The following is a 71,499-nucleotide window of genomic DNA, read 5'->3' as shown; positions in this document are numbered from 1 at the left end:
GCTGCTGGCGACGAGCTGCAGACGACCATCCAGCTGCAGACTGGACACCCACTGCCGCTCTCTGCAGGAGCAAGTGCAACAATGTGGCCAAACAAGAGCCCGAAATTCCGCCATATCCCCCACCGCCGGGGGATTGTTTGTCCTTTCGGGGAAAACGTCCCCGTCTCCTCCGAGGAGGCGCGGGGGGGTCACGCCCACTCGCTAATCCGTGACGTCGCGGTCACGTGATCCGCAATCCCCCCGTCTCCCCCGAGCATTTCTCCCCCGTCTGAATACCCCTTTACGAGTTGTCATCTTCGAGAAGTTTAAACTTAGCCCAACAGCGCTGCGCTTCGTGTGTGTGCGTGTTTCTATGTTCTTACGCGTTGCCTTCTTCGCGCAGTTGAAACTTGTGTGCTGGACGGTACTTCGCCCGTTTGAGCTCAGCTTTAACAGCCCCGCTGTAAAACGCTGGTGTAAGGGAATACGGCCGCTCCAGGGAGAGAATCGGTTTTCATGCAGTTTGTTTCCTCAGCGCGAAGCGATGAAAGCACAGCACGTAGAAGGGTATACGAGCCGTTCGGTGATGTCTGCCGAGATAGCGGTCGTGACCGCGCCCTTATGATCAAAGTTCACACTTAGTGCTCGAGCGACGCAGCCCCCCCCACCTCCCTCCCCCAGTGTCCATGCTGCTTCACCAGAAGAAAGACGGGCGGTGCGTTCCCTCTCTGCTAGAGGAGCAATCGACAGCAGGCCTCGCACGCGGGCTGATGAAATAGGCTGATGTTGTCGCATGCGCCCTCTGTGCGATTCGAGATGGCCGGCTCGTTCCATCTCTGCTTCAGCCGCGTTCGTCGCTTCCGCTCACGTGCTTTTACTGGCGCTTAGAACATACGATACGCGTGACGATGTTATCGATCTGGCCTTTAAACTGAACATGACGGCGACGACAAACCCGCCCCAGAGTCTCGATATAATTGATATTGCAATAAAAACAATTTAGAGACGATGCGATGCCCACACATGCCATCTCTTCACAGACAGAAAGAAGCATCAGTCGCGATAGCGACGTGCTTTTAGGCGTACCAAGCGGCCTTTCGTCAAAACGCCATTTAGGTATGTATATATGGAAAATGCATAGCATGATTCCGAAATATATAATTAAATTCTAGCTTAACTGTTTGTTGAGATCTGCTTATGATGAGTACCGCACGAAGGTTCACTAGTAATGGTTCCAGAGGGTCTGTGCACAACGTAACTTGCGCACAACGTAACCTGACAATTGGTGGTTTAAAAAATAAAGCATGACAAATCTATGCCTCGCTAAGGATGCACAGGTTTCTAGGACAGTTTGTACTATTAGGATGCGAAAGCTTTTAAGAAGAGAATCGGTATACGCTCGTTTCCTGATTTAAGATACCGTTCGCAACAAATTTAGAGAGCCTGAAACACGGACATTATGATTCACGCTCTAAGGGAACTCTAGACGTAGAATTCTAAAACAAAGCGCAACCGAACTTTTGTATCAGACGGCAATTATACATCCAAAAGTTGGAGGACGGTTACGCTTCGCCTTTAAGAGCGCATATCACTCTTATTCAAGTCCCGTATAACGTCCGGCACATAAACGGCCCATTTTTATTCCACCACAAGGTACTCCATATAAGCGGCCCTTCAATCGCCATTAAGCGTGACAAATTCTGCGGTGACGGGCTGGGCCCGCTATATGCGGCCGCGAGCGGACGCAACGCTTATATGGAGCCCGGTGTTTATTGACGCGAAAAAATGTCTCGAGCGGACGCAACCGACGCAACGCTTATACATGGCCCGTTGTTTTATGCGGGAAATTGAGATCGGCGCCGCGGCGAGAAGCGAGAGGCAAACTTATAGCAACAGCGCCGAGCGAGCGTGCTCAAGGCTCGAAGTCCACGTTGACGCCGTGTAGTGTTTCCTGTGTTGGCGCCGAATGCGGCCGGTGAACTCGAGATACAGCCAATACAGCCAGCGCCTCCCAGACCTTGGGCGATGGTATCTGATTACGTGAGAAGCACGTGCGTCGGAAACACAGCGGCCGTGCCGAGTTACGTCAGTCGCCTCTGCTGCCTCGTTCGCCTCGCAACGTTTTTGTTTAAAGTATACAAGTTCGTATTGTAGACGTGCCTTTGTTTCTGTTTACTCGTGAATACGCAAGATTATCACGCAAACAACGCCCGCGACGTCTACAAACTCAACGTGCGAAGGAAGTTTTCACCTTTGATCGCGTTCTCTCCCTGCTCACGCTGCTGACTTATTCCCCCTACAGTTCCCTCTCCCATGCGCGTCGAGCGGTGTCCGTCTCTTTTGTGGCCGCTCCTTGCGTGGTCTGTCTGTTTTCGTTGAGAATTCGGTCCCGCGATCGTCTTGTCGTGCTTCAACGTTTCGGCGGTGCCGATCAGGCCTTGCTGCGAGGGATGTACACCTCGACCGACGTCAAAGGCATTCAGAGAGGCGCGTGCAGTTATGATGGCACGTGTGAGTGCAAAGTGTGTCAGTGCGATGTGAGTGTGAGTGCACCAGATTGCTCGCGTACAGCCGCCAGCCAGGGGAACCAGGCGTGCCACATCAAGTTGCCTGGTGCTCCTACTGCGGGCACTGCCCCGTGAACTATGCACGACTGGGTGAGGCACTTTTCTTGTGTTTGACCGTACATTACATAAAGGATGCTACCTACCCGTCTGCTTTCGCCCAAACATTGGGACTAATTCAAAGTTTGCTGCACAAGGAAGAGAGTTTTCCACGTTGCTGGGCAAGCAGTAAACTGCTGAAGATTCTCGACCAGCTCAAGGAGAACGCCTAACTTATGTTCTTTTTTGTGCGGTTTTATTTCGTTTGTGTGTTTTTTGTTACATTGTTAGGCTGGGTAGATAAGGCTGCTGGCTAGCTGAATTTTCACAAACTTTAGAGACATTTAATTTTGTTTTATGGTCGTGCACTTTTCAATGCTCTTTCTTTTGAGGATACCTGAGTAGCAGGTACACTAGCATTGGAATCTGCTGTGGCAGACATCATGTGCAATAATAACTGTGTGTGTGTGTGTGTGTGTGTGTGTGTGTGTGTGTGTGTGTGTGTGTGTGTGTGTGTGTGTGTGTGTGTGTGTGTGTGTGTGTGTGTGTGTGTGTGTGTGTGTTCATATATACATATTCATTGTTCATTTTGTAGTTTTCCTCGGAGTGTAACATACACAGTCATCATATTATTTCTGATGCATGTACTATGAAAAGTCCTATTTATTAGGGCATTATATTAGCATATCACTAGTCCTTCATGCACAGCTGATACCCATGTTTTGAATTTTATTAGCCACTACCCACAGAAAAGCTGCGTCCTGAAACTTCAGGCCTACTAATATAGAGGGTATCTAGTTTAGTCATACATTTGTGATAAATCATAGTACCTACGTGCACTACACAGATCATGATATAGAACAGAATTTTTTTCACTGTGCATTCTACTCATATATTGCAAATTAAGTGCCAGAAACAGGCAGGAAGCACACCTCAAGCCCTTCGTCTGTTTCCAAGGCTACATATACGACGTCGATCAAGGCCCACTTACTTTCAATACTTCTTTGTTACTCTAGATAATTTTGTGTTATCTTATTGTGTTTAAGTAAAGTTATTATAATTGAAGGCATTTAGGTAGCTGAATTTATGGGGTGCAATTTTCCATGTATGTATTGACCTGCACTCTGCAAGAAAGTAGAGTTTTGTCTACTTTCTTTTTTCAGCACGTATAGGCGTGCTGAAACTCAAGCTAAGTCATTATCAATTAATTCTAGTCACATGAGAAGGCCTGAAACCCCTAAAGCGTAGTAAAACAACAATCGTTCTGTTCAATTATTTGATCACCTCTTTTGCAGTTGTTTTAAATGCGAAGCATTTCTTAGCGAACTTCTGCGAGTTTGAGCGTATCTATCTATCTATCTATCTATCTATCTATCTATCTATCTATCTATCTATCTATCTATCTATCTATCTATCTATCTATCTATCTATCTATCTATCTATCTATCTATCTATCTATCTATCTATCTAGCCGCCTACGACTTCGTGCTCTCCTGGCCGTTTCGTTAATCGGATGTATACCAAAATTGGTATGGAATACCATGACCGTATTACGAACATAAATGACAGGTCATAACATGAAAATCATGACATGCATGTCATGAACAGCATGATTTACATTCCACGGCCTTGGGGCTCTTGCGGCCATTCCGTTAATTTCATACATACCAAAACTGGTATGACGTGACAAGAGTTCATGGCGAACATAATGACAGGTCCTAACGTGCAAATCATGACACGCGTGTCATGTGCGGCATGATTTACATGACATGGTCTCGGGGCGCTCGCGGCCGTTTAAATGAATGGATATATACGAAAACTGGTATGTCGAGACATTTCAACATGACGAACATAACTGACACGTGGTAACATGAAAATCATGGCACGCGTGTCGTGCACGTCATGATTTACATGCCACGCTCATGACGCACTCGCGGCCGTTTCGCTAGGTTGATATACACCAAAATTGGTATTGCGCGGTGTGACTGTATGAAGAACATGAATAACAGGTGGTAACATGAAAACCATGACATGCATGTCGTGTATGTCACGATTTACGTGCCACGCTCACGGTGCATTCGCGGCCTTTTCGCGGGCTCGATATACACCAAATTTGGTATCGCACGACGCCACTGTATGACGAACGTAAATTAGAGCTGGTAACATGAAAATCATGACATGCGTGTCATGTAAGACATGATTTACATGGCACGCTCATGGTGCATTCGCGGCCGTTTCGCTGGCTTGATATACACCAAAATTGGTATTGCGCGATGTGACTCTATGAAGAACATGAATAACAGGTGATAACATGAAAACCATGACATGCATGTCATGATTTACGTGCCACGCTCACGGTGCATTCGCGGCCTTTTCGCGGGCTCGATATACACCAAATTTGGTATCGCACGACGCCACTGTATGACGAACGTAAATTAGAGCTGGTAACATGAAAATCATGACATGCGTGTCATGTAAGACATGATTTACATGGCACGCTCATGGTGCATTCGCGGCCGTTTCGCTGGCTTGATATACACCAAAATTGGTATTGCGCGATGTGACTGTATCAAGAACATGAATAACAGGTGGTAACATGAAAACCATGACATGCATGTCAAGATTTACATGCCACACTCATGGTGCATTCGCGGACGAGTCACTACCTTGATATACACCAAAATTGGCCTTGCGTGACACGAGTGTATGCCGAACGTAAATGACAGGTGGTAACATGAAAACCATGACATGCATGTCATGTATGGCATGATTTACATGACACGCTCATGGTGGACTCGCGGCCATTTCGCTCGTTTGATATACTCCAAAATTGGTATTGTGCGATGTGACTGTATGACGAACATAAATGACAGGTCCTAACTTGCGAATTATGTTATGCATGTCATGTACGGTATGATTCACATGACACTGTTATGGTGCGCTTCCGGCCGTTTAGATAACTGGATATATACCAAAACTGGTATTGCATGACAGGAGTGCGTGATGAACTTAAATCACCGGTCATGCAGTGTATATACCAGAATATACGTTTCATTGGCATGGTATATACCATATTGTGCATGCACGCGTGCATGGCAAACATGCGATATATGGAGAACTAAATGCCATGACATGAATGATTTCATTCGGCTCAAAAATAAACAAAGCGATGTATGGAGCTCTTTGCTGGCTGCTTCGCATTACATCGATTCCCACAGTGCGTGGGATCTGACGGATTTTTTTTTTACCTTGTTTCTGTAAAAGTGTAAGATTCACTTATTAGTTTACAAACGCTGTATTGGTGTGTACATTGTTGCACAGTTTTGTTTGTAATTGAAAATAAAATATGTCAAACTACAAAAGTGTGCATTGTGTGTTCAGGCTTACTGACTGTGCAAATAGAGGTAAGTCATGCTGTTTGGAAAAAAAACTAGTTAAGTTACGCAAAATATTTATAGCTGTTACTGTCTAGAGAAGGACAGAGGTGACTTGTGAGATCACAGGGCCAGTAATAAGATGCATGATTAAAGCATTGCAGAATGCATCAATCCATGCATGCAGATGATGCTACCGAGAGTTGCATAGCAATTGTGGTCATTACGGATAGAGAAACTGGTTAGGAATTTCAACTGAAGAGTTTTGAATGCATAAACTATATGCCAGAATGATACATCCATTACAATGCTGCATTACTGAACTTGTAAGACTGTTCATAAAGAAAATTTTTACTGATTACCGATAGGCCACTGACTGCTGTTTGGGAGACAACTGCAAGGAAAGTGCACACGTTCAAGGCCAAATTGCTAAGGTAGCTTGCTAGAAAATAACAAGTGGACTGCCCCCTTATTTGTTTTGAAAGGATACGTTCATGAGATTCAGTTAGCTTAATCTGATCCAATAGCAGCTTTCAAAACCATTTCAGAGAAACTAATGCCGAGATCCTTTAAGAGGCCATTATGTGCACAGGTGCTGAAGTGGAACACGTGGAGGTTGAGAATTGAGCAATAAGGAATATGGCATATATATTAGGGTGATTTTATTTTTAAATTCATTATTTTGTTCACACAAGGCCATATTACTCCAACAACAGAGCATATAGGTGAAAAACCCTTACGATGCATCCTATTGTATATGTATTGACGCGTGTGCTCTGCATGTGAGAAAGACAATGGGGACATCAATGAACATCAATGTCTAGTGGGTCTTTGGGATTTCGCCGAAGACATCATGTTTGTCCTTCATGATGAACCGGCAGTGCAACCACACACGGACATAGGAAAGGAGGCACACAACATAGTGCTGTGTTTCCTGTACCTTTCCTCTCTCCGTGTGTGGTTGTGCTGCTGGTTCATCATGAAGGACAACCAACTAGTCCAAGTTTCAGTCTTGTTAGAAATGTTTGTGCCTGCCATTTTTTTGTGTCAGCAAGTTGTCCTACGCTTGTAGAACTTTTCACTGTCTTGTGTTTGCGTTGTGCCGTGACAATGTTCTCTATATTTTCTCTCATGGCTTTGCATCTCATTGTTCTGCTCAGTGTGCAGCTGCGCAGCAGCATAACATGTTCCTTCATTCACCTAATGCGCTAAATACTGGCATGGGTGCTCGAAGAAATGGCACAAAATGAAGAACAATTAGCGTTGCCAGATGAAACACCTAAATGCCACAGTTCTACAGTAATGGGTGAAGGGAAGGGCTTGGAGCACAGAATGGAAATAAGGGACCCATGCATACATAATTAAGTGCCAGGCTGGCACAGTGATGGATTTGGACACAATGCCTAACTTACTGCAAAGATGTCTCAACACTGCAAGGGAAAGGTCATGTTTTGAAATGATGCCAGAAAAAGAACAAATACATTTCAGGTCTCAACATTTAGTGAAGGACAAATCTAGTACTGTATGCCAATACCCTTCATGTGGCACGATGTCTGACAGATGGTGTGCCGTGGTAACTGCCATGGAAGTGGGCTGCATGTAAAAGATAATATCGAAGAATTGATCGCTGGGCAAGTTGGTAATTCATGACTACAAAGAACTGCTCGAAATAAACTGGCACAAGGAAGACGCTTGTCCGTGCGTCTCCTTGTGCCAGTTTATTTCGCGCAGTTCTTCGTAAAAAAGAATAATAGCTGCACATTTAGACGTGTATGTCTGCATGCTTATGTGAGCGCTATATGAGCTGCTAATTCTGAAAAATAAGCTGCAACACTTGCGCTTGAACTACTACAGAATGTTTTTGTGTATAGCTAGTGTTGGTGCTGGCAATAAATCTTGAATTCTCAAGCACAGTTTGTATTAGCTGCTGTACTAGCCAAAGCTAAGGATGTTGCGTGACAGCTGATATTTAAATAAAGGTGCACGTAAAGCTACATGGTATGGAACAGGGGCGTTGCCAAGGGGGTTGGGGGGGCTCAACCTCCCCCCCCCCCCCGAAAATTTTCAATTTTGCTTGCGTATATATACACACATACATGCAAACGCATGCACAAACGTACATAAAGCATGATTGACTCCCCCCACCCACACCGAAAAAATTGCTGGCTACGCCCCTGGTATCGAACATGAGGGAGGTTGACTGGGACACGTAAAGCTCAACATTTATGGGTGTGCTATTAGTGTGAAAGCATGCTTTATATTTGCAGCTGTTATTTGCAATTATGACATCTATTGAGTATAAGAATTGTTCCTCTATATCTACTATTTAGTATTATACGTTTACATGTCGTGTCCCATGATCCGAATCAAGCAGGATGCTACTGACTGCACATTTTTAAGACAGGTGAATATTTATTCCTAAAAGTCAAGATTACTGCCCGAGTTCAGCCACTTCTAGCATTTTGCTACTTGATACATTAAAGCGTCGTTAAGCTCAAAGCATAGTCGACTGGATGACGTGGAGTGAAGTAATACTGGCCCTTGTCGCTCCGATCACATCTCGTAGCCAAGGAAAGAATCAATTTCACTCGTCGACAACGGGTGAAGTGGTGGGAATGCCTTCCAGCATTTTGGAGCAGCCATTGGAGCAGACTAGCGCACTCGCGCGCCGTGATCGTGCTGCTCCCAGCCGTGGTAGCCACCATAGCCGTGGTTTGACCGAACGAAATCAGCTGCGGCCGCGACTCGCCGGCTCCGTTGCCGCGGTAGGCCGATAAGTTGGCTGTTGTTGCTTGGCCCGCGCTCGCTAAAACTTGCACCGTCACGCGCGCCAACTGGCTGACACGGGCCAAGAAACGACCGCCAACTTATCGGCCTACCGCTGCAACTAGCTGTGACGAAGCCGGCGAGTCGCGGCCGCAGCTGATTTCGTTCGCTCAAACCACGGCTGAGAGCAGTACAATCGCGGCGCGCGAAAGCGCTAGTCACGTGCTTTTTTTTTTTTTTCGTATTTCTCGGGCTTCTTTGCAGCTCGGAAGAAATGGTACACGTGAGACTTTCTTTCTCGCAAATAATACAATGGGAGTTTAGGAAGACGCTCTCGAACTTTGCAAATCCCACTTCTTGCCTAAAGTCAATATTTAGCAATTGAGTTAAATAATTCTAATTAACAAATTATTTACAAAACAAAAGAATATCCGTAATGCGTAAGGTGGATTTCAGCAATATGTAAATGATTTCACTCAACTGCCTCTAATATTGCATTTTTTAACCCTTGGCACAAGTTAGCTGGGACACCCGACACCCGACACCCGACACACACACACACACACACACACACACACACACACACACACACACACACACACACACACACACACACACACACACACACACACACACACACACACACACACACAGTTACATTGTGTGCCGCGATAACGTTTTACGCAATAAAAGTTTACTGCACCGCTGAACTTGCAGACGCCACAGTGTCTTCCACCTTTTCGAGAAGTGCTGAAATAGGTCGATAAATGATTCCTACTTCCGCGCGATTGCAGCGATGCAAGCATAGGGAAACAACGAATGTGAGGTGGCGGCCACCGACGACCGCGCCAGTATGACGTATCGCTGACAACCCTGTCGCAATAAATCTATTCACCTAACTTCTGAGCATGCCTGTCTCGTCGCGCTGCTTTAAGCCTACTGCACGCATTTAGCCGCCGATCGTTGCTGCTCGTTGTGCCGGACCGCGTTCACACGCGCACCGCTTTGTAGAAACGAAAGCAGCTCGCTGTTGCGGAGTTGATCGTTGAGGATCGTGCACACAGAAACCACGCTACACTCACGCCATTACGATAAACGCACGCGTACGGCACAGTAAGCGTAGCTCTGTCCTAACCATACTGCACGCTTTTGTTAGGCGACAACACAAACGCACCTCCGTCCGATGCCAGGACCGCTAGAGCACCGGCATCGAGGAGTGCGCATCGCTTGCAGAAAGCGAAGGTTGCGGCGCGGTTGCAGTGCTGCTATAGGGTAGCTAGGTCTAGGGTATGGTGAGCTAGGGTACCAAGAGGAGGTAGTGTGCTGCTGTACCGTTGCCACTGATATTGAATTGGATTGCGTCGGCTGTCACGACGGCTGGGACGCTAGTGGCGCCATCAACAAATGCAGCAGCTCAAGATGGCGACCACGACGTACATCCACTCACGAAGCGCGCTGTCCACGAAACATTAGTTTCGGTTCCTGAAACCATGTTGTGGCGCAGCAATGGCGCAAATTAGGCAAAAAAGACCCTTTTGGAGCAGTGTGGAGCAGCAATTGCCAGTTGGCGCAGATTGGCGCAATTGGCGCAGGTTTCCCACCACTGCGGGTGGAATACGAAAACAACCTTCAACCTGCCATGTTCCCCAACACAGGGCCTCCACCAGATCGCTCTTCGGCGCTGATATGCGGTCAACTGGGATATGTTGCAGAGCTTAACATTCATGAACCTTCAAGGTGTAAAACAAGCGCATATTTAATTTGGGGTTGTTATCTAGATTTAACAGCGCCCAATAAATATTAGAATGTTTCAAGTTAATCTTTGCATTATTCAGTATAATTGTTGACATGGTCCTTCTGAATCCTTCAGGCCACTTCTGGGTTTTATCCTTGAAAGCTGGATCATATTGCGACTTCATTCGATTTCAAGCATTGCTAGCTTCTTTTGATGCGACGCTTGGCAGGAAACATGATCTAACGGGTGATGCAAGCGATTTCATGCGTGCTCTTTCCGCGCCAGTCATGCACTACGTTTCGTCGTTTGTGGAAGCCAATTCCAATTCCAACTCCAACTAGTCAATTCCAACTATCAACAACGAACGAACCACGAAAACGAACAACCTCAGACCCGCCGTCCTCCCCAGCATGACATTTCCACGGCATCGCTCGTCGGCGCCGTCAGCCTCGAGCTCGGGAGACTGCATTCTTTTTCTGCGAAGTCTCGTTGTTCTTTCGACTCAACAACAACGTTTCCTTATCGTCTATAGGGAGCTTTCACAAGCGGCGGAGGCGCTGTGCATTGTGGGTAGTCCGCCATTTTGAAGTCATAGACAACCGAGCCGGGAAGCGCGCGCGTGCGGCGCGCACCGAGTAAACAGACGTGCCGGCGCAGTCACGCTTGTTGTTCTTGTGAGGAGTACGGAGGAATAACTACGAAGTCAGCGAAGACCAGAATATATACGCATCGACGTTCTCCCCGAAACACCGCGAGTGATACAACGAGAAAATCCAACTATCCGGAGTGGACCCGTTCACGCTGCAGGCAGGCAACTGCATAGTGGATGTGAACGTGTGACCGCTCGTCGATGCCTCCGACATTCGCGAATTTGTGGTCTTGCGGACGTGTTTTGTAACGCGACAGCAGCTCAAAGGAAGGAAGGCCATTGGCGGCCACAACTTCGTGACAAGCGGCCGGTAAGCGAGCCGCGAATGAAGCAAGTTGCTGCCGATAGCGGTATCATCATGACACAGGTAAGCTTGTAAGGACGTTTTAGATATTTATGTTTTCCATTCTTTCGTTAAGGTGACCCATTTGCAGGCCCGCATCAAACCTCCCGTCGAAGTGTGGTTACTGGGGAAGAGTGACGGAGAAGTCCTTGCTGCGCACTGCGCGTGCATGCGGCGAGGCGTGCTCGCACATTACAGCGCTCTTGTGCAGCGTGCTGTACACCTTGGCATATTTTGCGAAAAGTTCATGAAAACTTAAAGTTATTGCACTTTTCTCGAAGGGCTGATGCTAATCGACACCTTTGCTGCTTCTCACCGACAACACATAAGTGCTCGCTACTGCAGGTCGATACTCAGCTGCAATGGGAAACTGGTTGCGGTCAAGGTTGCGGTGCACAAGTTGCGCTTGTTGCAGTGTCGATGCGCCACTTCTTCATCGCCGATGACGACAAGTCCATTTTGGCAACGGGCCGCACCTCGAGTTTTTTCATGGCAGGAAAGAACCAGCTCTTGGAGCCGTCTGTGCACGAGCGCTCTTCACGCGCTCGCAGGCCGTACTCCGCGCGCGCGTGCACGTAAAAGAGGAGCGCATGCGATGTGGGAACACGCCTCACCGTTTCAGGCCGTGCGCGGCAAGGAATTCTCCGTCACCCTTCCCCATGAACCACACTTCGACTTGAGGCTTGTCACCTTACAAAAGAATGCAAAAGATAAAAATCTAAAACGTCCTTACAAGCTTACCTGTGTCATGATGATCCCGCTATCGGCAGCAACTTGCTTCATTCGCGGCTCGCTTACCTAGCCGCTCGTCACGAAGTTGTGGCCGCCAACGGCCTCCCTTCCTTTGAGCAGCTGCCGCGTAACAAAACACGTCCGCAAGACCACAAATTCACGAATGTCCGAGGCATCGACGAGTGGTCACAAATTCACAGTCGGCTGCCTGCAGCGTGAACACGTCCACTCCAGATAGTTGGATTTTTCTCGTTGTATCACTCGCGGTGTTCAAGGGAGAGCGTGGATGCGTATATTCTGGTCTTCGCTGACTTCGTAGTTAATGCTCGGTACTCCTCACAATAACATGCGCAATCGCGCCGGCACGTCTGCTTGTTTACTCGGAGCTGCTGCACGCGCGCGCTTCCCGGCTTGGTTGACTATGACTTCAAAATGGCGGATTACCCACAATAGACGTCAGACTCTGCCCAGGCGGCGCTACGAAGATGGATGGATGCTATGAGCGTCCCCTTTATAACGGGGCGGTGACATGTCTGCCACCATGCTCGAAGAAAAAGGAAAAAAAAACTTCCTTGTTTCATGCTGGCCTAATACCTTGTCTACATTGATTAAATCTATCTTATTATACCAAAAAAAAATTATAAATTCACGGTCTATCTCTCTGCCTCTTAGGGCAGAATGACCTTATTCCCCCCCCCCCCCATTATTTATTTTTGTACTTTATCTCTACTCTTCTGCCACCAATACTCTAACCGTCTCTTACTTATTTCTATCGCGGACGTGTTCAGCTTTCCATTGTTGTCCCTAAAACCCAAGGCTTCCTGTAGACTCGTGCCCACAAGTATACCTGGGTGAATATCGCCACATTCAATCAGTACATGTTACACCGTTTCCTTAGTTCCCCCGCAGCATGTACAGTGTTCGTCTTCGTTACTGAATCTCGCTTTATAACTTCGCGTTCTAAGGCAGCCCGACCTTGCTTCAAACAGTAAAGCGCTTCCCCTGGAATTATCATAAAACCTTTCTCTCCTTATTTCGTTTTTTCCCTTTCGGTAGTTACTCAGAGCCGGCTTCTTTTCCATCGCTGTCATCCAATAAGTCCTCTCCGCCTCCCTGACCTTCCGCTTAATGCTCCCTGTTGCCATATCGCCCGCACTGCTAGCCGTATATTTACTGGTGAGCCTCCTAGTTCTCTTTCTCCACTGCGTGTCAACGCTTTTTCTATACAAATACCTCAAAACCTTCTCTGCCCATCTGCTCTTCTTCATTTTCCTCAGCCTCTCTTCGAATCTCATTTTGCTCTGAGCTTCCCTCACTTCAAAGCCTGTCCATCCCATATCACCCTTTACAGCCTCAATTGTCGTCTTCCCGTGAGCGCCCAACGCGAGGCGGCCCACCGTCCTTTGATTTACATCTATTCCTGATTGTACCTCTGACTTCATGCAAACCACTGAGTTCCCAAATGTAAGCCCCGGGACCATCACACCCTTCCACAGCCCTCGAAGCACCTCGTACCTATTGTATCCCCATAAAGCTCTGTGCTTCATAATTGCAGCATTCCTCTTTCCCTTTGCTACCGCTGCTTTCTCTTGTACCTCCATATATCTATCCCCCTCATTTACCCATACTCCGAGGTACTTGTACTCGCTTACCCTCGGTATTTTTTGGCCCTGTATGAAGACCGCATGGTCTTCGTGATCATTGAATACCATCAATCCACATTTTGTTGCACTAAATCCTAGTCCTAGAGCCTCACATTCCCTTCCGCATATATCTGCCAGTCGCTGTATATCATCTTGACTGTCCGCAAATAAGACAATATCATCAGCATAAAATAGACCTGGAAGCTTCTGCTCAACCATCGTGCCGACCTGTTTGTGTGACAAATTAAATCCAATGTTGCTACCTTCTAGCGCTTTTTCATCCTCACCATGTACAGCATGAATAACAGCGGGGACAAAGGACATCCCTGTCTCAGCCCCTTGCTAATTTCAACGCTGTCCTTGCTACTTATTCCTTCCCATTCTATACAAACTGTACTTTCTCGGTACATTTCCCTCAAAAGCTGTATACAGTCGTCCCCTATGCTCACTTCTTTCAATATATCCCACAAAATTTCCTGCTTAACGTTGTCATACGCTCCGGTGATATCTAGATAAGCTATGTATAAGGGCCTGTTTTCTATTTTCGATATTTCTATACACTGGGTAAGAACAAACAGATTATCGTCTAACCGCCTGTCGATTCGAAATCCATTCTGAAGTTCTCCCAAAATATCATTTTGGTCTACCCACGCTTCTATTTTTAATTTTACTGCCTGCATCGCCAACCTGTATAGCACCGATGTAATGGTTAGCGGTCTATACGAGCGAATATTATCCTTTTCTCCCCTGCCTTTATAGATTAAGTTCATTCTACTTATTCGCCAACTGTCTGGTATTTCCCGCTCCTGTAAGCACTTTTCTAGGGCTTTCAGCAGTGCTTCTTTAGTGTTATGTCCGAGTTCGTTAATGAGGCTGACGGGAACCCCATCTAAGCCCGGAGTAGTGCGCTTAGGAATTTTTCCTTCGGCCTTCTTCCAATTGAAATTCTCTAGTACTACATCTTCGTCAGTTGCACTCCTTTGCGTACTATTACCTACCGGGGGAATCCCCTGGGTGACCTTTTTAAACGAATCGGCTGCTATCTTTCGGATGTAACCTAGCGCTTCATGCCCTTCCAATTGATTTCCTCCTTCATCTACCAAACGTTGTTGCATTGTGACAGACTTCCTACCTAGCGCTTTTAGGTGGCTCCAAAATATTCTAGGCGCGGCCTTCTTCTTTTCGCGAATCTCTGTCATCCAGCGTTCACTTTCACCTTTAATTTTTGCCTCGACTAATTTCTGCACGATGGATTTTTGCTCTAAATATATTTCCCATATTTGGTTGACTTCGTCAACCAAAAACACCGCCACCAGCGCCCTCATCGCAGCCCTGGCACTAACTGGGTAGTGCAAAGAGAGCCGTCCGCAAGCGAATGTGCATAGGCCACAATATATCCCTCCTCTTTCGTTGGTGTCGAGGCGCCGTTTCCTGAAAATCAAGGACCTGGAAAGCTTCTTCCGCCAATCCACGCTTCAGAAACAAAGGAAACTGATCAAAGCGAACTGCGAGTACAATGCAAAATAAGTTTTAGTTATTCCCGCGCGCTGCAATTCGCAAGTACAAGCGAGCATCACACGACATTGAATTCGAGGCAAGCCCTCCGACATCCGTTCTCTGGCGCCTAAATGCGTTAAAATCGGGTATATACGTAATGCCACAGCGATAAAGTACCTACACGATCAATTTACTTAGCTATGCATCTTACGATCAGTGGTACAAAACTCCGTTCATCAGGGACGAATGGGCCCGGTGAATTTCGCCTTTGCAGTTGCATTCTCCGTTAATTCATCTCTCGCTTCCTGTGCATTGGACTGTTTTATTACGCATCATCAAATGGTCTATTGATGGTCGTCTTCCGCTTGTGTGTACTGTAAATGGGGATACGTGCGTCCACTTTCGCGGGGTACAGTGCTGGGCAGTATCGAAGATACATGTATCTTAGATACTATATTAGATACTCTTTGGGTATCTTGTATCTGCATCGCGATACGGCTCGCAAGATGTGTATCAGTATCTGTATTTGCGATACATTGAAGAATGTATCGTGTATCTTAAGATACAAGATATTGCGATCGCACCATCTCCGTGCGAAACAATAAACGTTGGCTGAACGCCGCTTCTCAAGCTGATACTGCTGCCACTAAGTCACCAGAATAAAACTAAAGGCCATGACATTATTTTATCTTTCCACCAGAGAGAGATAAACATTTTAATGAAGCTGGAGATGTTTGCCTGGCTGTTCGCCTGACATGCTACTCCAGGTGCTAGGTGACGATTATGATATATACAGTGATAACCACATAACACATACAGTCACACAAGTTTACTAAGTTTCGTTCAGGCTCGTGGCCCGCAAGAAAGTCAACAGCGCTTTCGTGGCACGTAGCGCACAGGTGCTGCTTTGCCATGGGCCCAGAACATGTCGCAACTCTAAGCACAAGTGTTCAAGCGAGGATAGGCGATGGGCTGTGAGCGACCCTATTGGTGGAGCACAGTCACGTGGTGGCGTTCGCGTCGTCTCGGTAGACAAGCGCGCGAAAGTACGCCCAGCCGACCTTTTATTTTAGCGCTTTTTCTTTTTAGTTGTGTTAGTGCCGTGACACTTGGTACTTAGCAACTGTCCTGTGCCGCCTACTCCAATGCGCGCGGCGTCTCTCGCACACATTCTGATGCCGCTGTCGTACCGGTATCGAAGTTTCTCTTGCGTGATGCTTCGTTACGAAGTCTGCAGAATGCAAGAAAGGGGGGGGGGGGGAATTGCTTTGCGTCCCGTGGTTTTCACACAACGGTGATTTGAAGGATCTCGGACATGTAAGTTTGACCTACATGCAATGAGATTAACTTATATGCAAATAATATTCCAACAGCTATAGCACCACCGGTACCGATGCTGAATCTAACAAAACAAGCATTCAAATAACAACCGTTATCTTGGCGTACGTCTCTTTTTCTTTCATTCAAAGAGTTTTTAAAATCATAATTTGATTGTTAGCAGAAGTTCTTTCTTAGCTGTCCGTCTTTCACATCCCATATATTGTATACATACGATTCTATAGTTTTTTTTTTCTGGTCTGCTTACTGCAATATGCCTTTAACGTACTGCCAAGGTAAGCTCTCTGATTTATTCTTGCTTTTAACTGTTTGCGTCATTTCTGCTACTGTTTACATACTTATAGTCTACTCGAGTTTACTGTTATGTAAAGGCGATGTTGAGAGCAAATATATAATAAACCGGGCGCACCTGGTGTATACAGTAACGAAAATTCTGCTTACCACTAAGTAACATTATAATAACACAAATTATTAGGAGCCATTTTAAATATGTTAGCAAATGTGTTCGAGGAGCTTTGTTATACCAAATGCTCCGTTTTTCTCATGAGCGTCTGAACCAGCCGTTTTACGCTATTTCCATAGGCACTGTATTTAATTCTCACAGCTATTAGGGGTTACCCGCCGCGGTGGTCTAGTGGTTATTGTGCTTTACTGCTGACCCGAAGGTCATGGCGGCCGCATTCCGATAGAAGGAAAATGCTAGAGGCCCGTGTGCTCATATTTACGTTTTAGAAACCCAGGTGGTCAACATTTCTAGAGCCTTCTATTACAGCGTCTCTCATAATCATATCATGGTTTTGGGACGTCAAACCTTACAATTATTATTAGCTCTTGGGGGTGCTGCTTGAGTCATGTTTCTATGCTTATTCGCTGTGCTTGATACGCAACCGCTTTTCTATTTCACTTAGATATCTTTGTTTTCCTTGGTTAAGCTTCCCTAAATTATTTTACTGTTACTAATCACCAGGTGACCGGAACTATAAGTGGCATTAGTCTGAATAGCGGCGGTGTCCTGTGGCGCTGTGTGCGACTGTAGAATACGTCTGAATCGTTTCTAGGCGGCACATGTTCTTTGTGACGGACACCTGTCCGGTGATCAGTCATTGCGAAAACCGTCATACATTTCGGGCAGTAGAGCTCCGCAGTGGTATGTGCACCGTCGTGCGGAGGCTTCTTATTGAAGTTCTTATTATTACATGGCAACCCGCGAGCTGGTCGGCAAGCAGAGCAGCGACTCCCATCAATTACAAAAGCGACAAGCAAAAAGCGCTATCGTCGAAGAGTATAAAGTGCTGTCATGTTAAGCGGCTAAAGCAACGCTTTAGCTGCTTAACAACGCGTTTCGGAATTAAACTAATGTACCTTGAGCAAGAAGTACAAAACTTTAGAGATACTTACACACATTCATTCAAGTGAAACAAAATTAGTCGCAGTTAATAAACGTTCAAGCGAACATTTTCGTGCATAGGTATTTAGTGCTAAATTATATAGATACAAATTTGCGAATGTATCGAAGTATCTTAAGATACAATTGGAATGTATCGTATCGGATACAATAAGTGTTGTAGTATCTTGTATATGTATCTCAAATACTTCTAGCCTGAGTATCTTGTATCGTATCGCGATATAATTTCAAAGTATCTTTGCCCAGCCCTGGCGGGGTACAACCAAAGGCAAAACCGTGGCCTCCGAGATAGCTACGGCAACCGCAGAGGGCACGGGCGAAACAAACCTGTAGGTGGTCACGACCAACATTCTGCGATTTATTTGTATGACGCACGTGTTAGCTAGTTAGAACCAGAACTCCGAGCCTTCAAAACGTACGTCCGCGATGATGTGTTGTGACGACCAACTCGTCGCGGTGTGCGTATCACGCGTCTTCAGACTGCCTCTAGCTGCCCACTTCGTGTTACACGACAAGCACCGCGGTCAGAGCCTCTGCTGAGCTTCATAGTCAAGGTTACCACGGTTCTCCATCAGGGCTACGCAAAACAGCACAACCACTTTATCACACTTTCTCATGCGACCGGCTGTGGAGAACGCCGATACTTCGCTTACCGAACACGCTCGCAGCATCCCATATCCAGCGCTCTCGCCTTTCTTCTTCGTACGACAACTATGGAAATCGGTAAAACTGAACGTTGTTATTCAGTTTTTTACGTCTGTGGCAATTCACAACGCAACAGTGCGTCTTTTGCAGCGTTTCTTCGTAGCGTGCGGAGGGGTCTCGTCTGCTGCTGTTTTCGCCGTCGTTCTGGCGAGTGATCCAGCAAGCACTTCACGACGGTACGGTGGCGCGTCCGACTAGCGGAGAGCAATTCACAGCTTTCGTTCTGTGTTAAATGCGCAAACACACGCGATATTAAGCTCAATCGTTGTTTCGCACTCGCTAGTTGCACCTGGTCCCATAGCAAACTGTGCGAGAGAGTCGGTCTATGCACTACTCAATACTTCTCCCACAGGTGGCGCCACACGTCTTGGAAACTCCAGAGTGTGACGTCTATGCAAAGCTGGTCCGTCGCCCCGTACGCGCTGCACAGGGGCGTAGCCAAGGGGGGGGGGGGGTTGGGGGGGTTCAAACCCCCCCCGAAATTTTTCAGTTTTGCTTGCGTATATATACACGCACACATACAAACGCACGCACGAACATACATAAAGTATGGTTGAACCCCCCCCCCCCCCCCCGAAAAAAATTTCTGGCTACGCCCCTGGCGCTGCACTACACCAAACCCATCTGTTGCGCGAATAAGCGATAATGTGTTTTAATCCGATTCCGTGCGATGAACCTCTACACAATATATGTCCGTATAAACGCACCAACATCAACGCGATGCTCGCGATGGACGTGGGAGACTGTACTTCGCCGAGTGGAGATGAGATCAGCTGACTTCCACCGCCTGTACTGCGTCAAACATCGCAGAAAACTTTTCTTTGGCGGCTGGTTGCACATCAGGGCACGTTTGGCTGCTGTATGATGCGGACAAATGGAAATGCACTCGGAAACGCATCGTTCATTGTTCACCTCTGTCTCCGTGCGGGATGCGCAAGCTGTCGGACGAGAAACATAATTCCATACACAAACTGACTATGAATGCCCGCGAGGATTCGCTTAAGGTCGTGTACACGTACACACGCGCATATATACGCGAACGATGCATCTCACATATGCAAAATTATAGCGTTGTAACCGATCATAAAATCGTCCAAGATCCCAAGCAACATTTTATCCTTGGCAAAATGTCGGCCTGACGTCGCTGGCCAACTGCACTGTCGTTGGCCCAACCTTGGCACCCGATGTAGGGCCGGTCTCGGGGATTGACATTGGCCTCATGTGGGCCTGCGTCGGCACCCAATGTAGGCCCGTCCACCGTGGCCAACGAGGCCGAGTGCATGCCGCTCGCGGGTTGACTAATGCCCGACCTTACATAAGCGTCGATTTACCGACGGCCGTGGGTCGGTTGCGGACGTTTCTCGCTAGTATTGCTCTGCTTTTTTTTTCTTATTTTTTGTGCGTGTTCTAACAAAACGCATCAATTGTTTTTCTGGTGTGTTGATGCGTGTCGTATTTAATGTGAACGGGCAGTTTATAGAGGCGTTTAACTCTATCTGAATTAATTACGGGCAGAGTGCACATGTAAGACGGAATTAAACGCCTCTAAGGGTCTGCACTTGTTAACGTGTTAATACGTAACACGCAATAAAAGAAAGACGTGAATATAAGTTTTCTCTCTTTAGATCTTTATTTTGCAATTGTATAGATGCACTAATTTTCCATGCAACATTGTTCGCACGGAGCGTTTGCATCAGCCCTTGTGCAACGCAACCGTACAGTCCATGTGATCACGGCATGATAACGCTGACATATATAAATATAAAGACGGACGGCATTCCTGTTGGATCGGTTCCCTTCTTTCGGCCACTTCTCGTGCTCTTGGCCCTGTGCGCAGATGCGACGTTTTACCGTCGAGATGTTAGACTTGCATTTTTCTTCTGTCGGGAAAAACTGAAAGAAACAACAATGAATAATACTGTGAGAAAGGTAGACTATTTACTTGACCAGTTGCAGTTGCACAGACATGTCGCGTCTAGAAACTCTATTCACACAACTAAACAAAATAATTTTGTCGCTGCACAAATAAGAAAAACACTGCACTTACAATAAATGCGAGTGTGCTGAAATTCCGAGAAGTGCTTCAAGCTCCACAGCGCACAGACTAGATAATATGTGGAGAGAGGATGGATTTCGTTGTTGGCTATGTCACTGGAAAACAAATGGTACAATAAATAGAATAATGAGAACACAATCTTACCTTCAAAGCAGCCGCGGGCCAGTCACATATTGTGCAGTCGGCATTTACAGCACACCTGCGACCAAATTCAATGTGAAAAGCGATTGCGTGAGACTTTCGTAACCAAGCATGCATCTTACCAGAGTTCTTTTCAGTTGGCGAGAGCAGCGCAGCACGCTATTCACACTACAGTCCTTGTTGCAGGGTTCCCTAGAGAAAACGGCAAGATATGTCACGGTCTTACAATAAGATGCCACAAATAAAAAACAAGAAAATCTGACATATTTGCCCGTCAACGAAGTCTTGGGTCCACGGACAAATATAACCGCCGTTCGCCTGAACATTTCTGATCTGCCAGCTAGAAGAGACGACCAGATTGACGCATCAATTGTGCAAATAAAATTTGATTTTGTCGCTAGACAAAACTCACCATGCGATACAGCGAGGAAATAAAATGCCACTTACGAGTTCGCTTCAAATCCTCAGCAATGGGAGAAGGCCGCCTCCAGGATCAAGGCAAACGAAATGCCTCTGAGTGCTTGCCCGTCTCTGTGCAGTGTTTCAGCACCTCCTCGCTCGAAAGAGCTACAATTTGGCGGGAACTGACGCATGGAGCTTGCTCCCCCCCCCCCCCCCCCCCAGCGCTGTGACAAAGAAAAAAAAGAAAACGCGAGAGGTGCGGGGTCCGGCGCCCCGCTATGGTAGCCCCGCTGCACGCCCCGCCTCCCTCTTAACACGACGGAGACCGGCACATACCGTTCCTCCTTTCAGGCCTTGTCATTCTTTCTGGGAGAGAGATCTCACCACTTTTTTTTTTTTTCGGAGGAACGCACGTGTTGCTTATATCAGCTCTTTCGGGTGAGAAAAAAAGGAGCGGGAAATTTCAACTGAAGCACATGCCTGAACATTTTAGGGCAGCGCTAATGCGTGCAAGAAGCGGATCGAATTTGAATTGAACCGTTTTCGCTGTTAACACAAAATATCGTTGGTACTCTAACATTAAAACAAATTAACATGAAAACCATAAACTGAGCATCAAGTAGTAAGGGTGTCCGCAGAACTTTTTCCAGGGGGGGTGCATCAGCAGAGGGTGGGGGAGGAGGAGGGGGCATACAGCATAGGTAGCTTTTGTTTCATTGCCGTGACATGACCGGCAAGATTAGTCCATAGTAGTACGTAACGTGCAAAGTTGGCTGGTAATCCTGAATGATGTTTCACGCGGATATGCGGGACTGGAGTGTGCTAATCAAGCTGTGTAGCTTACTGCTACTGCACAGAAAATTATTATCCAAAATTCCAAGGGGGGCAGCTGCCCCCCCTTGCACCCCCCTCCGGACGCCCATTAGAAATTTTAAAACTCTTCAGTGTGTGCGGAGTATCGAATTCTGGCTCTGCAAGCGACGTATAGCTTATGACCGTAGAAATTATCGTATTTTTACGCTAATTTCGTGTTTATTTGGGCATAGATGATATTTTGAAATATTCGTATTAACGCATATGGGCTATTCCCGAAGACCGAATCAAGTATGACGATATTCGATTCGATATTCCAAATGTTCAATCTTCGCACACTTCTATATGTAACCATTATATCTGATGTCCTCCCTTTGTCATGCGGCTCGATCAGATCAATCATATATTTATATTCACGACAGTGCTAAAGCGTGAGCACCGTGCTAGCGTTCCAGAAGTGCCGAACTGTTCCACTTGAGCTCATAGACAAGGCGGAGGCGGGGATGATAATTTTCGGTGGACAGTTCAAAATCGTAGATATTTTAATAGAGCCTAGCGCGCTATAGTATCACGATCAAAATTAAATTTCTGCTCGGCACTCGCATTTGTTCCCATTTATTGCTGTTGTTCAACTCAAGTGCTTTGCATCTAATGCATGCAAAGGCGGTACGTTTTCTTGAGCTTCAAGCAGAAACCGTAAACGCTCAGTACACTTGAAAAGCACTCATGTCGTACCACTGTACATTGAGCATATAAGTGCTTCATCATAAGAGGTAGGGCTTGATCGGTACTCATGACAATGCGGCGGAGGATTCTCGGCGGCCCGATCGCTAAAGGTTGCGAAGTTTCTTGCGAAACAGGCGAAAAACTTCGACATTTAAATTCCGCCCCTAACCAACTCCGTAATTGTACCTTTTCCTAGTCAAATACTTAACGTGCACATCAGAAATATTCGGCTGGATTCGGGAATGCTGAGGCACAGCAAACATAACTTTAGTGCTGGGGTTATTGATTGGAGCAGAACTGCAAATGCGACATCATTCTTAGACAGATGGACATTTAATAAGCTGCAAGAACGCCAGATTTTAAGATCACTTGGCAATTCAGCTTTTCATATAATCAGTTAGAGCTTTCGCGCCCCTGAAACACGCAGCTGAAGTTTTCCAGCAAGGTTGTATAGTCCGCGAGATGTCTATTTCGCACGTTTCGTGTGACGAAATTAATATTTTGGGGGGCTCGCTATAAAGCAGCCAAAACCTTTCCGATGGGAGAAAGATTGAATTAATTCATTTTCAATAACCTTTATTACTAATAGATGGTGTAATATACGTGGTCGGTTACAATCAACGTGCCATTTGCGAACTATTTCAGTCAATTCTATACCGCAGCCCAATGGACCATTGTAAAGCCACATTAAAGATAAATTCGTGTGATTGCACTTTCTTATCCGTTATGTACTTCCTGGTGGCAAATACATTGATCTCCAGAGTGTTCAAATCTTGCGATTTCTCAAGGTTATAAAAATATTTTAACAATATGTCTCCAAACGAATAATTCTTCACAACGCCGACGAATTCCAACTTCCCTATTGAGTCAACGCATGCGCTCATCATTATGGCCATCGCATGTCTAGTCAGCATCCGAATAATAGCTTAACTTCAGTCAGTTCAGAGCAAAACTCGATGTTATTCCTTAGCCGGAAGTTTCCCTTATACGACGGTCATTGCTGTTTTCCTTGTTTGACCAAAGGACGTCATCGCGTTTGTAGCTGCACTACATGACTTATTCCTCAACATACTGCCCGAACGCGCTCGCGCTTGTTAGCTCGAAACCTAAATGTTGAATTTCAAAGTAAAATTGACCGGTGTTCAACTTGTCACTCGATCAGCGACGAATACTTTTCACCACGTCGCGTTATTTTGCTCTGCTTTCGATAACAACGGCGTTAGATTGATGAGCTCTGCTGACAAATCCTCATCACTCTATACAGCCGGTGTAAGGCTGGACAAATATATAAATCAATCTAACGGTGTCGAGCAGTGCACCTGGTCCCATGTGGTGCGTCGGCAAGGGACTTGATAATTAAGCTCTCATATGTGTAGAAACGTACTGTACGCTCACGTTGCGCAGACAGTCAGCCACACACATCGTCAACGGCACGTGAAGCGTCTACTATTAGCAATGTAATTTTATTACTTTTTTTCGTTTTTCATGCGAGGCACCGTCGACGGCAGATTACCGCGAGGCACTAGCTATACATTTGTCTAATGCGTCTTGAAATATAAAGCTACAGCGTCCATAGAATCATAGAAATATAAAGCTACAGCGTCCAGTTTTAAGCACGTGTTGCTCCTATGGATAATTATTATTCTGTGAAATAACGGAACTAGCGAACATTTTATTAACATTGATCCAACAGAACAGCAGTGTGCGTTGCGCGTTACCCGCCGCAAATGCTCCATTATATGCGATTCTTTTATACGTATGAGTAAGAAGATTAGACAAATCAGCGGAATGTTTCTCATGCATTTCCATGCATCATATTCGCTCGCTTATCTTTTTGTTTAGTATTTTCAAGACGTATAAAACGACCACAATGCGACTTCTGACTGGCATTGTTTCATATCTTGAGGCAGTGATATCCTAATTGTGCAGTATTTTAACTTCTTTATAATGTAGGTTACGGTGTACCTGCTTTGTCTTTTATTAAAAACAAGGGTTCATTTTTATTTGAAATGCTGTGCTAAAAAGATGAATGTCACAAACATATACAAGGCGACCTCTGACAAAGTGATGGGATAACAGAAACTTTTCAAATAGGCATATCGGGGAATATACCCATCGTAACTGTATAGTTCCCTGGTTTCAGCCAGAGCTTATTATCTGTGGGAGGTAAAGGTGTAACTACATTGCACAATAAAAAAAAAGATAAATTCGCTTTAACTTAATTGAAAATTTGTTGCTACCTAGACGTACACGCGTAAATTTTGACAAACGCAAGTCTTTAGCGGTGCTGTTTCGGACGTGTCCCATTTTCTTATCTTGGCGGCAAAAAGCACTGCTGGGCACTGACGGCGGGCCTGCAGATGTGCGGCTTCTTCGAAAGAGGAGGCGGCTCCACGCTGAGAAAGAAAACCGCAGAACAGCGGAAAAAAAGAAGTTTCCCTCTCCCCACCGGGACCTGCCGGGGCGCAGGCCGCCGTAGCGCATGTTTTTTTGCTTCTTTTTTTAAATGTGCTTTTCACTCCACGCTCTATACTGTAGAGCAGCGCGGTCCCTTCTGACCCTCTTCTTTCCCGCACTTTTCCGCCTCCTGCGTTTTATTTTTCACAGCACGAGTCTTCAGTGGATTGCCATTGCTATGTGTTCGTTCTAACAAACTTGAAAGAATATTTCTTGTTCGTGTATTGGTACTAAAATCTTACATTGCGGCCACGCCTTTTGATGAGTTTTTTTCACATAGCATATATGGTATTTCCGCTTGCCTGACTTATCCGTCAGCGAAAGATAAGAACTTTTACTCATTACATTGCGCAAATTACATAATAAAGGACTAGCTGTTAGAACTAAACACTGCGTCTCTCTATCCACAGACTGTTTGGGTGTGCAGCGCTGCTCGGGCAGCACGCAAAAATTTTCATGCTTCATGTTGTCTGTATACAGACGATGCTTCTTTTAGATTATACAGAATGGTTTTTAATGGCCGTTTTAGTTCAGAAATGACATAAATGTATTATGTGAGCTCGGTTTAATGCAAGCGGGTGAAATTACTTGCATGAAAAAGCAAAATAAATAATCGCCTATCTAAATAAAGTTCATTAATGACCTTAAAATTACACTGACTTACCTACTGCAACTGACTAACTGTAGCCACTGAGTTTGCAATAATTGGAATGAAATCTTACGATTTAATATTTATGCCATCAAAATTTAGGCAGAAGTTCACTGTTGCTTCAGTCACGTTTATTTTTGTAAGAATCAGTTTTAAGCATCGAACAACGACAAAAGCCTAGTTTAACGCCCATGTATATAAATACTGTCGCACACTTGGCGAATGATGGTCTCGAAAAAATCTTTAAAAGTAGATATGCACGCCTGGAGAAACCATGCACGAATGTAATGGCTCGCTATTATTTTTGTTTAGTCAATAATGTATTTGGATTGTTCGCACAGATAATCTCTACCACTTGGTGTAATCAGCTCAAGGACCACAAGTATGTTGTGTGTCACAGGTGATTTTTGTAATGTTTAAAAAATCACACTGTAGGAGTTGTTTACACTTCCTGCAGTGTATTTTATGCTACCCTAAAATAATACACGCTGTTCGAATCCTCTGCCGGCAACCAAGGCCGGCACGACGTGTTGCCGACTTGTCGCCCCGACAAGCGTTTGGCGCGCTCGGCGTTCACTCGGCCACCAACGGTGGTGCGAATCGTGCAGCCGACCAAGTGCCGACAAGCGTTTGGCGCGCTCGGCGTTCACTCGGCCACCGACGGTGGCGCGAATCGTGCAGCCGATCTAGTGCCGACGTAGCTGGCAGCGCACCTCCGGCCGACCCTTTTCGGATGTCTGGTGGCCAGTGAAGTCGGCTGCCGGCTATTTGCCAGTGATCAGCCAAACGTCGGCAGTCGGCCAGCGTTGCTTGGGATAACGTGAAGTGCATATATAAAGCCGCGTAAGTCCACCCAGATCGTGTGGTGCGGTGGCGTAGTGGTTACAGTGTCTGCTTGCCACGCGGTTGGCCTGGGTTCAAATCCCCGTGGTGGAGTGTGTGTTGATACATGATTAATGACTCTCTGCGCAGTGTTCTTGTGTTGTGTAAATGCATATTCATGAGTTGGAAGGCTGAAAAGAACAAAAGAAAAAGAGGAACACGGCACTGTCTCAAATGTAGAAGATTTTTTTTTTCTAAACATTTGCGAAAAGTACCACATATATTTCGACCGCATATTGAGCCATACATAAGCCGGACAGATTTGACCTGAAATACCGCTTAACCAAATCGACGGTATGCGTTACTTTAAGCGGTCACTTTTAAACGGCCTTCTGGCAACTAGATGGCCTCGCATATGGAAGAGCCGCATAAGAGCTGCTTAGCCAGAGGCCGCATAAAGAAGGACCGCATAAAAGAGCCGTATTATAGTAGGCCGCTTAGACAGCCATTTATAAGCGTCTAAAATTTGACCTACTTTCCGCCTTATATGCGTTGTTTTAAGCGGTCGTTTGCTAAGAGTGTAGCAACAGCGTTATAAGGCTCAGTTCACATCGCTTTCTCATTCGCTTGCCATATGCTTCGCATATAAGTGGACAACCCAAACGCGCTGTGAGGGGAGGAACGTCACTGTGCGTGGCATTGGCCGTTACTTAACCTACTGCAACTGAAGTTGCGAAGTGCCCACTGCGCGTCTGTCGCAACTTTGCCACCGCTCCCTCTTCTGATAAACTAAAGCTTTACAAACCCTTATTTCGACCAAAGCTTCAATACGCTACTTCTGTGTGGGACCCTGTGCGTGAAAAACTTCATAAGTGCCTTAGAACTTGTTCAGGATAGCTCGGCTCGTTTCATTCTAACTACAATCGCCCAGTTAGCGTACCAGCTATGAAAGCCATCCTTTCCCTTCCATCTCTAAGTACGCGTCGAAAATTCGCGCGCTTGAACTCGTTTCACGAGATACACTATCATTCTACTCTTCACGATACATCCATTCATCCACCGCAGTATATGTCCCATCGCATTGATCATCGCCATGAAGTTGCTGTTCCTTTTCTCCAAGCCGAAAACATTCTCCGAATCTTTTTCACCGCGCACAGCGATAGAGTGGAACCCACTGAAATCGCATCAGTAACCGGCAATCAACGTTTTCGCGATGCACAAACCAACGCTTTTTAAATAAAAGCCTGTTTTACCTTATTCTTATTATTATTCATTGTATTTGTTTTGCCCAATGCATGTATGTATTTATGTATGTATGTATGTATGTATTTTGTTCCCACCTCCTCTGTACTCCCTTAACCCTGAGGGGTAAATAAATAAAGTATGATCGAGCTATATATATATATATATATATATATATATATATATATATATATCAAGGAAAGAAGTGTTAATTTCAAGGGCTCGTTTTCTTTTGTTATACACAATATTAATGAGAACTAACAGACAATAATGCCAAGGAAAGTATAGGGGATGTTCTTAGTAATAAATGTAAGGTAATTGTGTGAATTTCTTTCTTCACAATTACCTTACATTTATTACTAAAAACATCCCCTATACTTTCCTTGGCATTATTGTCTGTTAGTTCTCATTAATATTGTGTATAACAAAAGAAAACGAGCCCTTGAAATTAACACCTCTTTCCTTCATTCATAGCGAGGGTCTCGTTCTGGCGGACTTGATGCTTTCAGGTGGTATGCGAGGGATTATTGGTCAGCTGCCAGCTCCTAATAAGTTCACGTGCTACGTGACGCCAACAAGGCAGAAAAAGAGTGTTCCACACTCGCCGTCGTGGCTACTGGCGGCGCTGACTGACGCTCCCACGTTTAAATGCACACATATACCCTATAAAGTGGACGGGGGGATGGCCGCCGCGGTAGCTCAGTTGGTAGAGCATCGGACGCGTTATTCGAAGGTCGCAGGTTCGGTCCCTGCCCGCGGCAAGCTATCTTATCGTCCACTTTTCTTTCTTCACAATTACCTTACATTTATTACTAAAAACATCCCCTATACTTTCCTTGGCATTGTCTGTTCGTTCTCATTAATATTGTGTATAACAAAAGAAAACGAGCCCTTGAAATTAACACTTCTTTCCTTCATTCATAGCGAGGGTCTCGTTCTGGCAGACTTGATGCTTTCAGGTGGTATGCGAGGGATTATTGGTCAGCTGCCAGCTCGTAATAAGTTCACGTGCTACGTGACGCCAACAAGGCAGAAAAAGAGTGTTCCACACTCGCCGTCGTGGCTACTGGCGGCGCTGACTGACGCTCCCATGTTTAAATGCACGCATATACCCTATAAAGTGGACGGGGGGATGGCCGCCGCGGTAGCTCAGTTGCTAGAGCATCGGACGCGTTATTCGAAGGTCGCAGGTTCGGTCCCTGCCCGCGGCAAGCTATCTTTTCGTCCACTTTTCTTTCTTCACAATTACCTTACATTTATTACTAAAAACATCCCCTATACTTTCCTTGGCATTATTGTCTGTTAGTTCTCATTAATATTGTGTATAACAAAAGAAAACGAGCCCTTGAAATTAACACTTCTTTCCTTCATTCATAGCGAGGGTCTCGTTCTGGCAGACTTGATGCTTTCAGGTGGTATACGAGGGATTATTGGTCAGCTGCCAGCTCCTAATAAGTTCACGTGCTACGTGACGCCAACAAGGCAGAAAAAGAGTGTTCCACACTCGCCGTCGTGGCTACTGGCGGCGCTGACTGACGCTCCCACGTTTAAATGCACACATATACCCTATAAAGTGGACGGGGGGATGGCCGCCGCGGTAGCTCAGTTGGTAGAGCATCGGACGCGTTATTCGAAGGTCGCAGGTTCGGTCCCTGCCCGCGGCAAGCTATCTTTGCGTCCACTTTTCTTTCTTCACAATTACCTTACATTTATTACTAAAAACATCCCCTATACTTTCCTTGGCATTATTGTCTGTTAGTTCTCATATATATATATATATATATATATATATATATATATAGATATATATGATTCTATTGAATGTAGGGACAATATTTAGTAATACGTTACGTTCAACAGTAATAGCGACAAAACTTGCCCTTGTTTGTTTTCTTTTCCTTCTTCTTTTCTGAGCAGTTTATCTAGAATTGCGGTATAACCAGTCTTAAAGAGGATCACGCTTTCTATACTTAGATAAAGAATCCTAAAAAAAGGAGGGGGAGGGAGGGGTGGTCAGCATGTAGGCTCCACGGTAATCGCCGACTTCTCGCAGTGCACACAATAAACTTTTTCAGCGTGGTCGGAAAACGCTGCCGATCGGTAGTCGAGGCTCCTGAGAACATGTGAGCATAATATTATATATAGCGTAGCACGTGGCCTGGAATTTACGGTCAATTTTTGGGATATGTGTCGTCTACAGTTGAGATGTGTCATCTACAGCGAGGTCCATCAAGTTGTTTTCCGCTTCAGATGTAGCGACGAAGGCGCCGGAAAAGCGTCGGTGGGAGGAGCAATCGCGCGCTCGACGAGGCGGTGGCGCCCTCTTTCTACGCGGCGCGGGTGTCGGCTGCATGTTTCCGAAGCATTCTTAGCGAGTTTAAGTTAATTATTGCGATTAATTCTGAGTTATTTTTGTTAATTATAATATTTTACACCTTGTTCGTCGATTTTAACGCGCTTTTGAGCATTGCTAGCCTTGTTTTATAGGTCTGTATTGACCACTCGATTTTGAGCGTGATCACGCCGCATGAGATATATGGCGACAAGCCGGGACTCTTAAAATGCTACGCACTTACAAAAAAAGTGCTCAATATCATTATGTGCGCTGACTAACGGATGTAGCTTCTTGCTCCCTCGTCATACCTCCTGTAGACGCTACGGTATTAGCGGGTACAGAAGAACTGAGCCAGGAGCCATCGTGTCGCTATGATAGAACGTGTTCTCACTTCCTCTTCTTTGCCATTTCTGGCTGGCTGCGTTTATTGTTTTCTACATCCTGCCCCGCCCCAGAAGTAGTAGGCATTTTCCGTCTTGTGTCTTGACGGTGTAAGCCCGCACCAGATCATCACGACCGAGGTGCACTTCCAATATTCGACCTAGCTTCCAAAAACACCGATTCTTCTTGTAGTCGCACGACATCGTCTACCGTTAAACTTCGGTTAGATCCTTGCGGATACCGATGCAGAGACCGCAATTCCAGGAGATACTCCTTTCTCCATCTTTGCCACAGATGATTCAACAGCCTCTGACGATACTCCAGCTTCCGGATAACACCATTCCTAGTAGTCAGTGGCCAGGTTGAAGTTTCACATAGGTCAGGTTCCGGATGAGCCAGGATTGAACTCCCGATGAGAAATTGAGCCGGGCACACCGGTGACGGTTCTCCTGCCTGCGTGTACGTATATGTCAAAGGACGAGAGTTGATCACAGCTTCGACTTCTAGAAGTAATGTCATCAACTCTTCGCTTCCTAGACTGCTTTTTCCCAAGAACTTTTGAAGAGCTGACTTGATCGATCGGATGAGCCTTTCCCACCAGCCACCCCACCACGGGGCGTTGGGCACAATGAATTTCCACGATATTCGACGGTTGGCGAGAAATGTCGCAAACGGGGATCCACTTATAAGTTTCCCTATGTCCCGCAGCTCTTTGCTTGCCTTCTTGAACGTCAACGCGTTGTCAGAGTAAACTGTTCGAGGCACTCCCCTACGAGCAAAAAACCTCCTGAAGGCAAGAATGAAACTGTCCGCTGAGAGGCAGTCTGCCAGTTCCAGATGTACCGCTCTTGTTGTTGCGCAGGTAAATAACACAATGCAAACCTTGGTACACTGGGCCTCACGCTTGTTGAATTTCACATACAACGGGCCTGCAAAATCGACTCCGACAACTTCAAACGGGTGAGACATAGTAGCTCGATCTTTTGGCAATGGGGCATGTTCCACATTAATGGGCTTCCTTCGGAATCGTTTGCAGAGGTAACAGTTGTGGATCAATTTCTTTGTCTTCTGGCGTGCATGAATAATCCACAACCGCTCACGAAGTATTGTCAGTGTAGCTGATACACCGCCATGTAAAGCACGGCAATGCGCTTCCATGATCACTAGTCCTCGTGAAGTCATGGTTCTGAGGCAAAATCAGTGGATGTTTTTCTTGAACTGAGAGTTGCGCTCTCTGTAGGAGTCCAGGAACATGAAGTTGTCCTTCTGTATCCAAAAATGGATACAGGTCATGAAGAATAGACCGTCTTGAGATCTCAAGTCCGTTGGACAGTTGCCCCATTTCTTGAGAGAAAGCTTCTCGCTGAGCTCTTATTATCCAGAACTTCTCGGCCAAATTCAGCTCTTCTGCGACAATAGGCCCCGTATGTGGTTCTGGTGCGCGCCGTGTTCTTTCCATAAATCTTGTAACTAACGCCGTAACACGAAGAAGCCTGGTCAAGCTTCTGTACTTCTTGACGTTTATGACATCTTCAAGTGGTTCTTGTATGTGTAGAAGTAGTTCTGTCTGAGGAACTTCTTGTTCGTTGTCATTTTCTGGAACGCCAACCGGATTTTGTTCGACCGGCCAAGTGGTTTCGGGCTGAATCAAACATTCTGGGCCGTTCCACCATCTGAGGCATTCCCGAAGCGCTGCTGCTGATAATCCCCGTGTAATATAATCAGATGGATTCTCCTCTCCAGGACAATAACGCCATTGATGTCTGTCGGTACAGTCAGCTATCTCAGCCACTCTGTTTCTCACAAAAGGGCTGAGTTTATCTTGTTGTGCACGAATCCAGCTCAGCACAATTGTAGAGTCTGACCACATGATGTTTGCGAACTGTTACGGTGTCCCATGCCTTCCTGAGGTACTTTAGTAGTCTCGCTCCTACAATAGCACCCATTAGTTCCAACTTTGGCATTGTCAAGGATTTTATGGGTGCCACTCGAGACTTTGCTACGATGATCTTCGTACCACAACGGCCATTGAGGTCCACTGTTCTAAGGTATGCGCATGCTCGATATGCCCTTGGACTAGCGTCAACGAAGATATGGACTTGCGTCGTGGTGACTTCTGCTTTCGGATGACTCATGACGTAGCGTGGTATCTTAATAAGGCATAGCTGAGCAACTTCAGAACACCATTCTTTCCATGCCTTCTCGATTTCAATAGGTAACTTGGAATCCCATGCTGTCCGTAACAACCATAGCTTCTGGAATAAGATTTTCGCAGTTACCGTGAAAGGCGAAAGAATACCGAGAGGGTCGAATATTCTGGAAGCTGTTCTTAAGATGGTCCGCTTCGTGTTCTCCTTCCCCGAAAGCAGGAACTGCGTGACAGACTTTGAAGAACATGCCAAGTAATCTTCTTCGGTGTTCCAGAGCATACCTAGAACCATTGCTGAAGTACTGTCAAAGCCTTCCACACACTCTTCGTTATTCGAGAAAACTTCCCGGAGCTGAGTGTCATTTGTCTTCCACTTCCGCAGGTTCATTGCAGTGTCTTCCAAGATCGACCTTGCCTTGTTGTACACGTCTAAGCCTTCGTCAAAACTATCGGCTCCTATCAGCAAGTCGTCCACATAGAAACTCTGCTTCAGTGTTCGAGCCAATGTTCTTTGTTCTCCGCCAACGTTGTCCAGGTGGCGATGTATCGTTGCCATCAGCAGGAAAGGGCTTGATGCCGATCCAAATGGTACACGTGTCATTCGCCATTCGACTATGCTGTCATTTACACCACGGGGCACGTTCTCAAACCACAGAAACCGAAAGGCATCTCGGTCCGGTTCCTGTATTTCTATCTGCAGGAAAGCTTTCTCGATATCGGCGTTGATGGCTATCGGGTAGCATCGAAAACGAAGAAACACTTGAAGCAGATCAGGATTAAGGTTGGTTCCTTTGTCCAAACAGTCGCTGAGTGACATGTATCCTTTGACATGCGATGACGCGTCGAACACTACTCGCAATTTTGTGGTCAGCGAGTCTTCTCGTACAACCTCGCGATGCGGCATATAGTACACGGTATTATCAGCGTTTCGGTCCGGCACCGCTTCAGCATGTCCCATTTGCAAGTATTGACGTATTGTCGTGTCATATTTCTCTGTTAAGCCACCATGCTGAGAGAGCCTTTTGACGAGCTTGTGAAGCCGGTTGATTGCTGTGTCACGGTTGTCGCCTAGAAGATGCTTGCGATCTTCTTTCCATGGTAGTGCCACCGAGTAGCGGCCGCCAGAATTCCTAACGGTCTCCTTAAACTGTAGAAGGTTCCGGTCGGAGAGACATTCGCTGGAGTCAGTAATGCCCATAGAGTCCAGTCGCCAGAAGGACTGTAGGATTTCTGCTGTCGATTCCTCTTCTGCTGCATCAACACGCAGGACGCTGACAAGGAGATGAGTTCCACAGTCCAAAAGGGTCTTGTGGCTAATAGGTCCCTGTACTGTCCAACCAAATATTGTCTCCATTGCTACTAGACCTGGAACGTCTGGACTTCGGACAACTTCGCCGGTGATTACTTGCCACATATAGTCCGAACCTATTAGCAAACCGATTCCGGTGTCTCTTGCGTCCTTAGGCCAGTAGTCGTTCGCGAGCAACTTTCCTTGTCCTCTTAATTCTTGAATAAATATGTTGTTCGCTGACGGTACAGTCACATCGTGGCAAATGGCAGGGACGACTACAGCTTCTATGCGAATGTCAGCCTTGTTGTACCTGTTTGGAAGCTGTATTTCAACCACGTTCCGCTTTCTGGTGCTGAAGAGCAAGTGCTTCCGAAGGTATTCAGTGCCAACCATATCTGTCTGACCACCTTCAGACTAAGCATACGTGCCACATCTTCCTTGATGAAACTTCTTTGGCTTCCTCCATCCAGAATCCATCGAACGCATTGCCTCCTGTCTTTGTTGGCCAATTCAGTGCGGAATGTCTGTAGGTACACCGCGTTGTCCTTAGGTGGTTGTCCAGTGGACGATTCGTTATTGCAGGACGAAAGAGCGTTCGAAGAAACACACACCGTGGCGCTTCCTGATGGGCCTGTCGTCGTCGAAACCTCCGGTAATTGGGGTCGCACATACTTGAGGCGTGTCTTCCGCGGCAGGAACTGCAGGTGAGCTTGACGCGACAATCCTTCGCTCTGTGACCTTTTGACGTGCAGCGAAAGCACCGGTTATCATTGTCAGCTGCTCCTTCTTGACCGCCAGAGGGATATCCGCAATGCAACTTCGCGTCCCATGCTGATCACTACGGCAGAAGACGCATTTGAACCTTGCGATAGACGTGGTCTGCAAAACTGATGCCGCCGGGATGCTACTATGCCTCCGGTCCAAGCGATCGTCCAAAGGAGGCCTCTGACGTGGCAGTGCGTGCTGTTCTCTGCTTTCGAGCTCCACACGCATGAACAGTAAAAGGTCGTTCAGCTCGGCATCAGAGGCACTTGACGCATCTGCTGGTGAACCCGACGAAGAGACTTGAGCAGCACGTACGTCAGATGACTGTGTCAAGGCGCGGTGTCGTTTTTCTCGAGTGAAGGAGAGACTGATGTCACGTGGTAGAGCCTGCTGCAAGATGTCGACGAGCATAGCTGAATATGTCAGAGTAGGCACGTTCAGGGCTCCAAGGCAGCGAATATTCAGTTGCGTGGCATCATACAATCTTCGAAAACCGCGGATGTCGTTGGTTGATGTCACGTTCGGAAGATTCCTCAGTGCGTCAGATGATGCTGAATAATCGTTGTTTTGTCGCCGAATCGTTCCTTCAACATAGCCACAGCGTCGGCGTAACATGATTCAGTCGTGGGCAAACCCACGATCGCTGCTGCTGCGTCACCGGCTAGGAAACTCTTCAGGTAATAGAATTTAGTGGAAGGCGTCAGGTCGTTGTTGAGATGAACAACTTGTTCGAATTGCTCCCAAAAGCCTGTCCACTGCGCGATGTCACCTCTGAACGTTGGATATGCAGCTGAGGTAACCGGGGCGACATGAATCTTGCGGGAGCCTCATTTCTGAAAGCTGGTTCTTCTGTGCTTTCACCACTGGGAGCTTGAGCATGGCCGTTCCGATCTCTCTCCATTTGGGATATTCGGCATTGTAGCTCAGCAAGGATGCCAGCGGCTTCATCCGGGTATTCAGCTATAGCTGTATATTCCTGTTCGATATTTTCTGTCGGAATATACTGCTCATATAACTCGTCGATTTGAGACAGCTCTCGTTGCTAGCCGCGAGTCGTTCCTTTACAGCTGAGAGCTTCACGATCTCGACGTCAGCGGAGCCAAGCAAGAGTCGCGCTTCTTGAATATCTTCGTGTTCTGCGCGCGTCGTGCAGATCGCTTGCCTTTTAGTCCATCCATTGGGCGAACAATGCTGCTGACCGAAGTCGTTGTACCAAACGCCGATCTTCGCATCTACGATCCGTCGATTCCTCACCGCGCCCGCAACGCGAGCGAGAGTAGATTCCTGGTCGCCGTGCGTAGAAGGAAGGCGCATCCGCACGGGGGTTTTCGGCACCAAATGTAGACGCTACGGTATTAGCGGGTACAGAAGAACTGAGCCAGGAGCCATCGTGTCGCCATGATAGAACGTGTTCTCACTTCCTCTTCTTCTTTGCCTTTTCTGGCTGGCTGCGTTATGTTTTCTACACCCTCCCCCACGCGTAGCTTTAGAGCGCATCGCTGTACGAAAAGAGAGAGGAAGCACTTAATGCGTGCGACGGAGTCCCTGTCACTCCACTCGTACTTGACGGCAACATTTTTGCGGCTGTCGATTCGTGAGGCAATCAACTCCTTTAATGAAGCCATCCGACGATTGCTTGGAAAAAGTGTTGCTGGAGCCCTTTTAATATTTTTAATAATTAACTTTAATAATTAATTTAATGATTAATAAATTCAGGGAAAAGAACGGCGCGATGTCACCCCTAGGGCGAAAGGCGCAGCTCTGTGAACAGCAGACTCGGTGGGAGGCCATGGTGCACCGATACCGAGCAGCTTCATGAGGTCATCTGTCCAGTTACTTTCAAGGATGAACCCATGAATCAGAACTCGTGAACATCTCTCAAACCTTCCTTTATACTTGACGACCTTCTGCTGCATTTTGCTAGAGCACCCAGACCAGATCCACTGAAAGGCCCTGTATATACGCAATGTGACCTGCCAGCTAGATCCCGTGCGGCTGGCAGGCTCACTAAGGCAATCTGTGGCCACTGAGCCTCTAGGCCAGCGTCTGGTATATACAAAGCCAAGAGGCTGCATTAGGCATCACCAGATGGAGCGATACTCCTTATAAGGTGGCACATCTACATGGGCCAGTCTCCAGACCTTCTGCCAAATGTTCTCAAACCTGGACACCATTTTGCTCCCGCAGTTTCCTCCCACACATTCCGTAATGTCATTTATGGCCCAAGTCAGCTTCCCATGTGGAACAGCCAAACTGCACTTCACCGAGCACGGCCTATGCCACAGTACTGCAAGATGAGCCTTTCTCCTCGAGACCACTTGGGTTGCCACCCTGAATGGCTAAAAAGCAGCACTGCTGCACATCCATAAATTCAGCTGTCACAATATTTCACTTTGCTACCACTAGCGCAGGCCGCATGATTTAAGTGTAGGGTAAGTGCTCAATGGGTGTAAATGCCTACAGAAGTTCTGCATCATAAGGCCAAAAGTACACACCAATGCTCAGAAATTCTGGCAGTGTCTCAATTTCAGGAAACGTACTTGCCATACAATGGGTGACTTTCTAGCATTATCAAACCTTTAAAAATGTCAGCGGATGTTGAGAACTGATAATTATGCATTATACCTTATGATTCTGAAGAATGATTCATGCCGATTATCATGCATTTATTCTCAAGCTAAGGATTGGAGTGGTGAACGCCACTGTAAGGTTCTGTCAGCAATGCAGTGTAACCTCCCACGAAGCGAACTGTACGACTGAGCTTGTTGGCAAGTGATTGAGAAAAAATAGCTTCATCCAATGGTGCACTGTTTCGTTCACCTAAATAACGACCATATGTGTCATTGTGTTTTCAGCAATCTAATGTTCATTGATAGGCTCTGCCAGCAGGGTAGTGAAAGTTCCTTTAAATGCACTAGTGGTCGGTACCATGATGCAGATATCCTTAATTGAAACAGAATAACAAGCCATGAGCTGCTGCACTGTGTGGTACTTTCCAGTGCCTCTGCCTCCTGATGAACTCCAGGATCCTGAACATTCTTCAAACAGCGCAATGACGACGCGGACGAAGAGAAAAAGAACCACAAACCACAGCGCTTCGTCCTCATCGTCGTTACACTGTTTGAAGAATGTTCAAGTACGGTCACCAACTAGCCCAGCTTTTAATCCTTCTCCAGGATCGCTTGTTTCTACTCAGGCCCATAAGCACTTTTCAGCCCTGCACCCTAATCGTTTGTAGATTTTTTGGAGACCACTAATGTCTGATCCCAGCTCTTCCACATAAGCACTGGATGCACATTAAACTGGTGCGACAGATAAATATTGATATCGCCCAATGGTGCAAACTTTGTCTTAAAATGTCAGTTTAAGACGTGCTGAACATGACTGATTACCTAAAGTTATTTCTGCATACCTTTTAAAGCACCTCGCTCAATCAAAGATGCATGATAGTTTGCCCATCATTCCGACTTTTTTTTTTCCAAGAACATAACCAAGACTAGCAGTGTTACCCGAAATGAGAGCATTGCTTCTTTATTCTAGAGTGCCCTTCACAGACAAGCCTCAAGTATCTACATCGACATCGTCGGCCAAGTTCTTGCGAATGACCATCTTGGCTTCAGTCAATACTGTGAGCAGTGATCGCAATACAGCATGGTCATGCATGTGGTGCAGTTCAGAAGCAACTTTTTTTGCCCGAGTTCTGGTTTGGGACATCTGTACACGGAAGGCTGTTGTGGGTCCGAAGCAACATCTTTTGCATCACTTTTTCCCAGTGATTTGCTACATTGCTCTGAGCATATTGACCCTGTTACTGATTGAAAGAGTGTGTCCAGTTTTCCTCAAAGACCGCAACTGACTCCAATGTGTTCAATGCTCAGTCAAGTGAGCTTGTACTGGCCCAAAAAATCTGGGCCTTCATCTCTGTGAAACATTTCTCAGCCAAGACTTTGACAAGCTCCAAGAGGCTAGGCTGGCCACAATTCTTTGTCAAGTAAAGCCTCAGCTCTGCCCCATTGTTATTGTCAAAAGGAAGGTCAAGTTGGTGCATTTTAACCCACTTTTCTTTAATCGAGAGCCAGTGAGTGATGTACTTTTGCAACTTCTCGTTTTGTAGATAGTAATGTGACTGATCCAAACGGGCAATTGCCATCCCGAGTTCCTCCTCATTCTTGCTGTCTGCTATCCGACCTAGCAGATCCTTCACATGAAAGACATCAGCAACATCATTTTCTTTCCTTGAGAGCCATTCATGCCAGGCCTGTTTTCTGTGATAATCATAGAAGATGGTGCGCCCACAGGGAAAAGCATTGGAAATAGCGGCAATCTCGGCCTCGTTGCAGTCACTCTCCAGAACCTTGGGTTCACATCAGGATTCCAAGCTCTCCAAACACTCAATGCTTCGCCAATGCACCTCGGCCGTTTCAAATTGGACAACAAAAGCGCCTACCACCGCGTAGCAGCTGGGTGTCTTCATCATGATGAAGAATAGTGGAAGTGCACATTCGGTTGTCTTGTAGGTTGCAACAAGGGACAAGACATCACTATTGTATTTTTGCAAACAGTTCTTTCATGAAATCAGTCTGGATGCAAAACAGTAGCGTTTCCTGGCACTCCTGTGCCACAGACTCTAGAATGTCATGTTCAGTTTGATCCTGCGGTGTTTGAACTGGCTGGTGTCCTCTTGATGCTTTACCTCATAGGCACGAAAAAAACAGTTGATTGTTGGTGTCTTCTCACGAAGTTCTTCCACGTATTTCGCTACATGGTCCTGATCTGTGGAATTAAACCTGCATTCATGAAGTGCCTGCCAGACACGTCTTTGCATCTCCTTTGATGTTATATAAATTTACTTTTGCTCGTAATGCGAGCATTTTTATTTCCCATTAAGTTGTCTCGAATGTAAATGTTAAGGCGGTTTTCCATCTCTTTCACTGATGTCAAGCCCCGACGAACAAGTTCAACTATTTTTTAGCCACTTGTGGTTCGACATGTCCTCTGGGCCTTCCACATTGAGAGGTATCACAATTAGCAACTTCTGGCTCGACAAGTCCGCTGGGCCTTCCACACGGAGATGTATCACGACTAGCTGGTTCTGGTTTGACATGTACGCTGGGCCTTCGAGACTGAGATGCATCATCATCAGCTACTCCTGATTCAACATGTACACTGGGCATTCCACACTGAGATGTATCATGATTGCAATGACTGTTGACGTCTGACATAGAAATGTAGAACCGCTGCTGGCGAAGCACGGCTTCAGCGCTGCCCTCCTCCTCGAAGTGCACGTTTCAACGAGGACATTAGCCTTCTCGAAATGATTTCAAGCTGACGTCCGTATGGCATTTTCGGCGGTTTACCTGAAAGAAAAGAAAAAAAGTGGGGGATTGTGCGTAGGTACATTAGGAACACAGGAAGCTTGCAATGCAAATGCCACCGCCTCTGAAACGAAAATTCACAAAATCCCTTCTTTCAAGCAGTAGAAAACACATGTGAAAATTTAATTTTCAAGGCAGCATAACAAAGTTTGTTCTATAGACCAGAAATTACCTAAACACCCCTTTAGTTCACACACACAACACAAACACTACATCCAGATTGCATAATGAAGAAACAGGAATGTAAGGCAAAAACTTTTTTTTGAGAAAAAGTGATGCAAAGCCAACCTCCATTTTATATACCCATTCACTGGAAAAAAAAGAAACTACGGGAATTTTACAACTTTGAGTTATCCAAGTCAACCGCCTCAATCACTATCGCTACGATTAGCAGCGGTTTGTTAATCTAGCCTTTCTGTGCCATGCCATGGCCCTATAAAGCGTTTTCCTTGTCTTCCCGTGAACCTATTTGGGCTCTGTGTTGCTTTTTCTCTATTTTTCTCTGAATAAGAACAGAAGCCGACAAAAGTTCACCATACCGCTCAGCACAAAAACTCTATGACTGCGAGGAACACAGAAACACAGTCAAAGCATAAGCTGGAAAGGAGGCCTTCTAAGAGCCTGTTGTAGATTCTTTTAAGGTGCCTGCTGTAAGTAAAGAGCAGAGAGAGTGCAATATTTCAATGTGCACACATTTACCAAAGTATTGTCACATGGGCTTTCTTATCCTAAACGTATGTTGCCAAGCAACCATGTCTCTGTAAGGCAATATGTGCACCTATGTAGGTGAGCACATTGTTAATGCTGTGGCTGATGATCATGATGCACTGTGGCTGAGCATTCTGCAATAGGTGGGCAGCTTTATTTCAACCACCCCGGTCATTACGCAATTTGGATAGTGTGACAACCAGTGCGGTAATGCAGTTTTGTCAATCAATTTTGTATGGCTGCTGATGCGCGTAGGCAAGATAACCGCTGGTCATTAAGAGTAACTGAGTAAATGCAGTGGTGACGTCTCCGAAGTTGGGTGTCGCCTTCAGGTCACCATATATGATGTCAATGTCGCGAGGTGCGGTGAATAGTGCTGAATCGCGCACGTAAACTTAAGTATTAATATTCACAACAGTCGCAAGCTATATTCGCTGCTGAGATTTGGTAGATGATACACGGATGTTCATGAAAATCGATCCCGCAGGCTATCTCAGCTGCGAAATTTTGTGTCAGTACCTCTTTAAATGCAAACATAAATAAACGGCAATGCTGCTGCGCAGCTTTTGAAATCACACTTTTTTAAAGGTAAAGGAACTCTCTGATAATTTGACTATTTCGCATACTCTTTTCTTTTTATAATTTCAGTACTCCTGAGAGGGGGGGGTCACATGTTTTATGGCGTGATGTCACAAGTTACATGTTCATCTTTAATGCATCTTTCTTGCGGAGTGCACCAGCGTATACACAACATGAACCCTCAGTGAAAGTGATTTGTTGCATGTGCATGTTTTTTTACAGCGAAAGCTGTTATAAGATCACAACAGCCCATTTTTGTAGCGTAGTTGTTCGCCGCAGCCACCGCCGGTGTCCGTAACCACTATCGTGCACAATGACAAAAAAATATCCAGAATGGAGTGGGATTTGAACCCAGGCCCCTTTGTGGCAGTCAAGTATTCTACTACAGAGCCACACCGGTGATTGAAACTTGTTTGCAAAAGACCCTACAAAGGCGTCATGTCAGGCAAGGAATCACCTTAACAGATGTAACATAGTGTGGTAGGAGAGTAAAATAATGACCAGGCATCACAAAATGCAAATTACGTAACGAGTAGGTGGTTTAAAGCTTCCCACCTGTTACAAAGGGCTCAGCCATAATTCATTATCATCAGCCAAAGCATCAACAAAGTGCAATAATGCCTTACAAATGTGTAGCATGTACCTCGCTTCTTCATGGAATGATGAATAATGGCATAGTGGGTACTTCCTATATTTCTCAAAATTATGATTGATGGCACAGTGGGCACCTTGCAACTGTACTTGTAGTAGTCTTCCCAAGGGAGTTATAATGGGCTCTAGAAAGGCCGCTCCTCCAGCTTTCACTGTGACTGCGCTGCGTGTTATGTGCAGGCCTGGTGTTTTAGATGCGAAGTATCTTAAGGCGGAGCTCAATCCGGTGGTGGTGGTGGTGGTGGTGGTGGTGGTGGTGTGCGGCGTGACCGCCCTTACTGCACATGTGCATACCCTCTCCACACACCTCCCCTCCATCCCCTCTCCCCTTCCCTCCCATACCCCTCTCCACTCATCCTCTGAAACGCGGGCTAGACATGCCGAAATTCTCTCCTGCGCAACGCCGCGATGAGCTCGAGCGCATGCGCGTCCCCTCCCCTTCTCTCCTCTTACGCTGCCCCCTCTCGCCCGCTGTCGACCCGTTCCCCGCTCGCCCCTTGAGAATTAACGGCCAGGCTAGATTGAAGATACGACGCGCGTAGCGTCCCTCTTCGCGTTCCACGACGCGAGGTCGGTAGCATGCCCAATGAACGCCAACGGAACGCGATCGTGCAAGTGCTCTGGCTTCGCATCGCCTCATGGTCCCCTTTAGCGGGAGATGGCGTAATTTTTTCTAAAAAGGCTGATGTTATTTAAATAAAAGCTTGAATGCCCTTCACATGTAGTAATTACAGTAGTGGCTGTGAAAAGTGAAGGCCCACAAGCAAAAACTTACGTTTGTTCCTAGCATGACAGCTCACAGAGTAATCTCTCAAGTCATCCTCTTTTCAAAGCATATTTACAACAGGTGATAACCCTCTGGCTGCCATAGCACTAGCTGAGGATAATTAAAAAGCCAAGATGAATATTTGACACTGTACATTATTTACGCAGAACAGGCATTCACTCCAACTAGGTATTAAACAAGCGTGTAGAGAAGGGTGTTTCAGCTCCACTAACGTGAAACCTGCGGAGGGGCGAAGCATGCAGTGTGCGCCGGTCTTTCCCACAGCAAAATCACTGCTAATGGGCAATAAGAGACAGAAGGAAGATCAGACACAGAGACCCGCAGTCCGCTTTTAGTTAACATGCACGCTGCGAATTTTATTGATTTCAACTACGCACAAGAGAAATCTCCCAGCGGCACTACATTACAGCCCAAGATTCAGTGCCTATATATACGGGGTGGCCGGTGAACGGTTATGCAGCGCGAGCAGTGGTTTTTTCAAGAAACTCGCTAGCAGACGCTGCCGTCGTCGGCGTTGTCTCTCGCGGGCGCGTTTTCGTTCCTTGCGAGTTGGTAGTTCAGCGTTCATCGCAGAAAGAACGTTACCATAGTCAACGCGGGCCGTTCGATCTCTCCCTCCACACGGTGAGCGCTGGGCAGTGGAGCCTCTCTTGCACTCAAGCAAATGAACAGAACAAGACAATGTGTGCAAGCAAATGGGTCATGATGATGCACCGCCGACAAGCCGAGATCCAAAGTGCCTCGCCCCTAAAACTTGTATCCCTACAAGGTGGCAACAAAGCAATGGAATGCTCAATGCAAGATGCCAATGCCTAAGTACAGAGTGAAAAAAGACTAGCTTGAGAAACAGAGGATGCAAATGGTTCCGCCAAGGGAAAAGCATGATAACCCTAGTCCGCAAGTACAGAATACAATCTTGGATGTAGTTTTTTTTTTCAAGCAAGGGTGGGTTTAGGCTATTAACAGTGAAATTCTCAGCCTAACCAAAGCACGGAAACAGTAGTTGCAGATACAGGGACATAAATGAACACTACGGTGTTCAGCACAATGTTCATCTCGTGTCGTGGTTGGAATAACACTCTTGGTTTTAGAAAACATAGAACCAGCAAGCCTAAGCGTTGACTCTTGCGAACCTGTTACTTGACGTCACATGTTAGACATCCATTTAGCAGCAGCGGAACATACAACGTAAGGTGTTTCATGCCCCATAAACACAGAAGGGTGACTACCTATCAAGCTTACTTGGTCGAAGGAGTACTGATGTGAAACCATTGCATCTTGTTTTTTTGTTGCAATAAGTAGCTAACGGCCCACTGTCATGGTAGCTAACTCGGAGCTATTGATTTAGCATTAAGATACAGTTTCAATTTCAGAGGAAGCGCTGAGACAGGCGGAGCAAGCTGCTTTTTTTTATTGCAACAGCAATGATATGAACACTTGAAGTGGATATTTGCCATTGCATCATGATCCGTATAAAGTATAAATCGATAACATTGCCAGCACGTTGTATGTCTACGTGCGAGTGAAAGTGCGCAAAGGATGGCAACGGGTGTGACTTAAGCAGAGATAAAATCCGCCGCCAGCTCCATAGCGTGAAGGAGCATGAAGGAGGGCTGGGGGGGGGGGGGTGCAGGCTGTGTCGCTCGGGCAGGAACTGCAGACTTTGATCAGATGCGCACAGTCGCATGTAGTGAGCAGGCTATCTCTACAAACATCAGCAGGTAGCTCATACCTTTGCACAGTCAACCAAAAAAGTTTATGGACCATGCAAGTGTGTGCCAAACCGCCTGTCCGAGCCATCCAGCGGTTCACCATCTACCGATGACCGCAGTGCTGGGCCGGAAACTGGTCTTCTTGTTATTCAATGGCGTATCAGTTTTCTACTGCCGCGCAGAACATGTTAGTTTGTTGTTTTCATGCAAGCACTTATCTGCGGTATGAGCATCACGCTCCTCCTACTTTGACAGCAGAATAAAAGCTACCACGGCATGCTTCGAACGGCGGGCCATAGGGTAGATACCGTTTTGTGAAAAAGACTGTGACTGTTAACACTTATGCTGATAGATTGCTCTCCAGGCAGAAGCACGTAGCCACTGCTGTCGAAGAGCGTGTCGCATTAGAAAGTGAAAGGTGGAAAATATTCGTACCCAGTGGGCAAATAGCCAGGCCACCAGTTAAGGAAGGGATGCATCTTAGGCGTAGCGCTGCTGTCGATCGCCGCTTACGCAGCAGAATCGTCGTGAAGAGGCTCTTGGCCATGTGCTCAAGTGGTCAGTAAACTTTTATGGTTGACTGTACATGATATGCTCCCACTGCTAACCTCGCATTGAAGCGATAGGCAGCCCTAAAGCTGCTTCGCTTGCAGGAGCTGCCATATTCTCTTAGTCATGTTTTGTCGAGTTATGCCAAATCGGATCTGAAAGGAGTCAGCTGCTTGCCTTACTTTGTATAACATCGTCAATCTGTTGCTATCACATTCATCACTTCCTTCTCAGGGAATAACTGTGAAATTTTTTCAAGCCACAGCTAGCAACATGCCCACACAATACACTGGATGTGCTACACGCATGCACATGAGTGCTGTGGCGACAAGGCAACTTGTCACAGCAGCGCTCATGTGGTATAGTGCTATAGCAGAAAGCACACGCACGAAGCGTGGCAACCACACAAACTCATGACTTAGGTGATACGTTTTGCATAGGGTCTGCGAATATTGAACTTTCAGTTATTTTTCTTATAGGGTCAGTTATTCGATTCACCCCGGAATTTAACTATTCGAGGTGCTATCTGTACAATATAAGCCACAAATACAGCCAACAAAGTATTTCAATTGATTTTTGAAGTTCTTGAAAGTGCCAAGTTGGAAAATGAAGCAAAAAGCAATGAGGTCATCGATCGGGGACTTTTGTAAACAATGTACGTCACGAGTTCTGGCTGGGTTACTGTAGACGTGTATCAGATAGACAATGCTGGTAGCGACACCTGTTGATGCAGAGCCTAACCAGAGACCTACAAACATAACATTGCAGCGACTTAGCCGCTCAAAGGAGCACTGACACGATTTTGAGACATTGCAAAAGGGATATTTTTCATTTCCTTGGTATGCACTGCCAACGCTGTCCACACACCGGAGTCGAAGAACACATATAAAATATTTTAATTTGACTTTGAAGTTTTCATCGCTGATCATCTGCAAGCCAGCCCTCCATCATCAATGGACATTATCCCGACGAGTCAAGGCAGTTCCTCGAGTTTGCGAGTTCTGCGTCCTGCATGCTGCCTAAATCTTAGAAATCACTGTCGGGGTCACTGGACTATAATTCACTCATCGTTGTTTATGTTCACCACGAGCAGATGACAGATTTGCCGCTAGTACGTTGCGAGTTTTGTATCCCCGTGATGTCACACTGCTAGAAACGTCACTGAGAAGCCGCCCCCTCGATATCGAAACTGAAAGTGTCTTTTTAAGGTAGCTGTAATTAAAATATACGATGCATTCCTAGGCACCACAATACTTGCTATAGGTTTCTCGACACCAGTATTTTTATTTAGAGCAACAATCCGAAATTTTAAAATTTGTGTCAGTACTCCTTTAATGACTGTGTAACACATTGGCAGTGAGATAATTATCAACTCACAGTATTCTCACTGGTTTCCTTTTCTTTTCCGACAAAAACAGCAATGCAACTGACAAAACAGAAAAAAATATATATATGTATTGTAGTTGGACAAAACGTCACAAGATGTCGCTACTGGACCCGTGGCGGCTGCTGCTGCAGCTGTCAACAGCTCTGGCATAGAGTTAATAGTATATTACCTGTATGGGCTCCACTACCCGGGTATCCGCAAACTTTAGGAAGTCTAAAGACAAACTAAAGCTCTCTACTGCCAGGATCGTACTGCTTAGTGACAGATAACTGCTTCGGCCCTCCGACGCGCACATGTGGCAGTGGAGTGCCTTTAGAACACAGCATTGCCTGATCTAAATACGAGTCAATAAAGCGTACGTCACACCACTTACATGTTACACATACATACTGTTACACAGCATCAATGTTGATTTCACTTCTTCCTTTGTCACTTCTCAACCTGCTACTTTGCAAATGATCGGAGCAAAATTGTTCAGCACGCCTAATAATGCGCTTGCTCCAAGCCTCATGGAAATCGTCACCTCAGTTGGACGGCGACGACAAGAACAACATCGCAGGCGAGATTCACGAAGTGAATCGAGCTTTTCTGACTTATTTTTACACTCCTCCCGACTCCATCATCAATCGCCACACCAGATAAGCAGCGTAGTTTGACAATCGAGGAAACAAGTGCTCTCAGCGCTCAACACAGCAGACGAAACAGCCGCTTTGACACATGGCAGAAGGTGGCCAGTGACACCACTGGTATTCATGGTCACCTGATAGTGTTTGTTCACGAGTATGCCACGGGACCCCCGAGTGCTCTTCGAAATCGAAACTGCATCCAGTCATAACATACAATCAAACATTCGTTTCGCGCTGGGGCAAATGAGTTTAACTGCCGCTATTAACAAGTCAGTAGCCACTGGTTAAGAGCAAAAAACAGACATTCACAAATTTTGCATCACCACTCCTTTAAAAGTGGCCATATCAGTCCCAAGACTGATTTGTCAGGAATACCCTAAACATTTGGTAGAGCCAGTTTACCCACTGAGAATCTCCTAGTCGACCAGACAGGTTTTTGTGGAATATGTTTACATTTATGTCATAAGTAATGCGACAAAAATGTCAGAAGCCACAAGAATGGGTTAGACAGAACTACAGTCTACCTATCATTCCGGTGGTACGAATGAGGAGCCATTTTGGTCAGAAACTTTACAACATGAAACTAGAGAAATTTTCTTAGCTTCTTGCTGGAGCACGGTAAGCAGTTGTTTACCTTGTATGCTGGATACATCTCCACTTGCTTTACACGCATCAGGGCAGGACAGGCACTTCTTGTTACAGGTCTCCATCTCTTTGGTGAAGGGGTTGCCGACTCATCTGCTCCTGTCACCTGCAAAAGCATGCGATACATATTTTAGAAGGCAACAAGAAGGGGAAGCTCAAATAATTGCTATTTATATTAGTCACTGATAGCTTTCTGGAGCTCCACTGCATTACATTGGCAACGTGCATTTGACGACGTAGTCACCATGGCACTCCCGCAGAATTTTAAAGAGCCAGTAACAAGCTCCGACATCTTTTTTTACATCTCGCAAACAAGCTCGCCAATTAGTGCAGAAATCTGTGGCAATCACATTTTATCACGGTACCGCACACCATGCAGACACTCCATTCCGAAAAACAATTCCCATGCCTCCTCTCCAGCGCCTGTCCAATCCTCCTCGTATGCGAAGGGACATAAAGTTGCCTATGGGCAACTTTTTGTACCTCCGACTTCATCGATTGGTTCTTCGCACTACGAAACGGTGCCTTGTCCCTGCGTGACGCGGTTTCGGCCGCGCATTTACCGTGCTCTTTCACCGAGCCACTAGGGTAACCTAGTGCTGCTCCTGCACGAGCAACATGTGGAGGAAGCCTTGCTCGGCCGTTGGCTGTTGTCAATGATGTAATTGCTGACGTCGTGTTACGTGCCGAAGTGGCCGTAGTTACGACAGCGGGCTGTGCCTACCCCTCTTCTCTGCTGGGAAGGATGGGAAGACTAAGAGAAACTGAAACCAGCTGAAGTGGGTTGTCACTTATTCGTGAAATTCTTTTGGCAGCATGTTCACATTGTACAAGTGCACAGTTATCGCTTCATTGCACATTTGGTCTGTGGGGTTGTGTACTGGCACTTAAAAAGCCACTTTTAACTAACGTAATGATATGCAATGATACGTACAAGAACTTTATTCAAGTCAGCAGTGAGCACTGTCGAAGACTCAGCACTGCTTGCTATGTAATTACTATGAATGCATACAGTGTTTCTGTATCTGATCAGACATGCAATGTTTCTTTTCTGGCCGAGTGTTTGTTCTTTTGAACGTGTGCAACCATGACAAGGTGGTTTAGCACCAGGCCCACAGCCAGGAATTTTTTTTTTGGGGGGGGGGGGAGGGGCACTTGCTGGAAACCTTGACTATTTGAGAAAAACACCTATTTTCATTAATTATTTTTGGTAAAAATACCTACTTCACCAAAATTTCAGGGGGGGGGCACCCCCTGGTTACGGGCCTGTTTAGCACCAAGCCTTAATTTTCGCCTTAGATGCACTAACTGTGCACTTAATTGGTGTTTTTATATAAACAACGTGAAAGCCTAAAAAAAAGCAAGCGTACGAAACACTTGTGATGCAAGTGGCATGAGGAAAGGTGACGCATACGAGCGTATGTTGGAACAACTGCGAATGAGGAAGATATCGCCTATAATTGCCAAGTCCCCCCCTCTTGTGGCAATGTTCTCTCAGCTCTAGCAGAACACTCTCTTCCTTTCACTTTTCACACCCCATCGCCCTCTCTACTTCACTGATCCAACAAAAACCTATTCGTGCCGCCTGAAAAGTTTACATCAGAGGAGTTTGTGAATGCTGCAGTCTTAAGATCCTTCCCAAACTATCAACAACAATCAGCCAATCCTCCATCAACTAACATGGAGGATATGCTGAGCCTCGCCGAATCAGTACTTAACCCTTTGAGTATCAACGACGTACATGAAAGGCATCCTCTGTGTGTTTGAAACACGCACCACTCTTTTGGCTCCTTGTCCAGCAAGTGCTGTCACCCTGTGCGAATGTAGCGAACTTTTTTCTTGTGCCATCGTCCTTCAGTTTCTATTCCAAGATTTGTTTAGGCCAATGCATCGGCTATTCCTTGCACATCTCCGTGGCATTAAGTTTGGTTTTGTATCGCGGGCGGTTTCCGTTTATTGTGCTCACAAAAACAATGCCTATCTGCTTACTAACCTCATAAAGGGCGACTGCTCGATAGTATCTCATTTATTTCCCACAGTGGTGCGACTTCAGCTGTTTGCAGGCGGGTGCCGGTATGCACAACCATCGATATAATAATAATAAGACAATAATATTAATAATATCAGGGGTTTTACGTGCCAAAATCACGATACGACTATGAGGCCCACTGTAGTAGAGAACTCAGGAAATTTCGACCATCTGGGTTATTTAACATTCACCAACATTACACAGTACATGGGCCTCTAACATTTAGCCTCCGTCAAAATTCAACCGCCGCGGCTGGGATCGAACCCGTGTCTTTTGGATCAGCAGCCGAGCACCGTAACCACTGTACCACTGAGACCGAGACGGACGGTATGCACAAACGATGCTACTGTGCCTGCATGTTTCTTTCCCAGTGTGCACATTTTTCTAGGCACATGTAACACAGCATATATGAATGAACATACTTTTTATTAGTAGTACATTTATTCTCACTTTAATTTTTATTATGCATGAATAAGCAATATATTTACACCTATTGAGAATATGTCTTGGTCATTTTGCAGTCACTCTAAAAAAATTATGGTAAGTCTGTTTGAAATAGTTCAGTCTGAAGATTTTAAATAGGCAATAAAAATTTTGACCCTCGAAGGGTTACAAAGGCTTAACTAGTTGCTGCAATTAAAGCAAAAGCTAAGCAGTACCCAGCATCCGAGTGTGACAATGCAATGGTACTTGCATACATCAAAGCCATATATAACGAATTATTGTATATACTGAGCAATTGTCAAATCCCTTCGAATATATTTTTGATATATAAGATATTTTATATATCGAATTACCTATATATAGAACTCTTTTGTGAACCCCTTCGGACCGATATATCCAGGTTAGACTTTATACCACGAGTCTTTTTTTAAAAACCTAAAAGGAGAGGCTATGCTCCCTGTAATGAATATAATATGAACAGGCTTCTTACAGCTTTCGAAGGAGAAAATTCACACATTCAAGGAATTTCAAAGGCCTCTCAGAGACTAAAAAACAGCATACAACTGAGGCTTTTTTAAAACTAGAACAATGTTTCAAATTGTGACTAAATTTATTGCACTTACACATATACAGTTGAAACTCAATTTAACGAATTCATCATGACACTCAAATTAAATTACTTTGTTGAATCGGGAAGTTTGTAAAATCAAGAAAGGGGTTCTTGAGTCTTCGAAACCTAAAATTGTAACATAGAGACAACCAAAATCTACCATGGCATTCTTTTTGCCACTAACCCACGCGTGCTTGTATGAAAAGTCTGTTCAGGTGTACCAAACATTGAGCCTCACATATGTGGTCCAGGCGCTGCAGGTCAAGTGGACAGGCACGCAAAATATGACATGCAGCCGAAATGCAAAGAGGGGAAGAAGGAATGCAGTGATTATGCGAGCAGGGCGAGCAATCTGATCAGTGTCATCTGTCGCATAAATCATGAAATAAAGCACACAGTAGTGTTCCTGAGGGAGTGTTGACAGGAGCAATAAACCACCGCCACCGGTAGTACCATCTGGTACGCAACAGCGTGTACCAGATGGCATGCAAGTGGTGTGTAGCCTTGTCAAAATAAAACCAGGCTCGTGACTATGGGTGACACATGTTTCAACACAATAGCGTCAGTGCCCAAGCTGGAAGAAAAAGCTATCTGTGTGAAAATAGAAAAAAAGCGCTTCTTTTTACTAATTTATGTCAGGAAAAACTTTGTTCAATCGATTTTAATTCCAAGTTAGTTTCGTTAGTTCAGGTCAACAACAACTTTGAACCTTAAGTACCTGACAAGGAATGCATATTTATATTCCTTAAATTGGGAACTACGTAAAATCGGGCTTTGTTAGATTGAGTTTTAACTGTATTATTATACTGTAGAAAAAATCTAGCCTTGATGTCATCTAAAGTAATTCCCAACAAAAACAAATGTACAGGACAGGTGCTGAGACTTCTCTAGATTAGCAAGGCTTGACATCGTTACAGTGTACTAACCACATGCACCACTCGCTTGACACGGAAAAGAGTAGCGTAAAGGCAGAGACAAGTGAAGTTGTAAGGAGATAAGTAGAGAGAGAGAGAGAGACAAGATGCTATGACGGGTGAGGAGTGAAATGAACGATAAGGCATGAACAACAGAATGCGTGCAAACTCCCACTGTGTATTGTTTCTGAAATGTAAAGTTCGCCACATCGGCGCTAATCCACAACAGAAAGCAGGTTGTACAGTGGATTTTGGACTGCACTGGTCGCGAAATTCAAGGGTTTTCATGGACAGAATACAATTCCAGGGCCTTCAAGGGCCTTGAAAATATACTTTTCAAATTCAAGGGTTTTCAAGGACCTGTACAAACCCTGTATAAACGAGGGCACTAGTCCATCAGAGCGGAAGCTTTTGCTAGTATTACCTGTTTCAGAACAAGGTAAATGTCCAACAACTTTTCAGACTCTGCAACCCATTTCACTGAACTCAGTCATTTCTAAGCTCTCTGCACTGGTGAATAAATTTTCATAGTGAAAAAAATAAATAAGCAACTGCATATTCCAGTTGCTCCAGTGGCTCCAATTGCCAATAATAAGACAGCATCAAATTCTCAGTGCATGCGATCTTCTGAAAAGAAACGTCTTTGCAACTAACGATACAGTTACTGCACAAAGGTTCCATAGTATGGAATCAGCCCACAGCGGCAAGGTAGATCGGAGATCATTCAGAGAGGCTTTCGTCTTGCAGTGGGCATATAATATAGGCTGACAATGACGACAAGGTCTACGTATACTCCCTCTATCTGAATTACAAGTGTCAAATCAGATGTGAAAGCGGCAGAGGATGTTGGTATAAAAGTATGCACATGATGCGTTGTTACAGTGATGGCATCACTCAACTAACCTGGCTACCTTCTGGGTCCTTCACCTCTTTTGGGATCCGGCCAAACAAGCAGCCTCTCTTCGTGTGCCGCACAACTGTGAATGGAATGCCCTCGTCCACAACAATGCCATATTGCCGACATACCAAAAGTGGGCTCCCTGCGTGTGTGAGAACAGGCGCCATTTCACAAATGAAAGTTGACTATGCTGTCCAAATACTAAGGGCATGGAATGCGAGGCTTGTGTAACACAAGCCACTCACTTTCTTTTCCAAACCTATCTTTTCGTAATTGAAATAACTATAGGAATGGCGGCTACAAGGTGACAGAAAAAAAAAACACCACGCCTGCGCAGAACACGCAGCATAGTCACAGCCTAAGCTGGAATAGCGGTCTTTCTAGAGACCATTGTAAACTCTCTTGGGGCAACTAATACAAGAACACTGCAAGGTACCCACTGCGCCATAGATCATCATAATTTTTGTGAAGCAGGCAAGCACCCACTATGCCATTATTCGTCAATCTGCGGAGAAGTGTGGTACCCACTACACACCTGTAAGGCTATGTGCACTTTGTTGATGCCGTGGTTGATGACAATGAGGAATTATAGCTGAGCCCTTTGTAATGGGTGGATAGCTTTAAACCACCCACTTGTTACACAATCTGCATTCTGTGACGCCCGGTCATTATTTTACTCTTCTACCACACTGTTACATACATTAACGTGATTCCTTGCCCTACATGATGCCTGCATAGGGTTCTTTTGCGAAGGAGTTTCAAGCGCTGGGTGGCTCTGTGGTAGAATACTCGACTGCCACGCAAAGGGCCTGGGTTGAAACCCCATCCAATCCTGGATATTTGTTTTCTCATTTCGCACGATAGCAGTTACGGACACCGGTAGACAATTACGCCACCAAAATTGGCTGTTGTTGTGATCTCCTAACAGCTTTTGCTGTAATAAAGGCACCATTCTGTTCCAAGAAGCTGCATAAGAAGACAGTACCACACAAGCCTCCCCAGTACAGCCATCCACCCTATTGTCTAGAACACATGAGCTCAGCTGCAGAGCAATGGCAGCAAACCAGCTAAGAAGTTCGAGGAACCAGGATGAACCCACTGTTACCAAGGTGTGTCATTGTCAGCGTGCCATAATGACTGACAGCACAATTGGTTCACTGTAACCACTAATCGGGGCCCTGGCTTCGCAGTTTTTTATGTCAGCAGTCACCACTTGTAACTGGCAGTTCAGTAACATAGCACTGCTGCTTCGAGGTTCACCTTCGGTACCCTCAATATCTCGCCAGCAGCACTACTACCAGAGCCAAGTTGTCAACGGCAGTCGCTAGCACACACCTGCCGATTACACCGATGCGGTTCCCTCTTGAAAGAAATTACAGCTCATTCAGAGCTACGAGCCTGACTCCTGCACAGCGCACATGAAGGCCAAACGATAGTGAATATGATTACCTTCAGCATCACGGCACACCGACAAAAACACTGCCGTTATGAACTACGCTGGTCAATTTGTCCTCAAGCCTGCCAACACATGAGACAGAAAACTTACAGCGCAAATAGAAAGACACAGGGCAAGGTATACACATGCCACAAACGCTCCAGGCCCATCATATCTCAAAGACCTCTGCACTTGGTGTAGGAGAGAGAGAGAGAAGAGGGAGAAAGGAAAGACAGGGAGGTTCCACTTAGTGCAAGCATTTCGTGACAAGGAATTCAAGAATCGTGAACACGTATCGTGGATGTTTGCTTTGTTTGTGTACTTCATTTTGACATGCGCTCTTTTTTGCGGATATTATGAAAAGAAAAAAGAGCACTTGTGGTGTGTGTATATTTTTTTCTATCCTGCGTCTTTCTTTATTGCGCTCCAAGTTTCACATGAATATGCAATGCCAACTAGCCCACCTATCCATCCTGTTAGAATGGGCATGGCAGTGCAGTAATGGCGTTGAAAGTGCAGTCACCCCACCCCCCCCCTCTTAAAAAATATACAAACACATAGTAAAACAAATTTCATGACTGCAAAACAGCGCGCAAAACGACGACACATAATGGACAGGACCTCTTGTGTCGTTGTTTTTCGCGCTGTTTGCAGTCCTGAAGCCATGACAACAAGCTTAGTCTCATAGCCTTATAAAATCAAGTATCCACCCCCCCACCTCCCCTCCCAGAAAAATCCCGACTACCACCCAGTATTGCCCATACTGCAACGCAGCGATTCAGAGCGCAAGTTCTGCGACAACGGCATACCGGTTTGTTTGACACTGTGATCGGTCCTAAAGGTGATGTTTATATCATCAAGGTCATGCAGCAAGATCTCAAACGCCTTGGCAGTCTCCACGTAGCCGAACCACACGTTTCCCTGCTTGTATAATCCGCGTAAGTGGCGCTTCAGCACATCAGCTTCAGCCTTGGCCGGTTCTTCGCTGTCCGTCATAGTGGGCGCGGTGTCAAACACGGTGGGCTCGCGAAACCAACGCCGCAAGTGAGCTCACGCTTTTGCGGAAGTAGTGCGCACTCTCCGCGTTCGCTCCCGGCAAACGCATTCACGAAAGCACCACTGCACGCGTAGAGTTTTCGTTAGTTTTCATCAGTTTTCATGCACGACGCTTTCACAAGGCGGCTACATCAAGGGCTACATGGTGGCTGCATGTGGATACCAACGGCCACTGGTTGTGAAGCGATTTGGCGTCTGGCACATTGAATCCGTAAAAGCATTGCCTTAGAGACTTCAGTTATTCGAAGCGGTCGCTGTTCGCTGACGCTATACGCGCTCCATGGTTAAACAGGTCCGCTCAAAAAAACGTGACATAATAAATACGGCTCGGCGTTTGTGGCTGATCTACCATTTGTTTGTTCACTCTTGAGAACAACATAGCTGTTTTCAGTGTTGCTCGTTGTAATCTCAGAGGCCACGCGATTCTGACACCACTTTTTCAGTCGCAATCCGTCACCAATCCAGAATCCACAGCCAATTATATCCATATGATGGTGGCAAGCTGACGCTAACTGTTTAGCACCTGTGCTCAAAACGTGTCTGTTTTGTCCAAGTTGGCCTGCTTTCGTGCTAGTTTTCCCGCGCGAAAAAATGGGCGCCGACAAATACAGCATCCTACTGCCTACATACAACGAGAGAGAAAACTTGCCAATTGTGGTTTGGCTTATCGACCACTACATGTCTCAAAGGTGGGCTGTCTACTTTCTTTTGACACGTCCGCACCAGCAACCGCTTTCGCGTGCAGTCAGTCGTGGTCATGTCGCTTTTTTTTAATGGATTATATAGGCTGTCCGTGGTGATGTGTGTGAAACGTGCCTCACTCATTTAGGCTTTAGGCCCATAAGTTTCGTTCTAATGATTTTTTTTAATCGTTTCAGAGCGTGTGCAGCGGTGTTTTGCCGATTACTTTTCTGGTGCCTTCACTACTGTAGCTTTGCTGGGAGGCTTTATGACGTAAAGTCTCCGGTGCTGTGTCACGCGCTTATTGTTTTGGTTAGGTTGTTGTGCGCTTCGTAATCCGTCCACTGCGAACATTCTATCTAGCAATCGCAGCACGTACCATTTAGCACCCAACAGTGGTGAGGTCGTGGTTTTTATACCCACACACAGCAGCCACATTCGTATGGAAGCCGAATTAAAAAAAAAAAAAAACACTTCCATGCCTTTGAGTCTACATCACTACCAAGTGGTCCAAATAACCTCGTAGCCAGATTCGGAACCGAATTGCTTAGTTATAAACGTTCTTAGCAGCTATTCCCGATCTCTTAAAATGCAATGTTCCTGCCTGCTCGTTCCGATGTTCGGGTGCTGGCGGCTTTTTTACACGGTTGACACACTACACTTCTCGAGTATGCTCAAGCTCCATTGAGATCGAATTTCCCTGTCTTGACTGGCTCACTTGCGCAAGCTGTGGAAGGGAAACAGCTGCAGTCGAGAGATTTGATTCAGGTTGGGCTTGATTGCGATAAAACATTGCCGTCTGGCACCGGCGTTGAACAATTTGCCAGTGCCAAACTAAGTATAACCTGGCATAAGATTCAAGCCAATGTAAAGTACTCGCAAAAAAAAAAAATGCGGCATCAAAACATGAAGTATAACAACTTGTACGTACAACAACTTCTCGAGATAACCATGTCTTGTCAATACAAATCTGGCTTCTAAAGGTGATATTAATTGTGATCTAAGTGTATGAGCCAACATTACACCGACTTAACGCGGGCTGAAGACTGTGGAAACAACAGTATGCACATTATGCAGCTTTACACTGCCATGTTTCGGTCTGTCAGCACTGTACTTACATTGATCAACATCACCCCTTCAGTCACGAATTATGATATATTGTCCGCAAATGCGTCAAAATCGCATGACATAATTGGAAGATAGTCACTATTGCATTCTATGAAAGAAAATGAAGAAATGTGTTGTTTTTTATGGGTTTCAGTAATTAACGTTAGTTAGTCTGTAACTTAATATCTAATTATTCTGCCATCAGTAAGCTTCAATACTTGCGTAAAAAGAATTAACTATTAGGCCCGAAATGCATGCACAGTTTATTCTTGGTTGTATTCGTTTCGAGCGGAGAAAAAAAAATACTCTTGACATTGGTCCTGGAAAGCAGCACGTCGAACGATCGTCTAACATGGTGGTGTGTGCAGCAAAGTGATCCTCTGCAGCAATACGCAGCACAATGAAGTTAAATGACCACTAGTTGTCGTCTCAGGAAGCCTGCACAAATGTGCACACTGACTTTCAGGACATTTGAAAAAACACGCGGCGTGTGTCGCAGCGCCAAAGTTCGCGTACACAATTGAGTACACCGTGACTGAAGGGGATAAAGACGCTGGTGTCATTTTATCATTGTCGTGCCATCATTCTGCCATTTTTTATCTCTCTGTCATTTCATTATCATATTGCAACCATCATCACTTCGTCATTGTTATTCTGATGTCACGCCATACTCGTCGTAGAGCATTAATGCCATTGAAATTGTTCCATTGCCATCATTTCAGCGCTATCGTGCTGTCATGCTCACTCGTTCTTCATTATGTGTGTGATCCGCATGTTCACCGGCTGCAAGTACAGGCTGGTTCACGCTTAGGGGAAAACTCGGAGCACATTGCAGTGTGTTTCGAGTTTTCCCCTAAGTGTGAAACATCCTCGTTTCCCGGTGAAAATATCACCACCATTTTTTGTGGGAACAGATTGTACCGTGCACGCTTTTCCCCAGCACATTGGTGTGAAGCAACACTCACTGTAGTCCTCTGTTCTAAAGTATGTTTCCTACTGCCCAGTAAATACACCGAAAGAGTAAAAAAAAATGCTGTACATCAGGTTTGGGCAATGCAGTGTGCCACTATCTTTTTTTTGTCCCCTAAAGTTTCTGTAAAATTGTGACGCATTTCTATGGTGTAAGTGCTGCTTATAACGGCCTTGTTGCGCACATGTAGCTGTTTGGAAGTACTATATCTCCCACCACCTTTGAAAGGGTGAAGACTTAATATTGCTGAAGAAAACACTGGAAGAGTGTTAAAGCAATCTTGAAGTTCGTGGTGTTTTACATTTGCTTAATATCACAAACCTTTACTACTCCGGCACTTCCTTTTCCATCAGATTCCTCGGGGTTTACGAAGTTGCTAATTTACGCTACTCTTGCCTCCTTTTGTGCATTTACAGTGGCTATGACTTCGAAATCATCGTTATCGATGATGGAAGCCCTGACAACACACTTGAAGCAGCTCAACAGCTCCAGAAGATTTATGGAAGTGAGAAAATTGTGAGTTCTACATTCTCTATTGTAGTCTTGTCCCTTAACACTATGTTCTGTGATGGCCTCAGCAGACAGTGTCATAAATACTAAACTCACTTTCCTGTGTCAGAGTATGCAGCCAATGGCAATGTTTAAAAAACATAGATAAAATACTTGGCCTCTCCCCCTTACACTCTCTCAGCAATTATGTGATGGTGTCGGGGAACGAGATTCTGCAGACACGCTAGTCAGAACATGCTGGCACGCGCTAGCGTGTTCGGCCCTGTGTAAGGGGCAGGGTAAGACACTGTGGCCTCTCCCCCTTACACTCTCAGCAATCGTGTGATGGCGTCAGGGAATGAGATTCTGCAGACGCGCGATGAACCAATGCGTTGTATCCTAGTCAGAACGCACTGGCACGCGCTAGTGCGTTCAGGCCTGTGTAAGGGGCAGGGTAAGACGCTATGGCCTCTCCCCCTTACACTCTCACAGCAATCACGTGATGGCATCAGGGAACGATATGCTGCAGACTTCACTTGCAAGCACGTGTTAACATCGGGCAAGGTGCCCGTGATGAACGGAACTTTAAGTTGTTCCATGCGCTGCTTCGCATCCCCACATGGTTCCCTTTAGTGGGAGATGGTGTAATTTTTTCTCCTTAGTTTATATATTGACCTTCCCCCGCCGCCTTCTGAAAGCTTTATGCACCTAACATGGTTTTGCACTGCCTCCAGGTTCGGAGGCATTGCAAGCTTTCAGCACCTCAACTGGTTTTCCACTGCCTCCATGATCGGCTCACCTTTTACCAAGCAACGATGTCATGTGATGACTTCGTTGTGATGTCACTATGACGTCACCAAGTTTGGCGATCTGTGATGTCATGGTGACGTCATCGTGTGATGATGATTTTTTTCATCGCTCTTGTTGATGCCGACACCTCCAACGGTCACCTTTAGTGTTTGATGAGGAATCTAAGGCTTTCCCCTTAATGATTATTACAGTAGAGATTTCTTAGAAACCTTGCCTTAACGTTCAGAAATGCTGCTTGGCCTGAAGCCACGGCTTGACTTGGTCATGTCCTAAAGAGGGAATGCCTGGCACTTATTGCATTTCATTGGGTATGTCTGCAAGAGAATGAAAGAAGGCGAACGCGTTGTAATCATTTCAGGTGATGGCCATGTCGGGGTGGTAGTCGGCATGATTGCTGTTACTGCGTTAGGGGAGGAAGGTCAATGTATACACACGCAAATACAGACAACACGAAAACAGACAACACGGCAGACAAGTTGCGCAATGCGAAGATTTCACAACTGTTTGAGCCTGTTTGCTTTGTTTTCGTTGTACTACTTAAACATATTAGTTCTTACGAAGTATACCATAGTAAAATCCCGGGCAAGCGCCCCCTTCCCCTTTTCGGGAGATTTGAAATATGCACCAATGACCGAGCAAGCTCACCGCCCCCCTTCCCTCCCGTCATTTTTTGTTCTACCTGTTCTCCGCTACAGAATCTTGCAACAGCGGTTCCTAAGAACCCAAGTTCTGAGCTTCTTTAGATGTGTGCACGATTTCTTAGTACTTTTACTGTGTGGTGCCTCGGGATTGCATTCTGAGTTGCATAAGTTGTTGGAACTTTAGAAGAACGTCTTGCCCCCCTTGTCATAACACATGAAATTTCGCACGAGGATCCCTTCTGGTGCAGTAAAACAGTGAATGCATGCGTATTCGAGAAAGCATTTCATTGAAGCACAGGTGTGCATTTTTCTTAGAGGCTCTTCTGTTGTCATCTTGAATTATGGTCCGAGACTGACCAAATTATGGCCCCTCTCCAAATCTTCGTCGATTATCCTTCACCTAGGGGGCCGCTTGCTTGGGATTTTATGGTAGTTACAGAGAAAGCAGCTAAGTGTGCCATTGCTCTCTAATACCTTTAAGGTACTGAAACCAAGAGAGAAGAAGCTTGGTCTTGGGACTGCGTACATTCATGGCCTGAAAAGCGCCACGGGCAACTTTGTCATCATTCTGGATGCCGACCTCTCTCATCATGTAAGTGATGTTTTTTTTCTTGTTTTTTTTTTCTAAAATATGCATTGCTGTTTCATTTACTGAAACTAATGCTGATTGTATCCTGGTGCTCCAGTGTTTGAATAGAATGCAACGGAGCTAAGCAGTAAGGGTAGTTTTATTGCAGAATTGTGCATCATTACAATTCTTGTCATTTTATTAAAATTATGACACTTTCTTTTTTGCAAGCTCTGTTGCGGTTCTAGAGCACCTCCTTTTTGGAGTCTCTGTATTTTTGGTGGTGCAGTGGTGGTAATGTCTAACCTAACTGATGCACTAATGTGCCAACTTTACAATTTTATCATAAAATGCATTATTTTTGTAGTTTGTGTATGTCTATTGTATTGACTGTTCTTTTGAACCTAATGAATTTAAGGTTTTTCATTTGGATCCGGTGTAGGTTAAAAATTTGTAAACATCAATTTCCAATCATTTACTAAGCCCAATATCTTGGACATTCTGGTATAATTGGATCAACCCACACTAGCATCATGTACAGTACTGTCCACTGTTAAAGGGAACACTCCAATGAACACCTTTCATTTTGCTGGCCCTCTAACAGCAAGTGGACAGCGAAACATTGTTCAAGCACTGCACGAGTCTGTCAAGAAGAGGCAGAACTGTCAACCACCAGTAGTCTTATGCAAATCTAAGCCACTATGTTTTTGCAAGAGAACGAAATCCAAACATGTTTCACACGCAAATGTTCCCTTTAACAGTGGACCCGTCTGTACTTATTGATATAGCGAATAATACCAATTATCGGCTGTCATTTGTGACTGCTCCATAAATAAACACTACTAATAATTTTATTGTCTTTGCAGCAGATCGTTCTTATGTGATGAAAGAGTGAAACATTTGTTCACAGCATGTCTACAGCACACGCTTTCCAAATTTCGTACATTAGCAGTAGACATAATTGAAAAGTATTTTCTGATTTTCAATGCACTATTTCCCATTTACATAGGCCGTTAAGTCTGCGCTGACATTGGGCATGTAGAAAAACTGTTTACTGCGATTCATTTTTCGTCATGCTGCATGTGTCTATTAATAACACTTTAAAGATCTCCTAATAAGAAATGTGTTGTTTTTGCTTAACTTGTTTTCTTGTTTTTTCTATTTTTGCAGCCAAAGTTTATCCCAAAGTTCATCGAGTAAGGCTTCTTTCTTTCCTTCTTTCTTTATGATATTTTATGCAATAATGCCTTGTGAAAGGTGGACTTGAAGGGACCATAAAAGCTTGTCTTAGCATGTGTACCGAAATATGCATGGCAGAAATACAGTTAGCGAAGCAGCACTAAAGCAAGAAAAAGCTAAATGTAAAGCAAGTATGCCTCTATTCTGTGTTCGTAAGTGATATGAATAGCAAACCACAAAGCACTTCGTTTTTGGGGATGAATTTTTTGCAAGATTTCTCATAACATTTGTAAATTCTTATAATGAGCCAATATATGTAAACGTGTAAAAGCAATTAGAAGTTTGAACAACTTGAAGGTATTCAAGTTAGTTAAAATTCTGACTTCGACAGCAGTTCACCAATTTGCGTAGTGGAAGCAGGCAAAGATTGTGGAATGTGTAAAACAAGACTACGTGCGCAAGTTGAATGATGGCACCGTAGTGAAACCATGAAGAGGATTTTCTTTTTCATGTTTTTTGTGCAGACTGTAACGTTGTGTGCGTCATTGGCATCATTATGAGATAAGGCAAGAGTGGAAGCTATTTGTTGATTAGATTGGGCCTAATGTCCCTCAGAAAAACACTGAGGCTATGTGAAATACTGTAGTAGAAGGCTCCATATACGTTTTCCAGCAGTTGGCACTTAAAGGGCCTCTAAATCACCTACGATATTTTTTTTTAACATTTGAAGTAAATGCACGCATCGAGTTCAGAATGTCGTCATGATCTAAAGTGACAGACGCAGCAGCACTGTGCGCTACAGGTGTGTCACAAGATAAACAATCCCGTGCTCCTCTCTGGCCTTTCGGCATCTCCAGTGCTGGTCATGATGTTACCAGGAGAATCTGTTCATGTCAGCGGCAGAAGGAACCTAATAGTAACCTAATAATTGTTGGCGTTTAACGTTCCAACACCGCAATATGATTTTGAGGGACGCCGTAGTGGGGAACCTGTTTATCTGCCTGCAAGTACACGCGCTTCCTGCTTATCCCTGCTTAACACTCAGCCAGGAGGAGAGACGAGCCAATGAACAGAACGTAGTGAAGGAAAGAGCAAAACAAGCGAGAGCCGCATTTCGATCATCAAACGTGTGTAACTCTGCTATTACAGCACCATTCTGAAAAATTCTCACGGCTATGTGTTCCTTGTATGTAGACTCATGCACAACTCATTCACGACTGGCTGGCCAACGCACTCATCGACAGAAATAATGGACACCACGGGTGCAATCATGTGTGTGTCCGTGTGTGTGTTGTGCAGCCAGTCGTGAATCAGTACCAACTTGTCCAGTTGTCAGTACTGTTGTCATGCAGAGCTGCAGTGCCACAACTAAACTGCAATCTCTGGGTGGTTTAAGGGCCCTTTAAATGCTAAGTACCGCAAAGTTTTTCATTCTCCACCTATCAGAGTTCATGCACAACGGCTGGGAACCAAACACGTGATTTCATGCTCACCAGTTCGAAACTGAAGCTACCGAACTACCACAATATGTCCATAAGCAGTCCGTTCGAGTCTTTAATGCAGTTGTTGGTCTACTTCTGCATCGATATAGCTAATTCCCTTAACTATTATGTGGTGAGGTGGTAAATAGGTTTCCTCAAGGGAAAGGAGGTAGCATTACTGATGCTAACATACACAAGTAATGTTACACTTTGAAAAGTTTTTAAGTGCACCTGACCGCTAGTGAAAGAAATCATGTTACTAGGCTTTATTTTGAGGTTTGCACATCCGTATGCCACTACAAGTGATCTGTTTTTGCGTTTCATCTCTTTAAGAAAACAGAAAGAAGGCAACTACGACGTGGTCTCAGGCACAAGGTATGTTGGTGATGGCGGAGTCTATGGCTGGGACTTCAAGAGGAAACTCATAAGGTGAATTGCACGTTTGTTTTAAAAACTGTTCATCTATTTAGATGCTATTTATCTGCTTGCTGAAGGACTGAAGTGATTCATTCAGATTAGCATCCAAGTGGTCAGGAAAAGCAGCTAAATTGTTGCGTTAACTTTTCTTCCAACTGTCCAAAATGTTTCTAAAGTTGAGCTCATGTTATGATTTTACAAATGTTGGGTTATTATAAAAAATAAATTTTGTATAGAATAATTTCCACTCTTTTATCGCTGAATTTTCTATTGGCTGTTTTTTATGGCAGGCGAGATTGGCGACACCGAAATAACTGAAAATGTAGTTGGGGCCTATGAACGATGTGTTGTCAGTTCTTGCTATTCCAAATTCCACTAAGGTAAATCATTACCATGCCTAGTGACAGCTTGAGTGTTCTCGCACTCCCATGAACAGTTAATTTGCATGCTTGCTGCAGTTCAAAATAAAATGAACGAAACAAGATGTAACAAAATATTAAATGGACTAGTGGAAACCTTTTTGTTGCCTTAGTTGCTAGGATAATGTGTTGCCATTCTCTAGTTGAGCTCCGCTCTCTTGCTTTGCTAAACTTTCGCTACAACATCTTGTTTGTTGGTGCTATTGTTGAATAGTATTCTTTGAATTGTCATACTTGACTTGTCAAAACAAGGCAGCAGTACCGTGTCAGTACTGTTCGTTGGGCAAGTTTTGCCAGAAGCCGTTTACGAGCAATATACCAGATGCCTGTAGCATTGCAGAAGTGCTGTTGCAAACCACGGCTGCTTGCACTTGACTTGAAGACACTGCTTTTGAAATCAAATTAAATGTAATTAGACATCACCAATACGGTCTCACTTAACTCTTGCAGATGGCTCACTTTGAGAGCACAAGCACCTCACAAACATTGAGGTCATTAATGACGTTCTTTCGCTTTGTATAGACTGATCGTTTGCTGAATATTCCGTCCCTCCAACAATTCTTGCAGAAGCAATCATCTTTCCGAACTGCTAGTCATTGTGGAGAATAATGATAGATTTTTGAAAAGCATGAATTGGCTTTCTATAATAAGAAATCTAAGGTTGTAAATAGTACCAACACGTTTCTACATTATCAAATATCACGTGATTATTGAACTTGTGCTCAGTTTTTCCACTATGCTTGGAGTGCTTTCTAGGATAATTCTCCGCAATGCATAGCAACGTATTTTCCCCCACATAACATGATGACATTGCCTGCACGCACAAAGGAACATGCTTTTTTAACATTGCGCATAATGTTCCAGTGCTTGCAGTGCCAGAAGTGCTCTGTGAAGCAAGCGCAATGTCGCACATCCATGCTGTAGAAGTTTTGAGCTGTGCTACACACTCCAGCTGTTTTATCACTTCCTTGTGGAATCAGTGTGGTCCTATGGCTAATGCATTTGAGGAGCGATAATATTTTTCTGCTCTATGGCATGTTTACTGAATTGTGGATAAATGGCATTATGCATGTCTGTGTTTGTGTTCAGCGTAATTGCTACCACCACTGAAATTTCTGAACTCTGCGCAATCTTGGTGTCACGGGCACATAACCTTAATGCTTAACTGAACGGTCTTAATGTGGGTTTTCCAAACTGTCACGTTGCTGTTTGTCAGCTCTGTTTCAACTGTGGTATTAATTTTTGCTTTACACATTCCTCACTGAGCAATTGCTGCCTGCTTTAATGGTTTTCTTCCTTCTCACCTAGCCGTGCTGCCAACTTCCTGACACAGATTCTTCTGAGGCCGGGTGCGTCGGACCTGACAGGAAGCTTCCGGTGAGATTTCACACCATATTTTTTGGTGTAGAACAACCTTACTTCAAGCTACAGTGTGAGTCTACGTCGGATGGGAAAGAAGACATGATGGTCAAGTGGTGAACTATCAACGAAATTTGTTTTTATTCAAAGCACATGAACATATGCTCTGAAACGGGTAGTATTTGTTCATGTGTTCTCAATAACCAAATTCACTGTTGATAGCTCAGCACTCGTCCATGGTGTCTTACTTTTTGTCTTATACTGCCTCGCACTAGTTCAAGTATCAACATCCCGAGTATAGTGTTCTTCTGGAAAACAATCTTGCACAGTTTCCTCTTGAAGAGCACAGTGGTTTGGTAGCCCCTTTTGTAGAATATGCTTTCTTCTGCCATGTGGCACTGTGTTGCTGAACCAAGTGGCACGGCCCATAAGTGATGCTGCATTTGCCCACATGTAGAAGTGATGTAATAGCCAGTAAGGTCGACTTATTCTGAGAGGGAAAAAGTCTGCTAGCAGCATGAGCTAGTTGTTACATGTCTTAGTCACAGACAACGCAGACGTACAGAAGGCAGTGAAGAAACATGAATAGCTCGGCAAGCCACATGCAGCTTTTTTGAAAGTATGTAGTAGTGCTCCTGAATGTGGCCATCTCAGCAACTGAAAGTGCAAGTTTTCTTATACAAGCTGGCTTGAACTTCAAGTAATATGGAGTGAAATTTGGCAGGAAATATTTTATCAAATTTTTTAGGAACAGTTATTCTGACAGCAGTTCCACTCACTACTTGTGAGGCAGCTCTTTGTTCAATGCTTTATTCTGACAGTCTTAGCACTGAAGACAGCAACACTGGCATGACTATAATAATAATAATAATAATAATAATAATAATAATAATAATACTTTATTCTGGCATGTGTACAAAACAGTTTCATGCCACTGAGATGAGGCAAAAGGAAACAGACGAAACTGTTTCCTGACTAGGCCTACATCCCGGCTCGTGAACAAAAAACAAAAAACAAGGACAGCGGTGAGGAAAGCAAAAAACATCCATTACAGCACAATTCACCAGCATATGTTCATGTGAAGAATATGAAAGGTGTATGTATTGCTTATATATTATTGCTTATTATAGTGATTATAGAACCAGCACCAGATTATAGAACCAGCAGTGAGTTTGCGTGAGAGTTTATTTTTGGTCATCGGAACAGCTCAGCTCCATCCAAATGAGTACACTCTAGCACGAGCAAGCTCATTTTACTACTTGTACACTGGCTTTATGAAAGTTTTATGAAAACAGCAATTTGAAAAGTATTGGCCATAGTGAGATGCACTGCTGTTAGGTGCAGACCTCGTCCTCAGATATAATAAAACTGTAAGGACATTCTGCTTCAATAATTGCTTTCACAAATAATTTTTCGTTGCATAGAAATGCACTCAAATTTATATCTTTATCATGGCGTACTACACTTATAACTTTATAGCAAATGTGTTTACTCACAGACAACTATTCTTCACAATGAAGCAAAGGTTAGAGATTATGCCAGTGCCACCGCTTAGGAATGTAATGACACAATTTTGTCCATGTTTTCTACATGAAAAAAAAAACATTCCTTCACATGCCACAGGAAGCTGTTAGAAAGATGCCACTGTACACACCTGGGAGATATTTTTATACTTGTTTTACTTGATACATTCTCATTTCTCATTGCTGCGCATGCAAGGATGTCCCGCCTGTTTTGTGTGCCTCAGTGGCAGAATGGTGTCTGCATCTTCAAATTAGTGCTCATCACCTTGCGGTTCTTCCCTCTACTCGCCTCAGAAACATGTAATGAAAGGCCCATGAATCGCTCTTTAAGCAGACAAAGCAAATGGTATGCAATGTTTATGCCAGAGGGCCTTCACTTTCCACACTGGCACAAAAGGCGTGCCAAACCATACTACTAACCCGTAGCTTTCCCTTCATTGCCAAGAAAAGCTGTCCACGAGTATATAACACTTTTTTTTATTGAAAAAAGGACAACTACATATACACTCAAACCTCATTATAATGAAGTCGCGTCTGACATGAAAATAGCATCGTTATATCCGAAAATTCGTTATAAACATATATTCGTAACACTGTATCTGTGACAAGACAGTTCATTTACTACGTTATAACCGATAATTCGTTATATCCGTGTTCGCTATATAGAGGTTTGAGTGTACATATTACAGCAAAGGCAGTGAGTTATACCTTTGGGATAATTCTAGTTTGTTTCTGTGCAAAACAAGCTGTCTTCCAAAAATTAGTGTACTTTTCCTGTTTGAGGCTATCTAGGAACTAGTTACTGGTGTCCTGAATTTCTAAAGCATAATTTGGTGCTTGTGCAACCAACTCTTTCCTTTTATTTCTTATCGTCTTTATTAGCTGCTCAACTTGACCACGTTTCATGGTACTCAATTTCCCCAAAGATACTGTCATTTTCTCAAAGAATCAGTATACAGCGCAAGTGATCTTGCCATGAAATAACATACGCAATATTTTGTTGGAGATAAATTGGGGTGTGCTGTGTGCTAGTTGTCAGAAGTGTTTCTACACAGTCATTTTTGTCATTGCTGGCCCTTGTTCCCTGCATTACAGGTTGTACAAGAAAGACGTGTTACAAAAGCTCGTGGAGAGCTGCACTTCCAAAGGCTACGTCTTCCAGATGGAGATGATTGCACGTGCTAGGCAGTTTGGCTGCACGATAGGCGAGGTGGGTGTTTGCATGCTCAGCCAGCAAAACATGATTGTCTGTTTCCAAATTGATGTGAACAAAGACAGTCCTTCAAATGGCATTACAAGATGGAAAAAGGAAGCCAATGAGGGTTGTACAAGAGGAAATATTTTGGGGTCATCTGCACCCTATCCTCACCTTGTTGTAGTCACAATCGTTAGAGCATGGAGCTAGTACTTGGGTGGCAGTTTTCTTCTGTAGCCACACCTCAGTGTGCCGTGTTTCTGTGTGCAGTGCGAATGTTTAGTGTTTCTGCGTTTATGATATCCATTGCTATATTCCGTTTGAATAACCGTATGCCCATCATTACATTTTAACCCCTTTCAGACGCCACCTATGAAGAACTGTCTGTAAATGTGTCAAATCGATACAACATTATTTCGAGGCGCTCGTTAGTCTATTGCAGCAAAAATAATGCCATAATGTGTTAATTTAGGTGTGTTACAGAAACTAATTCTAATTAGGTTCCAATTAAATATCTACTTATCCTGAAGTCATTGATGCTCTGTTTTTTGCATAAATAGAATGAAATCTCAGGCTAGAAATGCAGTCAGAGTTCATTTTTGGTTATGTCCATTTTGAGCAAAGAAAAATTATACTTTTCACATGGCTCACAGGAAGCGACACGTCGAGTGACTCGTTGAATGTGCTAGTAGTGTCTTCAGCAAAGTGATCATATGCAACAGCAGACTGCAGAATGAAGTTAAATGAAGAAAAATTCATTATGCAGAAGGTTATTCATCCAAAGTTCGATATATTTCGCTCTTTCTTAGCCTCTAGTTGAAACAAATAGCAAAAACAAGTTATGTACACAGTTGTGTACATAGCGTGTCAAAGGGTTAAGGAAGAATATCTCGTAGTTGTTTTAAAGTAATGTGTCATTTCCAGGCTCTCAGAAGTATTGTTGCTTTAGTCTGTAAAAATGCTGCTTTACGGCACTCACATTTCCTGAAAACACTTGCTTTTTTTGTTTGTTTTTGCTAAAGCTGGCTGCTTTACACGTGTGTGTGTGTGTGTGTGTGTGTGTGTGTGTGTGTGTGTGTGTGTGTGTGTGTGTGTGTGTGTGTGTGTGTGTGTGTGTGTGTGTGTGTGTGTGTTTCGGGTAGTCTTATTGCCTATGTGGTTGTTCTTGATGCAGTCTGTGTGGTTTCATTGAGCTGTAAAAAAAAATTCCCCATGGTAGCTGCTCACTTCCAGCACATTCACTATTCTTGCTTGCCACCTGCAGGTACCTATAAGCTTTGTCGACCGATTCTACGGAGAGTCCAAAATGGGTAGCAATGAGATCTTCCAGTTTGCCAAGGGTCTTCTCTACCTGTTTGCCACGACGTGACCTGTTCAACGTCATCGTTAGTGTGCCAGTGGAAAAGTCTTTGTGTCCTGTTTTTTGAGCCCATTGTTGTGTGGCGGCTAATGTGATGTTACTGATTTTTTCCGGTGTTTACAATATTTTCCTAAAATAACCTTGTTTTACGACAAATAAATGCCCAAAGATGCATTGCAGTTTCCTCTTTTGTTGGCACGAAAGAGTATTGATGGCACACCCACGAGAAATTTCTCAGTTTATGAGAGAGGGGCGCCTCCACGGTGGGGGCGTTTGATCGGTATTTTACGGTAGATCTTACTGCTGCAGTGCCAGTGAAGTCACTGGGATCTCTAGAAACGACTGGGGGCAGTGTCTCTCCGTACCTTTACTAGCTGGTCTCTCTGCAAGGCACTAAACTAAGCCTGGATTTTGATGCAAGAAACTGTATGACGCTTAAGCTTTACCTTTAGGAATGGCATGCGATATCATTCCACTGCAACGCGTTCACTAGGTGCTCCTTTACGCTCAGAACATTCAGGAATTCTGTGAACGACAAAGGCTGATATAATCCAGGCAATGAATTCCAGCTACCTATCAAACCCACTGGTGGAGAATTGAACTATGTAAAAAGCTCTTGTCCACAGACCGGATAAAGACAACAGTTCTGCGGTTCTGGTTGAGCAATCGTTCAAGAAATATTTGTCAGAAACTTGCGAAGCTTGCCAGAGTTATGGCTGCAGCTGTGTTTCCCATGATGTGTCGCGAGGAGGCCTGATGACTTTTCGCTCACAGTGGACAACGACATCTGGATTTTCTGCGACACAAGCTTCTTAACGCTGTTGCGTTAAATGTATGCAAGAGTAAGTGATTCCTATTTCCTGCCCTCCCCACCTCATTGAAATTGCATTTATAGAGTCTCATACACTTTATACTGGCACAGGAATGGAGAAATGCATCTGATGGTTGAGGCCTGGCATATCAATAGTAGTGGTAGTGCATGTGTGAGCCAACTGTCGATTAACTGTCATAAAGAAGAAATCAAATGCCTGAGCAGTTATCTTTCACGTAGACCACCACGCCTGTCAGATTGATAGGTATCGCCTCTTGCCTGGGCTTGCGAAGATTTTTGCGTCTACCTTCTTTTCCACTGCTGTGCGCCTTCTTTCGTTGTTAGTTGGCATTTGTAGTGTCTTGACTTCTCTTGTGTCCGTGTTTGCATTCCCAGCCTTTTTAACGGGAATGGTACCCACCAACTAGCTCAGCTCTCTGTTATTCGAATCTTTACACAGAGCCGCTGCCAATGTCACCCTGATATGAGGCATTTTTAAGCTAAGAAGAATGAGAGAATGAAAGACTGAGCTGTGGTGCCTTAAAAATTAATTTCTGAAGAGGCCTGCAAGGTGGAGGAACATTCATGAAAGGAAGAAATTGCCCTCTGCCTATTTGTAGCATGAGGCTATCAGTAAATCTGTATAGATTTCTCAGAAAGAAAGCTTGTTGATAAGAATTCATTACAATTCTTTTTTTTTTACTTCCAAGTGAGCGTGTGTTCATACGCGGCAGTGTTGCGGAGTTGCCACTCCGAAATTCCACATTTTTGCGACCCCGGAATGGAATGGAAATGGAATGGGGGCAACGCTCGGAGGAATGGAATGGGAATGGAATTACGTCTTTTTCCGAAAATAGAGCACGTTTTCGTCTACGTGCTGATTTTCAAACTTCGAACATTACCAAGTCAGAGCCTCGAATTTAACAATAAAGCAGTATTTTTAAAATGGCTTGGCTGATTACAAAAACGGTACATTTATAAGCAACGCACCTACTACAATTCTGTCCTTGTATAGACTGTGTTGCTCCGAAGTCTCGAGCTGAGAGCTGGTCAGCCCGCACTCCCACTGCGCCGGGGTGGGATCAT

General features: G+C 45.0%; 3 protein-coding genes and 1 long non-coding RNA gene across 6 annotated transcripts; 1 reads left to right on the top strand and 3 right to left on the bottom strand.

The window, feature by feature from the left end:
• Positions 1–20,244: 20,244 nt before the first annotated feature.
• Positions 20,245–21,755, bottom strand: LOC125758126 (uncharacterized). Of its 2 annotated transcripts, XR_007415886.1 has the most exons (6): positions 21,414–21,755; positions 21,230–21,306; positions 21,089–21,158; positions 20,970–21,024; positions 20,817–20,873; positions 20,245–20,662 (listed from the first exon to the last, which is right to left on the bottom strand). It is a non-coding gene; the product is annotated as an uncharacterized LOC125758126 (long non-coding RNA). The 2 variants fall into 2 exon arrangements; XR_007415885.1 differs by having other exon boundaries at positions 20,817–21,158.
• Positions 21,756–31,990: 10,235 nt separating this feature from the next.
• LOC119391742 (uncharacterized) lies at positions 31,991–34,296 on the bottom strand. The gene is made up of 2 exons (XM_037659395.1): positions 33,358–34,296; positions 31,991–32,059 (listed from the first exon to the last, which is right to left on the bottom strand). The coding sequence occupies exons 1-2, from the start codon at positions 34,294–34,296 to the stop codon at positions 31,991–31,993; spliced, it is 1,008 nt and encodes a 335-aa protein (XP_037515323.1).
• A 5,383-nt stretch (positions 34,297–39,679) lies between these two features.
• LOC119391741 (uncharacterized) lies at positions 39,680–55,564 on the bottom strand. Its single transcript, XM_037659394.2, has 4 exons — positions 55,157–55,564; positions 52,918–53,054; positions 48,007–48,123; positions 39,680–40,355 (listed from the first exon to the last, which is right to left on the bottom strand). The coding sequence occupies exons 1-4, from the start codon at positions 55,341–55,343 to the stop codon at positions 40,299–40,301; spliced, it is 498 nt and encodes a 165-aa protein (XP_037515322.1). The 5' UTR covers positions 55,344–55,564; the 3' UTR covers positions 39,680–40,298.
• Positions 55,565–55,879: 315 nt separating this feature from the next.
• On the top strand, positions 55,880–69,776 carry LOC119390805 (dolichol-phosphate mannosyltransferase subunit 1). Of its 2 annotated transcripts, XM_037658501.2 has the most exons (8): positions 55,880–56,092; positions 58,578–58,677; positions 60,583–60,693; positions 61,840–61,865; positions 63,663–63,758; positions 65,474–65,542; positions 68,143–68,257; positions 69,507–69,776. In XM_037658501.2, exons 1-8 carry the CDS (start codon positions 55,995–55,997, stop codon positions 69,609–69,611), a joined length of 720 nt encoding a protein of 239 aa, XP_037514429.1. In that variant the 5' UTR covers positions 55,880–55,994; the 3' UTR covers positions 69,612–69,776. The 2 variants fall into 2 exon arrangements, with proteins under 2 accessions (XP_037514429.1, XP_037514430.1); XM_037658502.2 differs by lacking the exon at positions 65,474–65,542 and having other exon boundaries at positions 55,900–56,092.
• The last annotated feature ends 1,723 nt before the right edge of the window (positions 69,777–71,499 follow it).

The sequence above is a fragment of the Rhipicephalus sanguineus genome, chromosome 4, assembly GCF_013339695.2.
Source record: "Rhipicephalus sanguineus isolate Rsan-2018 chromosome 4, BIME_Rsan_1.4, whole genome shotgun sequence".
NCBI lineage: Eukaryota > Metazoa > Arthropoda > Arachnida > Ixodida > Ixodidae > Rhipicephalus > Rhipicephalus sanguineus.
This window is presented reverse-complemented; position numbering and strand designations above follow the sequence as displayed.

Excerpts from the sequence above, each read along its gene's own strand:
- LOC119390805 (XM_037658501.2), top strand. The coding sequence starts at position 55,995 with ATGGGCGCCGACAAATACAGCATCCTACTGCCTACATACAACGAGAGA. Across the intron at positions 58,678-60,582 it reads TTTATGGAAGTGAGAAAATT|GTACTGAAACCAAGAGAGAA; the intron begins GTGAGTTCTACA and ends AATACCTTTAAG. Across the intron at positions 63,759-65,473 it reads TTCAAGAGGAAACTCATAAG|CCGTGCTGCCAACTTCCTGA; the intron begins GTGAATTGCACG and ends CTTCTCACCTAG.
- LOC119391741 (XM_037659394.2), bottom strand. The coding sequence starts at position 55,343 with ATGACGGACAGCGAAGAACCGGCCAAGGCTGAAGCTGATGTGCTGAAG. Across the intron at positions 48,124-52,917 it reads AGGACCCAGAAGGTAGCCAG|GTGACAGGAGCAGATGAGTC; the intron begins GTTAGTTGAGTG and ends ATGCTTTTGCAG. Across the intron at positions 40,356-48,006 it reads AGATGTATCCAGCATACAAG|GTAAACCGCCGAAAATGCCA; the intron begins GTAAACAACTGC and ends CTTTTCTTTCAG.
- LOC119391742 (XM_037659395.1), bottom strand. The coding sequence starts at position 34,296 with ATGGAGACAATATTTGGTTGGACAGTACAGGGACCTATTAGCCACAAG. Across the intron at positions 32,060-33,357 it reads GCTTAGACGTGTACAACAAG|AAGGACAACTTCATGTTCCT; the intron begins GCAAGGTCGATC and ends TTTTGGATACAG.